General features: G+C 38.2%; 2 protein-coding genes across 3 annotated transcripts; one reads left to right on the top strand and one right to left on the bottom strand.

The window, feature by feature from the left end:
• Positions 1-1,491: 1,491 nt before the first annotated feature.
• On the top strand, positions 1,492-2,646 carry LOC113412655 (uncharacterized). The gene has a single exon (XM_087962562.1). It carries the CDS (start codon positions 1,492-1,494, stop codon positions 2,623-2,625), a length of 1,134 nt encoding a protein of 377 aa, XP_087818688.1. The 3' UTR covers positions 2,626-2,646.
• A 10,921-nt stretch (positions 2,647-13,567) lies between these two features.
• Positions 13,568-50,732, bottom strand: PIK3CA (phosphatidylinositol-4,5-bisphosphate 3-kinase catalytic subunit alpha). Of its 2 annotated transcripts, XM_087965375.1 has the most exons (23): positions 50,330-50,732; positions 40,822-40,976; positions 38,766-39,030; positions 35,216-35,631; positions 33,266-33,472; positions 32,116-32,366; positions 31,399-31,644; positions 30,686-30,771; positions 29,776-29,881; positions 29,428-29,580; positions 28,095-28,229; positions 27,218-27,342; positions 26,469-26,550; positions 25,936-26,100; positions 25,199-25,302; positions 24,637-24,808; positions 24,100-24,206; positions 22,438-22,559; positions 21,303-21,381; positions 20,518-20,688; positions 19,490-19,607; positions 18,443-18,594; positions 13,568-16,982 (listed from the first exon to the last, which is right to left on the bottom strand). In XM_087965375.1, exons 4-23 carry the CDS (start codon positions 35,565-35,567, stop codon positions 16,712-16,714), a joined length of 3,204 nt encoding a protein of 1,067 aa, XP_087821501.1. In that variant the 5' UTR covers positions 35,568-35,631; positions 38,766-39,030; positions 40,822-40,976; positions 50,330-50,732; the 3' UTR covers positions 13,568-16,711. The 2 variants fall into 2 exon arrangements, with proteins under 2 accessions (XP_087821501.1, XP_026522448.1); XM_026666663.2 differs by lacking the exon at positions 40,822-40,976.
• Between the last annotated feature and the right edge of the window lie 645 nt (positions 50,733-51,377).

Genomic DNA, 51,377 nt, shown 5'->3' with positions numbered 1-51,377 from the left:
ACATTTTGTTAGAGGCCTTTGAGTATTTGTTTGGTAGAAAAGTGGAGTTTTAATTCAATATGTTAAATTGTTCAGTGAAGATTGTTAGTCAGACCAAGACGTAGCACAGTGTGTAAACCTCATTCATAGAAGTAGTGAAAATTCTTTGTATTCTCTCCTACCCATAAACTCTATATTAAAAACAAGTATTTGAAAATTACAAAAAAGCTACATCATTTTCACTTAAATTTCAGAGGGGGTGGGATTGCAGGCCCGTAACTCTCCCCACTTTTTTTTTTTTTGCATTTAGCATATTTTTCTGTATCCTATTTCACCTATAGGCTGAAATGGAAACCAGCCCTACCAGTTCAATATGATATCAGTTCTGTTGCTCTCCTCATTTTACTCAGCCTTTTTTGTATATCCAAAACCATTTTTTTTTTTTTTGTTAAATGAATGGCAGAGGATCACAGAGGATGATGCCACTACGTTCCCAAGAGAGATCCATGCGCCCATGGACATGTCATCTGGCACTTTCTGGGATTTCTACTTTACTTGGCTTCTTTATTTCTAAGAATATTTCTGAAGCTCTCATAGCATAACATAGGCAGAATCATTTGAAAGTTAAACTTGGCATAGGGCTACAGTCCATTTTTTTTTCATGTGGTGACGGTGGGGAAATGTCCATACATGCCAGGATTCTACATGGGAGAAGACAGAATCTTTCAGAATGTTGAGAATTGTAGAAAACGGCCTAATCCATATTATTTGACGGCTGCATTCCAATGGTGTTATTCATTTTTTTTTACTACCAGTTCTTTGGGTGTGGCTTGGTGGGCGTAGTGTGGCTTTGTGGGCGTGGCTTGGTAGACGTGGCGGGGGAAGGATACTGTAAAATCCCCATTCCCTCCCCACCCCACTAACCTGCTTTCCAGCTCCGTTCTCCTGTGCAAGGCAACAAAAGAAGACCCAGCCGATCCGCTGGGATTCCGATCAGCTGGGACTCGGGAGGCAGAGAATAGATGAGGGTGGGGCGAACCAGAAGTGGTATTTACCGGTTCTTCGAACTACTCACAATTTCTGCTACCGGTTCTCTGAACTGCTCACAATTTCTGCTACCGGTTCTCCAGAACCTGTCAGAACTGGCCGAATACCACCTCTGCTGCTTTCCCATGACAGATCAAGCCAGAAACAATCCACTCCATTAGCCTCATATCTGTACTTTGCTCCAGTTGGCCTTTGCTTTAAAATAACGCATGTTGATAAATGCAGCATGAAAAGCTCTGGTGGACTTATTCCCCCCTTTATTATATTAAAAAATAATTAGTTTGCTGTTTGAAAAGGGCAACATAAGTTTCACAAGATGAAGCCGGTCAAAGTCAGTTATCCAATGAATGAGTGGGTCAGCACTTATTGTGACACAAGGCAGCCAGTGGGTCTAGGCAACAAGGAGTCAGTCAGACCTGGGAGGGTCTGGAGAAATGATCAGGGGGAGGAAGGAAGCTAAGGGTTATGGAGCAGGGAGAAGGAATCCAAGTGGATTTAGACCAAGAGACAAACGCTGCAGTGAAGAGTTGGGGGCTGAATGAAAGAGTTCAGGAGCAGATTACAAAACTGGAGATAAGCAACCAGGAGAATACTCCAGAGCAAGAAGAAGGAATTCCTGAAGATAGCACAGAGCTGAATGGAGACATCCTAGAGGAGAATGGAAGGGACTGTGAGTTTGTGGCTGGAGCTCGCCCAAAGATCAAAGAGCAAGTTCAAGGAGGACAGGAAGAATATTCAGAACCATCGGATGAAATCCTAATGAGGAACGAAGAATCAATTGGGGCAGGCCAAGATTTGTTCAAAGAGTTTTCAGTAGTAACTCACAAGAAGATCTTGAGGCAGGCTGGGAGGTCCTGGGGAGAAGTCACAGAGAGAGTGGGAACAGGACAGAGCCGGACGGCAGAAGAAGACCACCAAGGCCAAGAGGCCGGCCTAAAGCTAGTCAGAGACCTGTTGGCAGTTGTCACCAGGTCTGACCTTCCACTTGAGGAAAAGTTGGAGTTGGAATTTGTGACCCTTCAGTTTATGATGGGAGGCAATGTGCATTTGCTTGGGGAATTGCAAAGCCAGGCCGTGGTGGAAAACTTCCGACAGGAAGTGTTTGCAAAATTTCCTATACCAGCTTTCCATGTGACCAGCTCCGTAATCTGTTGCGATCAAACTGTCAGCCAGTGGCCTGAAAGGTCTCAGCTCCTGAATGAAAATGGCTGTTCCAGACAACAAGAAAGAATCTACTCCCAGCTCATCTTCTTCCTGTGCAGAGCCCCTTTCCTTAAATCTTGGGACCAACTGGATCGACTGGCTGAAATGCTACACAAGCTGAAGAACTGCATCTATTACAACCCCGTGGCCTTAGTGGGAGTCATTGTGCAGGTGGACCCAGACCCAGGATTGGATGCAGAGCAGGAGGCCCGGGCACGGCGCTGGCTGAGATGCTTGCTTGATGGGTTCTTTTGCTGTGATTTGTTGTTAGACCATGATGGGACAGAACCAGAAGTTCAAGTCCAGGTAGCAGTCTATCAGTCAGGCCAACCCGAAAGAGCTTTAGAAGTCAAGAGAGCAGCTTGTCAAGCAATTCGAGCAGCCCTGAAGTTCTGAATGGGCACTACTGATGACCACTCTGATCACATGAGGTAAGCTCAAAGGCCTGGAATAGCAGAGGGCCTTTGGGTCTCACATTATACTGAGCTGAAGTTTGCTTGAACAATGGTTGGTTGAGGGCTCCATTTTTACTGGCAGAGGGCTAGCAAAACAAAGAACAAAACAAAATGAATAAATGTTTCCCCTTTTGCATTTGAGCATGCAAGAAGGGACAGGAAAGGAGAAAGGGAAAGAGGAAAGACAAAGAAAAAGAAAGGAAGATGGGAAGAGAGCAAGGAAGGAAAAATAAGGAAAGAGGGGAAGGAAGAAGAAAGGAGAATAAAGAGGGAAGGAAAAAGAAGAAAAGGAAGGAAGGAAGATTATAATGAGAGCGAGGGAGGGTCTCAGGGAAGTCCTGCCTTAACACTTGGCCACCACAGGTGCCCCCAACATGAATGATGTCGAGCTGGCCATGCCAACCATGGCCCTCCTAGGTCAAACACAGCCCTGATGAGGCCCTCAATGAAATCAAATTAGACACCCCTGATATACAACATGCCAAGGCAATGTCAAGCAACCATTTGCTTCTAGAACTGATGGTGTTACCTTGCTGGGTATAATAGAACATATGCACGCGTGCACGCACACACACACACCCACACCCACACCCACACACAAACCAAGCTCAGAGAAGCATCAAGGCCCCACAATATCAAGCAAATTTGGTACTTATTAAAAAAAGGAATTCATATTCCTATTGGGTCTATTGGTTTAAGCATCAGGCTAGGAACCAGGAAAAGTCTCGACTTAGCCATGAATACCAGTTGGGTGACCTTGGACCAGACAGTCTCTCTCAACCCAACCTATTTCACAGAGTTGTAGTGAAGAAAATAAGGAGGAGAATACGGTGGATATTTTCAACACTTTGATTTATCTGTAGAAATAATGAAGGCAAGATATAAATAAAATCATGTTTATATTAACACAAGTGAAGGAGATAGAACATGTAGAGAGCAAGTGCTCAATTTTAGGTATTTGGATGAGAAAGAAGCTGAGAAATAATTCTGTGCAGTAGAAGAAATAAAATAAACCATCCACACACTTGGGCCATGCCTATTTTGAAAGATTCAAGGCAGTAGATGAAGTGGCTAGTTCAGACATCATACTCTGTCAGAGCCAATTAAAAAATAAAATAGAATAGAATAACAAGAGTTGGAAGGGACCTTGGAGGTCTTCTGGTCCGACCCCCTGCTTAAGCAGGAAACCCTACACCATTTATGGATAACAAACGGTTATCCAACATCTTTTTAAAAACTTCCAGTGTTGGAGCATTCACAACTTCTGGAGGCAAGTTGTCTACTGATTAATTGTTCTAATTGTCAGGAAATGTCTCCTTAGTTCTAGATTACTTCCCTCCTTGATTAGTTTCCACCCATTGCTTCTTGTCCTTGCCCTCAGGTGCTTTGGAGAATAGCTTGACTCCCTCTTCTTTGGGGGAGCTGAGATATAGGAGTATTCATTAGATTTATATCCAGAAGTTCAAGATAGTATATGTAAGTTTTGTTTCCCTATTCCCTCCTCCCCCCCACCCCCCCAAAAAACCCCCCATTGTTGTGAGACGGTTGAATTTCAAGAGAGAGTGGCCTAAAATCCAGTGAGTGTTCATGGCTGAAGGTGGATCAGAATCTGGGCTTTTGAAGTCCTTACCTTAGCTTTCCTTGCAAATCATAGTGTGTGTGAGCGTTTGTGGTGGAGAGAGAATGGTAGCATGCAAATGCTGCGACCTGGGCAATTGGGTTCAAAAGTAATGATATTTGTGGGTACCTATAGTATCTTCAAGGCAGTGGTATTCAAATCAAGTTGCCACTGGTTTGGTGGGTGTGGCTTGGTGGCCGCGCTTTGCGCACATGCATACACTTTGCATGCACGCACGTGCCAAACACACACTTTGCGCAGGTGCAGAGGCATTCTAACTTGCTTCCTGCAAGCCTGCACGATAGTGGTCGCTGCAGCAGCTGCCGCGCTGTGCTATTCTGTGCCGCGCAAAGCAGCTGCACTTTGAATTCTGGCCATAAAAATGAGTATGGGAGCCCGGGCAGGTGGGTGGGCCAACCACAGAGCAGTGAAGAGAACCGGTTCGGTCTCCACTGCTCATCGCCGCTACCGGCTCTCCAGAACTGGGCAGAACCAGTCAAATACCACCACTGCTTCAAGGGATCTATCACTGGAAGTTTTCAAAAATAGACTAGACAACCATTTGATTGGGAGGATAAGGTCTCCTACCTTGAATAGAGGGTTGGACCCTTCCAGCCCTATGTTCTTGTATGACAATGAGTACGTTCATCATCATTCTAGCATTTTCCCCACAGGTGCAGGGTCTGCTTTTTGGATCAACAAGCACCATCTTGTGTGATGAAATGCTATAATATAATACTATAATGGTCATAAGTGTCATAAATCACCCTTTTCCAGTGCCATTGTATCTTCGAACAGTCAATAAATGAACTGTCGTAAGTCAAGGACTACCTATACCTTTCCTGTGTGTTCAGAGGGAATATATTTGGGAAACTTGGATAACTCACCTGATCCTGTAGTACAGAAAAGAAAGTTTCCTTAGTGCTATAGTGCTGACTGTTGTCATTGTAGCTTTGGAGACTTTATGTCCCAGATACTGAAGAACAGCTGACATGAGCCATGGTGGCACATGGTGGGTAGAATGCAGTACTGCAAGCTAATTCTGCTGACTGCCAGTAGTTCAGCAGTTCAATTCTTAACAGCTCAAGGTTGACTCAGCCTTCTATCCTTCTGTGGTCAGTCAAATGAAGACTCAGATTTTTGGGGGGTAATATATTGACTCTGTAAACTTATGTATAGAGAGGTCTATAAATAACAATAGTACTTAGACTTATATACCACTTCACAAGGCTTTACAACACTCTCTAAGAGGTTTAGAGTCAGCATATGGCCCCTCCAATCTAGATCCTCATTTTACCAACCTCGGAAGGATGGAAGATTGAGTCAACCTTGAGCCGGTGAGGCATGGTGAAGTGGCATATAAGTCTTAAGTGCTGTTGATATTGATAATATGTTTAGACTTTTCTCATCTGAGGAATTGGCTCTGGTAAGAATACCCAAATCAGCTTTATCAGGAAGGATATCCTACCCTGAAGGAAAAGTTGACCCCCTCTCCTTCCTAATTCCCCTGTCTAGAAAAAAAAGTCAGCCTTTTCTCCTTGGCTTTTCTCAAAGAACAAATCTGGTGTTGAGTGGTCTTGGATACTGTCTTTTATTCCCTTTAATGGCTATAATTATTAAAATTAATCTCTTACAGGTCATCCTCACTTAATGGCCCTAACTGGGTCCAGAATGCCCATTGCTAAGCAAAGCAGTCATTAGGCAAAACATCTTGCGGACACACTGCTTAGTTCTAGCAGTTCTGATAGTCATTAAAGCGGGACCACACTGTCATTCAGCAAGGACTTCATGATTCTACTCTGCCACATTCACCTCCACTGCAGCATCTCTTTGCTTTGGAAACTGCTGTCTTGTCCTTCTTCACTCCTGATTTATTACCCAACTACAGACCAAAATCTATGTGGATCAGGCCCTTGATTCGGTTACCATGTTTCCCCAAAAATAAGACCCTGTCTTATATATTTTTTTGCCACCAAAAAAGGCACCAGGTCTTATTTTGGGGGGATGTCATTCACTGACTAACCTCACTTGTGCGCGTCGCCCCTGGCCTCCTTTTTGCTGTTAGAGGCCTTCAGGAATTTCTTCTGCCACCAGCAAGGCTTTCCTGAAGACTTCTGCAGCCGATAACAGAACTCCAGATCGATCTGGAGCTTTGTTTTCAGCTACAGAGGCCTTCAGGAAAGCTATGCCAGCCTTGCCAGCTGCAGAAGAAATAGGCCGGCAAAGCAGCTGTGGGGTGTGTGAGGCCTGGCTACAACTGTCCAAAAGTAAGTAGTAGGGCAGCTCCACCCCCCGCATCCCCACCCTAGCTTAATTTTTGCACTCAAGTGGGCGGGATCTTAATTAGGGCTTATTTTGGGGGGTAGGGCTGATATTGAGTGCATGTGTAAAAATCAAGCTAGGACTTATTTTCAGGGTAGATCATATTTTGGGGGAAACGATATTTTTAAACAAGCACTTAGTTACATACACTTCCCTGTGGTTTTTTTCTTCCTTTCAATCATGTCTGATTATTGGAGACTACCCAGACAAGTCCCCGCAGGTTTCTAGGCAAGAGTTTTCAGAAGTGGTTTGGCATTGTCTCCTTTCTAGGGCTGAGGGAAAGTGACCAGCCCAGGGTCACCCCATGGCTTTGTGCCTAAGGTAAGACTAGAACCTCCTGGTTTCTAGCCTGAGGCCTTAACCACTACACTAAATTGGTTCTCTAGCGTGCTTCTTAGCAGTCTATATTACAAGGTAATTTATTATTAATATTTCATAGTATTTCTGGATATCAAAGGGCTGTCAGGATTGACGTTACTACGTAGAAGTCTGGAAGCTTCAGTTTGCACAGTTGCCTTAACAGAATAATTTTTCTTTCCTAAACTTTCAATTTTATCAGTAACCAACTTAAAGATTCATGTTTTTCTGTCACTTTTCTTTACAGATCTCCAGTAATGTGCAAGATCTCACCATCCCTGGAACATCATTTAAAATTCAGATTATTCCCTCCAAATTTTCTCTGTGTGTTCTTTAATTTTGAAATTGTTTACACCAATACAAAAAAGTCTCAACAGGTGGCAGCACCAGGATGTTCTTGTCTGGGCTTGCTAAGCAGGGCCAGGCCTGTTTAAAGCTTAATGGAAAGACTCAGGGATTCCAAGACTGGAGACCATCCATCCATCATCCATCCATCCATCCATGAAGAAAACAGTAGCAAACAATTTCTGTATTGTTGCCAAGAAAACTTCATGGAACCTCACTTGGCGTCAACTTTGATTTGAAAAAAGCCTTTTAGTATGAAAAAGCCTAGCTCTTCATACCCCGGGAAGAAGGGGGTGAAGAAATTTAAGGTCAGAGCAACTAAGTCACTTAAGATATACAAAATTCAAAACTGAGATAAGGAGGAAATATAGGTAGTCCTCGACTTACACAATTCGTTTAGTGACCATTCAAAGTTACAAGAGCACTGAAAAATGTGACTTATGACAGTTACGACTTTTGCAGCATCCCCATGGTCATCAGACGCTTGGCAACTGGTTCATATTCATGACCATTGCTGTGTCCCAAGGCCATGGGGTCACCTTTTGCAAAGGGCAATGGGGGGAAGCCAGATTCACTAAACAACTGGGTTACTAACTTATCATCTGCAGTGATTCACTTAACAACTGCGGCAACAAAGGTTGCAAAATGGGGCAACGCTCACTTAAGAAATGTCTCACTTAACAACAGAAATCTTGGGGCTCAATTGTGGTCGTTAAGTCAAGGATAACCTGTACAGGTAGATCTGAAGATTGATTGGTCACTTAACAGCCATTCAATCTTACAACAGGCTTCCCCTCCTCAAAGCTACTTAGGACCCTATTTTGAAGTTACAGCTGCTGCAGCACCCCTACCTCTCCCCCCTCATTCCACCCCACCAGGACCCCACAAGCCTTGTGCCTACTCATACCTGTCACCCATCACACACTTAACTTTTGAAGATGTCTGGACCTCATGTTGGGGAAGGAAGTCAGGCTATATGTCCCCTGGGATACATGACTGCCTCCTGGAAGCGGCCATTATTCTCAGCGGGCTCGCAATTCCTTGCGGGTGCATTAAAATAGTAGCTGCTTTTGTGGGACTGCCACACAGCCTAGAGACATAACTGCTTCATTTATATATTTTTTTGCCTTTGCACAGTCTACACAGCACTGCACAAAATAGGCGTTAACTAAAAATCTGTAAAAACTTTTAAAAGCCAGTGGATATTTTGTTCAACACAAAACTATTTCACATACAGGTATTTTTGTTTTTCCCGAAAAGGATCCAGTTTTAGTCTGAAACCTGGCAGGCAGTTAAAAAGGGGTAAGCTTATACAGAAAATGGGGAATTAACATACATATTGTAAAATAAAGTGAAAAAAAAAGAATGTTAAAAAACTTGCAATGACCAGTCATTAAAAAAAAAAAAAAAAGCCAAAGAGACGAGCAAACCATCTCATTTCCTTTGTATTTGAGTTCTAATTTTCTCATGTGATTTCAAATCAATACAATTTAATGTTGCTAAGATGTTTTTCAAATTCTTTTATGAATATAAGCATTCATGCAATAAACTATACCAAAGACAGACAAATCATGCAGAACTGTGAACTAGTGAAGGATTCCAGATCAAAAGCAAAGTGTTTTGCTGCTTGTGTATCTACAGTAGTTGCCAGTGCAGGTATATGATCTGGCTAGTCATATTCACAGCAACAATATTGGGTTCTAAACATCTTAGAGCAGGAGTATCAAACTCATGTCGTCATGTGACACATCGGGACTTTTTCCTTCACTAAACCAGGTGTGGGCATGGCCAGCACGTGATGCATCTGGCCCAAGGGCTGGGAGTTTGACAGCCCTGTCTTAGAGGATGGAGGCTGAGAATCTAGCTGCTAGCAAGAACAATTCCAGAAATCTTTGACAGAGCAACAGAAAAGCAAAGATCATAAACAGGAGCAAAGTTCCTTACTTTTCCATGTATCCAAGAAAAAAAAAAGTTGCTGACAAGTCATTTAAAGCTTAAAACTTGTTTGACTTTGTGCTTCTTAAAATCTGAACCTGAATTTTTGATCATTATAATTGCCAAACCTGAGAATTGTAATATGACACTATATCACAATAATGTCAAATTTTAAATTGCGCTTTAAAATAAGAGTTCCCATAAAGTACTTCTGTTCACTGGAACAACAAATAGGAAATTGGAGGTCTGACCAGGTTTAGAATGATTTTCAGTAGATATTATATATTTTATCCAAAATAATCCTTCACCAGAAAGCAAGTTATAGGTTATAACTGATCATTTAATATTGGAGAGCTATATTTTCAAGTACTTATGTATTATTTCCTAAGTAAAAAATGCTGGCAATCAGTGTACAAAAGTAGAATACAACTGTTATGTTAGATACAAATACATTATGATCAGAAGGAGCTCTAGTTCAGCACAGCTGCAATGACCTGTAGAAAATTCACAGGTTCAATTCCTGGTGTTTCTAGATAAAGGATGGAAAGAATCCTGGATAGATCTGGTTTACCAATAAAAAAAATACTGAATTAAGCACATCAAATATCTTGTTTGGTATAAGGTATTTTCCCTTTTTCCTATAAAACAAATACATGCCACATTAGATTTATGGGTCAAGTCTTCTCTTAGCAACCACATGGGAGTTTCTTCGTGATAATCTGGCCTTAACCTGGCCTTTCAGCTCTTCCAACAGAGTACTCATTCCTACTCAGTCTATTCACCTTGTCCTGGTCAGTGAGTTAGATCTCAACATGTGTTGGAAGGATAATGTGAACCTGGTCTTTTGTGCCTCTATACATAACTCTGGGTTGGTTTGTTGATCCATTTCTTTCTTTTTTTGGCTGTCCATGGTATTTCCAGCAGTCTTCAACACCAATTTTTAAGGCTGCCCATCTTCCTATCCAACTTTTGCTTCCACAGAATATCACAGGGAATATGATTAGCATGATTCTTGTCTTTGTAGGCACCAGCACATCATGGCATTTAAATAAATAATTCCTAAAGACAGTTTGTATTAGTATTTAAGAAATGAAAAACACAACTGAACAGCAATGCAAAATGAGGATCTTTTCTTTTGGAGACACTGAGAAACAAAAGTTGTAATTTTAGATACCTAAAAATAGATTAACCACCTTCCTAGTCTAGAACACCATATTAAAATTTGCTTTTGAAAGTCAATTCATTTTGAGGGGTTCTTGATCCTCTCCGAGCTTGGTTGTTTCTTGCAGATGTTTCATTACCCAAACTACCGTATATGCCGGCGTATAAGACGACCCGGCGTATAAGACAACCCCCAACATTTCCACTCAAAATATAGTTTGTTATATACTCGCCCCCTCTTCCGCACGCCTTCCACTTTTTCACTTTTTTTTTTTTTTGAGGCACTTTTGTCTACCGTGGAAGCGAATCCCGTGAAGCTGAAAGGAGCAGCCAGCCTTCTCCCAGCTTCCAAGGAAATGAGGCTCGCACCGCCCGGGCTCCGCTGAGGTATCCGGCTGGGGCTGTCAGGAGTTGTTACCGCTGGCGCGGCGCGGCGCGGCTCCAGTCCCGCGTTGCCTCGGGAAGGGAAAGGCAAAAAGGAAGAGCCGCGGCGGCGCTTTGCAATGGCAGCAGCGGCTCCTGGTTTTGCCTTTCCCTTCCCGAGGCAACGCGACTGGAGCCGCGCCAGCGTAACAACTCCTGACAGCCCCAGCCGATACCTCAGCGGAGCTCGGCGGTGCGAGCCTCGCTTCCTTGGGAGCTGGGAGAAGGCTGGCTGCTCCTTTGGCTTCACGGATTCATTTCCACGGTGCGCAAAGTGCCTCAGCCGCGGCAGCCGCAGTGCTTCCCAATTACTATTTGCCGGCGTATAAGACGACCCGGCATATAAGACGACCCCCAATTGGAGGCATCTTTTTCAGGGCAAAAAAGTCGTCTTATACGCCGGCAAATACGGTAGGTAATATCATCACTGCTACTAGGGAATGAGGTTTGTTCTCATTTTACAGTAACTTGCTCTGTTGTTGGGAGAAATCTTGGTGGTTCTTTGGTCAGGCTGTTAGCTTGTTTGGCAGTTCCTTGATTGGGGTAATGTTTGTTTCTTGATTGTTGGTCTCTAATGATAATCATGGTGTTAATCTCTGCTCATCTGGGTGTTGATTGCTGATGGGGAGGTATTCTGGTCTGTTTTTTTTGGCTTGTTGATTGTCTCTTTTGAATGATATAGAGATGTGCCTATTGATGGCTGATTTGTCTTCTAGGCTTCCAAGAATTCTCTTGCGGTTTTGGACTTGGCTTGATCTATGATGGTCAGTGTCCCAATTGAAACTACAGTCAAGTCTATCCATATGTTGCAAAATTAAGGAATTTTCATCATGTCTTCTGACTGATGGTTGGTGTTCATGGATGCACTTTACTAGCCTTCTGCCTGTTTGTCCTATATAATGGCTGTGGCAGTCCTTACATTGTACACTGTGGATGACTCCTGCTTTTTCTCCCGGGGGCTGTTGGATCTTTTGGTTTACTTAGGATGTTTTGTGATTGCAATCGTTAGTTGGTAATTTCTGAGATGTTTTTGACGTATTTGTTTTCACATTCAATTTACCATATAGCATGAAGGGATTTTGGGGGGGAGGGAAGAATACAAATAAAATTCACAGAATTAGTGGTACTTTTTTGTAGGGGGTGGTTGAGTAACTCAAGAAATATTTTTACTCCACTTCCAGGTTTCCACAATCATATAGGCAGGTTGAGGGATCTAATGACTGTGCAGGTATTTATTGTAAAATTATGGTTCCTAAGCAACCCAACCTCAAATGATCAATGATAAGGGATATTTTAAGCAAACATGTAAATTGTTTAAATACATAAAGAGTAAAATAAATAATGAATAAATGTTGGTATTATAGTTAATCAAAATTAGGAAGATTGCCGATTCCCCTTTCCTGCCCTATGGTATCATCTGTACCAACATTAGCTTTCATGATGCGTGGATTTATGATTTTTGCAAAGAACTGTGCATAATTGTCATGGCTATTTTTATACATTATCTGGATCTATAAAACATAAATTTAGGATGCAATTACCAACAAACAAATAGCGAATGTTTACATTGTTCAAGAAATATAGTCTCTTAACCGTTTACATTCTATACAAATTTATTTGTTATATTCTACTAGCTACTGTCAGCACACCATATTCAAATTCTATTGCACTCTGAATAATATCTATCTGAGGGGGAAAAAGGCAAATGCGATCAAATATCCAGATTTCAGGAACATTTTCAAATCCTATGAACTTGGTGAGACAACATTAGTGTAAAAGAAATGGCACCTTAGGTTTTTCGGCTCAGAATACACAATATTATAAAAAATATTTATGGAACAATTTGTGCCAGCCACTATGCTGGTTGATGCCAATTTTCATATTGCAATCAGTTTCATATTGCAATAAAGACATACGGCATACACAGGCACAAACATATGTATAAAATATTGGCTAGTTAGTTCTACATGCTACGAATTATGTAGCAGTCTGAAGACTGTTTAGTGAGATTTATATTATTATTTCTGGTTTGTTGGTTATTCTAATTAAGCAATTCCTTTTCAGCAATCTAGGAAGGAAGGCCAAGGAAGAGGTGGAAGGCAAGTTAAAAATGATCAAGATACCCCAAATATCTTTTAAAGAGCATTGCTTGAGATTATTTTTAGGAAGACCTGAAAGATCTCATGTCATTCTAATGCACCAAAACTAGCATAAAGAATCAGTTTCTACTTCCATAGATGGATCTTCTTATAGAACATTCAAATAGTTACCAATGGAAACAAACTTTGTAGTATTACTTTGGTCAGGAAGCTGAAGACACAAGTTCTCCCCTTTTCGTCCAATTGTTTCTCACCGTATTCAAGATTATTTTCTGTCTATTTTAACCACAAGTATAAGGATTTATTCAAAGAGCTCCAAACTTTTATAAGAATGTTATAAATATATGAAGTTCCCTTTTGGGTAAGCTTAAAAGAAGTCAAAAGATTCCTAGATTCCACTTAGCTTAACTTTATCATCTGAACTTCAGCAAATGTGCTTGAGTTCCGATTCAACTTCAGCATTTAAACATGTTTATTACTGACCATTTCGGCACTCTCCAGATATGTCAGGGTATAACTCCCACCACAAAGCGATTAGTTCTACTGGATAGAGATGACAGCAGCTGTAGCCCAATCGATTTGGCAGGTGGAAAGATAGAAAAGGCAGTTGTAGACAACAGAAATTGAACATTCTGATCACAAGTCATATTTATTTGGAAGCAAGTGTTACCAGTTTCCAAAGATTCCCCCCTTCCCCTTTGTGATGGCACAGATAAGGACTTACAGGCCCTGACCTCATCCTGGAGTCTTAATGCAAGTACAAACTCTGGGTAGCTGCCGAACCTAAGCAGCCTTCTGAATATATGAACTGTAGGCATACATATTCAGCTTTGTTCAATTTGTCACATAGAGTTCTCAAAATCTACTCAGCAAGCGCTGAACAAATCTCTGGATCTAAGTTAAAAGTATGCCCTGCAGTGCCCATGCAGTGCATTTGAGCTGGTTCTAAAGTCAGATCTTGGTACATACAGAGAAGCCATGCCTCGAACAGCACAGGATTCTTTAAATCTGATCCTACAAGTCACTGCATCAGTCTAGTGGTTTATATACAGGTGAAACTCGAAAAATTAGAATATTGTGCAAAAGTTCATTTATTTCAGTAATGCAACTTAAAAGGTAAAACTAATATATGAGATAGACTCATTACATGCAAAGCAAGATAGTTCAAGCCGTGATGTGTCATAATTGAGATGATTATGGCTTATAGCTCATGCAAACCCCAAATCCACAATCTCAGGAAATTAGAATATTGTGAAAAGGTTCAATATTCTAGGCTCAAAGTGTCCCACTCTAATCAGCTAATTAAGCCATAACACCTGCAAAGGGTTCCCGAGCCTTTAAATGGTCTCTCAGTCTGGTTCAGTAGGAAGCACAATCATGGGAAAGACTGCTGACCTGACAGTTGTGCAGAAAGCCATCACTGACACCCTCCATAAGGAGGGAAAGCCTCGAAAGGTAATTGCAAAAGAAGTTGGATGTCCCCAAAGTGCTGTATCAAAGCACATTAATAGAAAGTTATGTGGAAGGGAAAAGTGTGGAAGAAAAAAGTGCACAAGCAGCAGGGATGACCGCAGCCTGGAGAGGATTGTCAGGAAAAGGCCATTCAAGTGTTGGGGACTTTCACAAGGAATGGACTGAGACTGGAGTCAGTGCATCAAGAGCCACCATACACAGACGGATCCTGGACATGGGCTTCAAATGTCGTATTCCTCTTGTCAAGCTGCTCTTGAACAACAAACAACGTCAGAAGCGTCTTACCTGGGCTAAAGAAAAATAGAACTGGGTCTGTTGTTCAGTGGTCCAAAAGTCCTCTTTTCTGATGAGAGCAACTTTTGCATCTAATTTGGAAACTAAGGACCCAGAGTCTGGAGGAAGAATGGAGAGGCACACACTACAAGATGCTTGAAGTCCAGTGTGACATTTCCACAGTCTGTGTTGATTTGGGGAGCCATGTCATCTGCTGGTGTTGGTCCAATGTACTTCATTAAGTCCAGGGTCAACGCAACCGTCTACCAGGAGATTTTGGAGCACTTCATACTTCCTTCTGCAGATGAGCTTTTATGGGGATGCTGACTTCATTTTCCAGCATGACTTGGCACCTGCCCATACTGCCAAAAGCACCAAAACCTGGTTCAATGACCATGGGATTACTGTGCTTGATTGGCCAGCAAACTTGCCTGACCTGAACCCCATAGAGAATCTATGGGGCATTGCCAAGAGAAAAATGAGAGACATGAGACCGAACAATGCAGAAGAGCTGAAGGCCGCTATTGAAGCATCCTGGTCTTCCATAACACCTCAGCAGTGCCACAGGCTGATAGCTTCCATGCCATGCCACATTGAGGCAGTTATTGCTGCAAAAGGGGCCCAAACCAAGTACTGAGTACATATGCATGCTTATACTTTTCAGAGGTCTGATATTGTTCTATGTACAGTCCTTGTTTTATTGATTGCATGTAATATTCTAATTTTCTGAGATTGTGGATTTGGGGTTTTCATGAGCTGTAAGCCATAATCATCACAATTATGACAAATCATGGCTTGAGCTATCTTGCTTTGCATGTAATAAGTCTATCTCATATATTAGTTTCACCTTTTAAGTTGCATTACTGAAATAAATGAACTTTTGCACGATATTCTAATTTTCCGAGTTTCACCTGTAAATCTGTTAGACAAGGAAGTGGTATGTAAAATTAAAATGACAGAAAATCAACATAAAGAAATATATACCCTGTTTCTCCAACAATATGGCCTCCCCCAATAGGAAGTCCCAGCATGTTTTATAGGCATGAAATGAAATTAAGCCCCTCCCCCCAAATTAAGGCCTATATTAAAACATGCAAAATGGGGGGAATGGTGGGGGGGGGGGGCTTGCCATTAGGAAGTACTTTTGTTGCACACCCGGATATGGTGCTGCCTGCGTTGACCCCGATACGAATTGGCCCACCAATGCCGAGATCAACATCCAAGCTGTCGCCGCCTGCCCGAAGATGCAAGGGGGGGGGAATTAAGTCACCCCCGAAAAGACGGCCTAGCCATTTTTTCGGGGCTCAAAAAAAAAATAAGACCCGGCCTTATTATATGAGAAACACGGTATTAATAAGTTTCTGTTATATAAATAACCTTTATAAAAATAATCTTTAATTCTAATAACTCACCTCTTTTTTTAGGCTCTGGAAAGCATGCATGAAAAATGTTTTGAGGTTTAGAAAAAAAATAAAATCCAAACTCCAAAACCTAAGAAAAATCACCAGTCTTAAATCCACAAATTTATCTGACATTATAAAGGCACCATCCCCTCTATTTTTTTTTAACTGAGTACAGTTCATGGGAGAAGAAAGCTCTTTTAGAAACAATGAATAAAATTGCTACAATTTCCTTCTTTTCATTATTCTGTAACTTATCTGAATCCTTTTTTTCATTACGTGAAAGACTGGACATGTGAAAGATTGGGTTGTTATGCTGGCATAAATTCCCAATTAAATAAACCAAGATGAACAAACTTCCAAGTTTACCTTCTTACACTTAAGCCGTAACACAACTACACATACAGGAAAGTTACATGTTGAAATGCATGATTTATAGTGTTCAAAACACTACAAGTGTTTTATTTAAATAACTTTGCATTTTAACCTTGTTGTAAATTCAAACACTGTCCTTGGTTTGTGCAACTGTGATGCAACAAGGTTTTTTTTTAAGTTGTTGAGACAACAGTGCAGTGGAACAGCCAAAAAACTAGGCTTATCAAGTTTTTCATTATCTTTACTTTAGTTCAAGGCATGCTGCTTGATTGTGTGGAAGATCCAGTCCATTTTTGTTGTCCAACCACCATGATGAGCATCATTCATCTGTTTCATGAAATACTCAAGTGCTTCTTGTTCAGTTTTGTCTAATGCAAGAGTCTTGCGTATATATGCAATGTCATCAAAAGATTGTAATTCTGGCATCCCTGAACCAAGCATCATGGAAAAGAGGTTTATGAAGAGGTTGGCATGTTGTCGAATTGCTAGGTAGGCTTTGTAACACATTTCTTGGAACCTTGAAAAAAGAAAAACACCCCATTGAAGTCCAATCAGATTAACAACATACTTGTGATCAGGCCAACAAAAACATAGGCATCCTTCTGTTTAGAAAGATTATCTGGCTGAAAACAAAATGTTTTGAGTGTTAAGGAAAACAATTCTACAATACAGACTCACTCAATCTAGGACCCTTCAGATGTTTTGGATTACAACTTGTTGTAATCCAAATGTTTTGGATCACGCAATCAGATCATGTGAGCTTAAAACTGTAGGTGTATTCCAACACATCTGGAGACATATTAATTGCCAAAAAATATATAATTTCCAAGGGATACCTCTCGAGAAATAGTTTCTTTAAATGTAAGAGTAACAAACATTACTCCTAAAAGAGCTTTACATTATTCAATTCTGAATACTTTTGACAATAGTCACAATCAACAACCTCCATATTCAGCAATTAATCATAGTTATCATGTAAATCCACACAGGAAGACAAAAGAAAATACAGCTTTTTAAATATGAGGCTTAAGGGTGGTGCCAAATTCATTTGCAATTTTCAGTGTAGAGATAATAAGGCCAAGATATGTCTTTGCAAGTTTTCTACTTGCATCGTCTAAGTTATTTATGGAGGAAGGCTTATAAAGCTGATGCCAGACTGGTTCATCACTATCATAATTACCACCACCATTATTTTGATAATTTCTATGTTGACTAGGTGGGCTACAATATTAAAATGACATGTAACAGATATGAAAATATCTCAGTTGCTGTGCCAAATTAAAAATCGTTGCTTTCAAAAACAATGCACCACAGAACTATTTTTACTATTTTCTAAAGGATAAGAAGATAGTGGCTGATCTGTTTTCAGGGAGGAAGCTGTTCTACATTGAAGGGGCGGAGAGGAAGTCACCTTCTGGGCCCCCTTGAGGAGTGGGTACCTGCACTATAAATACTCCTCTCCTAGCTAGACTATCTAGAATCAGCAGGTTCTACTTGGAGATGACCCTAAAAATACAAAGGACCTAAGCCATAAATCACCAAGAGCTTCAATTATGTGCATCTCCCACAAAGTAAGTGCAACTGTATTATGCCAAATATTCTTGTGGTAGGTAAACTTTTGAATTCTCTTCAAGGACAGCCACATGCAATAGTTTAACTGAAAGATAAGAATGTGAGTCAGCACCTTCAGTATTTGGTAACATATTTTTGTGGAAATCACTCTGAGATCATGTTGCCCTTTGGCTTCTAACCTGATTTTTTCTATTACAGTAACAACAGTACCTCACGGGCATATGTAATTATTTTCTAGAAAGTGTAACTGAGAATTGGGCCTGAGTTGTTGCTGCTACCTAATGCACAAGGTTTTATTCAGGATAACACTCAAGGTAACCCAAATACCATTTTCTCTATAAGACGTAATGTAATGCAACAGAAATTTGGTCAGACCAAATAGCATTTCTATTCCAGCTTACCCACCTTTCAAATTCTCTTGTTTTGGTACATTCTTGTGCTCCTTTACTAATCACTATCAAGAAATCTTGTGTTAAGACAAATGGCACGCGCTCCCGTTTGTAACCAAACTTCTTCTTTTTATGATCCAAAAAGTGTCCAAAATCAATGTGAAACAGCTATGGAGAATATATTTCAGATTGTTATTAATATGAAGAAAGAGCAAATGTTAATTTGCAGAGAAGAGCAAGAAAGATGGGACTGGAGACTAAAACATAGAAACAATGGTTTCTGGAATTGGGTATGTCTCCTTCAATGAAAAGAAGGACTAGGGGAGACATGATGGCAGTGTTTCAATATCTGAGGGGCTACCACAAAGAAGGGAGGGGGCAATCTATTCTCCAAAGCATCTTAAGGCTGAATAAGAAGCAATGGATGGAAACTAATCAAGGAGAGAAGCAACCTAGAACTAAGGAGAAATTTCTTGACAGAACAATTAATCAGTGGAACAACTTGCTTCCAGAAGTTGTGAATGCTCCAACACTGGAATTTTAAAGAAGAAATTGGATAATCATTTATCTGAAATGGTATAGGACGTCCTGCCTGAACAGGACTAGAAGACCTCCAAGGTCCCTTCCAACTCTGTTATTCTGTTATACCTGCTCTGGTATTTCAATCCATATGCCAGAGTACAATTCTATAACATTAGCGCTCTTCAAAATATACTAGAGAACTCTGACATTTATTAGAAGTTTGTCTGAAAAACCTTAATTATGCAATGGCGGTGGGGAGGTATCCACAAAACAACCAAGTTTCCAATGAAATGGAAAACACTGGGTGAATTCTAAAGAATATTCTCAGGTCACATTTGTAGTGCTAAGGTCTACGTTTCTTTGCTTGTGTCCCATGTGAATGTTGCTAGAGCTAAAGGTTCCTACAATGCACAGAGAACATGGGACACATATCTATAGTATCCTCAACAGATGCACAACATATTATCTCCAAGATAGAAAATATGACAATTTCCCCCTTAAATAAAGATACTGAAAGAGAAGATATTTCAAATATTTTTACCTGCCCATCATCTTTTACCATAATGTTGCTATTGTGACGATCACCAATTCCCAATATAAAAGTAGCTACACAATAGCCAGCACATGAACGAGTAAACAAATCGATAGCTGGATCATACCTAGGAAAGATTAAAAAATGTTAGTTTGGGTAAAGACTACTTTGTTATTTTGGACATGTCAAATAATGTAGAATAATTATTAATTCTTGTAGCCATCTTGTAATAATCTTACAAACATTTTTGCAGAAGAGAAAGTTTTTATTTTTATTTTTAAAGATTTTCAATTCATTCTTAATTGTAGTATTAATAGCATAATGTCTAAGTTAACAAAATATAGACAGTGAAAAATTGTACGTAGACCTATGCCCATTATCAAAGGAAAAAAGAGAAAATTTGCTTTACTTACGAAAACCCAGCCAAGATATCACACAAATTTCTTATAGACTAACAGAAAAAAAAAATCCCTTCTGCACTTATACTGGTCCAGCATCTCCCAACACTGACAAACTTCCGAGGAACCCTGCTGTCCAATAATTTTGTGATGAAATAATGAACTTTATTATATTTAGATCATTACATCAGATTTCCAGTGCCAGCTGTTTTGAGCTGTCCTCCAAAACTACAACTTTTACAGTATTTTGGCATTTTCCAGCTGCCAACATCCACCATTAATATACTGTCTATCACATAAATGCAACTAAGCTTCTGTAACATTTACAGAGAACTCTGGCATTTATTAGACGTTTGTTTGGAAAACCTTAACTATGTGGTGTGGAAGGAAGGCTTTTTCAGAAGATACAAGTTGTGCATGCTGTTACATCACCCTAATGCCACATCACAGCCACAATCAAAGAAGCTGGATGACCAGAGCCAATCACCTACTGGGTTCTATACTCATTGGTGTGCTTAATGTCCTTGGGTTGTGAGCACAATACTCTTTAGTAGAGGAAAAGCCAAGATGATTAGCCTTCATCAAAAACAGATGATTAAAATAAATAAATAAATAAAAAAGCTTAGTTATACAACTCACATTTCCCCTTTGTTCTTGTCTTTGAGCCACTGGTGTAATGTGTGGCTGTTGAATTGCAGTGCACCTTTAAGGCCACCTTTGCACTGGATCTGCATGATTGTATGTGAATTTCTTACAACTTCAATAAGCCCCACACAGTCACCAATGGATAAGCATCCATAAGGTAGCATCCTAAAAAAGGAACACGATACTTTTGTTTTCCAATACAGTTGTCAAAATATGAATATGTCAATCGAACAAAATGCACAGCTATGCAACCCTAGACTGCAATAACTAGGTTTGGATTTTCTAATAGAATCTAATTAACCTCACACCTATCATTGAGCTATACTGTCATTAAGAAGAGATTTTAAACAATTGTGCAAATAGTTCCAAGGGCCCCATACATATATACATATGTATTTCAAACATGAGCGATCCGAGTCATGTCTGAAATGAAGAAAGTTTCGTGGTATAGGGCAAGATTTGTTCTTTCTTATGAAATATTCCACCGTAAATGCCTGAAAGGGCTTTTTTGAATCTTGGCAAATGTGTACCGTGGAGATACACAAAACATTAGGACAAAGTGGTACTTTCCTGAGCAAAATGAAACAAAATGCAAAGTTACTCTGCACAAAGAAAAGAGGCTGCAAACAAATCTGAAACATTTGTAAAATTGATAAAGCCATGATAAGTGATGATGTAAAGTTTGCTGCAAACTCTTGATCAAGATCATATTCTTTATTAGACAGAAGCGGAAAGGAAAAACACAAATATAACTATTGGCAGAATTTAGGAATACTTGCCTAAGATCAAGGCCTTGATTTTGCCAGATATTCTCCATAATTCGAATTATTTGAAGCGTGAGCATATCCTGGCGTAGGTCTGGTAAAAAAATGCATTATGTAAGGAATGAATTTTGGCAAACTGAATATAGTTTTTAAAACGTTATGTTTTTTTTAATAATATAATCAAATTTATGGTATTTTTTAAAATTAAGGTTACTTTAAAGACTGTTAAAACATCTGATGTTAAAATCCAGTTTTAATCCAGAGATGTTGAGTTTAGGAATAACTTTTATAAACTTTGTGATTGTTGTTATGGGGGACAGAGGCAGAGATGACCAAATGTTATGGTCAGTTCTCCATTTCAACAAAATAACTTCATTTCTTGGTCAAAAGAGAATATACCTATAGCAGTTGCTGCATGTCCCTGTATACTCTGTGGCCAGGTAAAGGTAATTATTTTGTGATACTATTAAATCAGAGTAAAAGAGAACAGGAAAAAGCAGCACTGTCCCTGCAATGGCTTCTCTGTTGAACAAAGTGTCTATCTATTCCACGCAGTGCTTCATCAAGAACACTGTAGGATCCCCAAATATTTAGGAGGAAGTTCAACTATGATAGCAGCGTTGTTCACTAGGCTGTAAGTCCTCCCCTCCACCTATTTCTCATCCTGTCTCCAATGCTCTGTAAACCAATTGCCAAACAATGTGAGTTTTTGCCAGAAGTTTTCATACAAATATGAAGTACCAAATGTCTTCTTTAAAAAAAGAGAAAGAAAGAAAAAAAATTGGCCTGGAAAAAAAATCAGTTGAGCATTGCCACAATATTATTTTCAAAATGAAAAGAGATCTCTCACATAGGATGAAATACATATAAACTGTTTGATAGAAAAGAATACCCTCCTAATCTGTGTGAAACCTTCACCTGATACCATTATGTTCAACAAGTATGAATAAATTTGGATTTAGAAGAGCAAGAAATACTTTCAGAAAATAATTTCAGATATATATCCTGGGGTGTATAGGGATACAACTGTGTCAGCGTTCAAAGGACCTGAATGTGAAATGAATATTTATGCTGGGATAGAAACCCTGGAGTTTCAGGCAGGATAATGAAAACCACAATGCAGAAATTATAATAAAATAGTTTTCTTTACCATCCCCATTTTTAAAGATGATCTCATTGTTCTGAAATAGCAGCTCAGACATAATATCTGGATTTTCCCAATTAAGCCATAACGGCCTTTTGGCAGAAGACATAATCCTGCATTCCTCAAGCCTACAAAAAAATAGATAATTCTTTAATGAAGTTTTATTCCAATAGACATAAATTATTAGATTTCTGTAGGTCCTTTAGAAGTAGATTAACTTTTCACTTCTAATGATCTAATTATGATTTCTAATGAAAATGTTTCACAATGAATTAGTTTTAACCACAAAACATATCCAGTATAAAGCAGCAGTGTCACTGTTCATGGCATGAACCAAAAACTGCATTAAAAAGCCAATCTTAATTGAAGTCTATGGAAACATTTGTTGGACAATAATTTAAGAGATGTTTTTTTGAAGGAATAGGTTCTCCTTAATTAAAATAAACAAATAAAACCATGAGATTGACTTCCAATTTGATTTTGGAGCGATTTGGAATTTATTGGAACTTTACAGAACTTATAAAACAGTTATAAAGGGAATATCATACATTGCTAATGCTTTGATAAATTTAATTTTATATAACTGTATTTACTGCAATATTACAATGCTATACTCTGCTACAGTGAAATAGTTTTACAGAATACAGAACATAAAGGCACAAGTTTAACTTGATCTGGCTTCAACTTTGATCAATTTTGTATGTATCAATGACAATATATATCAATTGAAATTAGTGTCTGTGAAGATTCTCAGTCATCCAAGTCATGGTTGTCCCAAAGGTGCTTTTTGCACCTTTTTTAAAAATTGAATGTAGATAATTCAAATAAGGCATGTTATTTAGGTACAATATATGTGTGCAAAATGTTTTGAGCTTGCAACAGATTATTTTGACTTTATTTTTTCCAAATTTGAAACACTCCAATTTTGAAATACTTTTAATCAAAACCAAACAACTGTGTTGGACAAATTTATAAGTTAGTAAGAAAAGATGCAAGAAAGCTAATTAAGAATTATAGGTTCAAAGAAATCAACAATGATTGGTTGAATGACCTCAGTTTAGTTTCAGTTTCAAATGGTAGATCCTAGGATTTAACTACAACCAACGAACTCTAGTGATGGAATGAAAAGTGAAATCTGAGTGTGATACCAGAAACAGGGTGGCCAACAGATCATTAAATATCTTTTCTCGGTCACTAAGACATCTATGCTGACTGAAAAATGGGAAACTACTTCTTCCTAGGTGCTAAGCAGCACACGGATTACTTTTTTTAAACTGGAAGTCTTATTTATACCATCTCTCTCATGGTATTATTTCATTGTTTGAAATAAATAATAAAGATATTTCAATTGTTTTATTTATTTTATCACATAATTTTTATTCATTTATTATGCTCTGATTCTACAAAATAACAGTTACTTGTTATTACATCATGTTATCATTTTTCTAAGGTTTCTCACTGGTTTCTTGATGCCAACAAATTTAAATTTTTCTTGGGCCATCTTAATTCAACAGACTTTATCCCACAAGTTACAGGATCAAATCAGAACGAAGGAGACAAAGTGAACTCATTCTTTAAGAAGTCAAAGTTTCATATCATTCTCAGCATCCATTATTCATATTTCATATATACTCCCACCTCTAATAATTTCTGGAAAGGAAATGATACCTCAGAGTTCCAAGCTGATGAGCAGGATTGAGAGGAGATATGAAGCCTTGAAGAGCATCCATGAAGTCTGGCCGCCTCATCTGCTCCACAAGGAATTTCATCTGTACCTGTTTAATGACAGCACTGAATACTTAATGATAGTCTCATATATTTCAAAAGTTTTGCTTTTAGCATGAATACCAGCATGGTATTTGAAGCATTTCAACGAGAAAAAAATATAGCAAATTCTACAAATGCTGCTTTCTAAATACATATAGTTAGAGCCAGTTTGATATAATGGCTAAGGTGCTGAAGCCAGGCATTGGTGAGTTCTAGTCCCACCTTAGGCATAAAAGCAGGCTGGGTGACCTTGGCCCAGTCACTCTCTTTTAGTCACCTTACAGGTTGTGGGGAAAATAGGAGGAAGGAGAATTACGTATGTTGGCCACTTTGAGCTACTTATTAATGTAATAAATGTGGTGTTAAAATCTAATAATAAAATAAAAATATAAAACATACCACAATATTAAACCTTGTTTTGCTTATGCATAATTTTACCTTTTGTGTTTCATCCTTTTTCTCCTGTTTAAGGATATCTGTGAGGTTAATCAATTTTTCCATAGCTTCCACTTGCCGACTCAGATGTTTTAGGTACATTCCACAAGCTCGGCAGTAGGAATCCAAGAGCAGACCAAACCTCTGGCTTACATTTTTATTGTGCATTTCAGACCTATATATAGGAATATCTTAGCTTAAGTAATGGTACAGATGTTCATAAACTAAAGATGTTCATAAACATAGTCAATTTTATGCTAAAGTTGTTCATAAACATATTCATTTTATGTCATAATAATGGTTTAATATCATCAACTTTTTGGCATTTATTTTTGAGCCAAAAGAGTTACTGGAATATCTTGTTTATGAAGTATATTTCAGCCATATGAAACATTAATTTTTTTAAACATTATTTTTTTTAAATATTTTTTTTAAAAGCTTCTTAGTCACAAGATAGTTAAGCTTAGATTCCTTGCTTTATAATACAAGATATTATAATGTAATACTCTTTAAGGGAGATGGATGGTTCAGAAAGTTGAAAATAATAATAATAATCTAAACTTACTTTAAATGCCAAAAGAAGAAGTGTCCTATTCTCTGATTAGTCAGTGCCTTCTTGAGTAAAAATCTTACCAAGAGGTTATCTAAGTACTGTTCATACTTCAGAACCTAGAGATAACAATGAAACTTAATTGTGATTGGCATTATCAGTATTTTCAAGGATGGACCACTCCTGATGACATCAGCATAGCTATTTGTGTACAGGTAGTAGATATTTGTTTAATGATACTAATTGGGACCAGCTGCAACAACGTAACTCTGAGCCTGTTGTAAAGTGTCTGAATGACAAACACATGGAAGTGGGAACACTGCGATGGCAACAACTACGAAGACCCGACATAAGTCCCACTCATTTAGCACCACGAACAAGCGGTCATTCAAAGAAGATATCCTGTACTATGTTTTCTGACTACCTCTCAAGCACATGTTGGGGTTTGGTTATTGGGCAGGCTAATGATTTAGGATCTAACAATTTATCTCATTTCTTTATGATGCTTAATTATGAACTATAGATGCTTGCATCTTGTGCAACGGTAACTTTTCATATACATAGCTGCCAATAAAACAGTTATTTTCAATTATATTCTTTCCTTGTTCTCATCTCAGTAATTCTGAATCACTTTTAAAATTTCACAAGGAAAATTCTGTCATACTGTCCTTGGGAAATTCCATCGAAGTATGTAATTTTTGAATGCCTTTACATATGATAGGAGCACGGTTAATTCAAACAGAACGCAGTACCTGCACCAGCTGAATCAAGTACTGAGAGAGTTTGTCATCTGTCAAGTATTTTTCCAAACACCGGATTGCAAAGGCTCGCACCATTGGATCTGGATAATTGCAGTCCAAAAGTTCCATTGCTTGCTCAGGCCTGATTTGAGGCCAATCTTTTATCAAGCAGTACATCTGTGTGAAATACAGTAAGAGAGCAAAATCTTGACTACAGTCATGAAAACAACCTTCTGAGTCAGACCAAATTCTTCTCAGGCTAATACGCTGCTTCCAACAGTGGACAAACATATTTTTAGAAAGGCAGAAAGAGGACATAAAATAATGGCTGCTTTTTAGTCCATGGTACTTGGTAGCTAATGGTGCTCCATCTCTGAATATGGATATACTATCTATTCAATAGGTCCAGTAGCCCCAGAGAAGCTTATCATATTATCTCATGTTGCATTAGATATAATATTATAGCATTCTACTATAATGAAACATTAAAAGTCCTGCTTAATAAATAAGTTTTTAAGGCATTTGTTCAGCAATAGAGTTGTTACCTGGGCCACTTCATCCCTGGAATTCCATTTAACAGACAAAAGAAGTTTGGGTAGGATTTCTGGCATAGATACACAGTAGTGCCTGAAAAAGGAGACAAAGAGAAGTATATTGCACAAATAATTCTATGTATTACTACTGTATGAAATCCATATGAAACAAGAAATAATATATTAACATAAGGATAGTATTCTTTAAAAAAATAATAAAGTTTGTTTGAAAAGAACATTCATAAATTTTAGCAGAATGGCTATGAAAAGAATATCCTGTGAGTCTTAAGGCAAGACATGGGCCCATACTCCTGAAAAGATATAAAAAAATCAGTGTCACCAATATAATTTCAAAAGACCGTGGTGGCTTTAAGTAAAACAGATTTAGATCACCTAACACATTTAATACTTTAGGAATAATCTCCCGTGCTGAATTGAACCTGGAACTGAACCTTATATATTTAGAGGACTAATATGTTGCTTAAACAAATGCAGATGGCACAAGCTACTTCCTGGTAGACTTTTTTTTAAAGTTCCTACCTTCAGTATAGACTAGGAGGTTTCTTTATTTATTAAGACAATTTTTATGGCTGCCTAATTCACTCATAGTGACTCTGGGCAGCTTACAGAAATAAAACTCCATATTAAAAAAACTCAATAAATCTCTACCCAAGTTTGGGGCAGCTGGATCATATCTAAGGACCATAGACACAGCTATGCTCTGTAATATCATTTACACACTGAAAAGCTGGCTTTTATACCTGTGGCTCCAAAGGAAGTCTTTTTCTTGTTCAGTTATTTCAGATAAGGGGTCTCTAGTACAGATTGCCCGAAGCTGCTCTTTGTCGTTGTCTCTTAACTCATTATCTCTAGCTATTCTGTTACTCTGTGGAAGAAAGGAATACATAGCATCATTCATATAACGAGCACCTTGTTCAAATATTGTTATCACCAAAAGTGCTCAAAAAGACTTATTTTATCTTCTGAACCAGCTGACGGAAAACTGTGCTTGGGAATATTTCTGTTACATATCTTAAAGGTTTGTAATGGAAAAAGTGTTTCTTTGTTCAGCACTAAAGAATGCACATGAAGTTCTAGAGATCTTCAAATAGGTTTTGATGCTTCTTGAAATGGTTTAAAAATACAGCATTATAGACATAAACATGGATGATTTATCATTTCCCCCCCACTATGATATAATTTGATGAACTAAAATCTGTGGTCCCCCCCCCATAAATCAATCATCTTTCACATATTAATTTTTTAACAAAATGTTTATTTAAAATAAAAGCTATTCAATGACTTAATATGGAATATATCCAAAGGATGCAATAATATTAATCAGCCTGTTTGGAGTTTTCAGTCAGGTGAGGACTCAGGTAAACAGTAGTTTACTTGTTTTCTCCAACAAGTAAATAGAGATAGTTTTATTGTTAGGTCAAGTCACAACACTGAACTCATACTATTAGTACTATATAATTTTGAATTTTACATTTTGAAGATGTAAAGCAATTGCTATTTTAGTTTAGTACCTAAAGAGGAGGTTGATAGCTATATTTCTATACACAAAGGACCTAAGAGTTTGCTGTGGGTCATTGTTCTTAGCCCCAAGAAACCTAGGGGGAAAAATGTCCTCACCAGCCCTGCATGGTTGTAGTTAAATCCTTGTTCTCGAGAAATAATCCAGTTGGCATGTTCTTCTATTACTGACATGTCAGGAAACTTGACAGGACTGCTAAACCAATCAAATTCCAGTTCCAAACATGGAGTTTCCTAAAGAGAAAACATGTTCTTTCATTTATAGACAGAAATAGCATGAAAATACAAAATTTAAAATAACTAAAATGTTTAATTGCCTTACATCGTAAGTACTGTTTCTTGCATGTAATCCTATACAGAAAAAATGACTGCATCTGTTGAAAGCTGAAACGGATTTCTACCCAATACTTTTCTACAAGTTAGTTGTTGTTTATTTGAGCGTTACATGGAAGAGTCATGTAAATCATAACTAGGCCCAAAATAATATCTTACATCATTATTATTGTAAAAAGCAGAATGATATGCTAATGAAAGTAAATGAAGCATGGACAAAAATAAAATGTAATTTAAGCAGATTTTAAAATTAATTAAAACTAAATACAATTAATATTATTCTGCAGGTGTTTAATAATTTCTCTCTTCTGTAACTTTAAAAATGATTGCCTAACTTGAATGTTTGCCTAACTTGAAAAGAAATGAGGCCAACCAAATCTTTCAAAGGGTTTGAATTTTTGATGGGATATTTTACAGACAATTATTAGGAATTACGTTCAAAGCCTGATTTAAGACAATGAAGTATGCTAGGAATTGGCTTGAAATATATTATTATAAAACACAAGAATGTGAAATCACAGCTGCCAATTCATTAGCAGGTATTAGCCTTCCGATGCATTGAATTATTTCCAAGAATTTTGAATGCTATTATGTATTGGAATAGTTTAAGTGCAGAGCCAAGTAGTTTGACCTTTTATAATTGACAGATGCAATTTTCTTTCAATGCACACATTTTCTAAGTGCCATCCAATATGTTTTGGTATAACCTAGTATTGGGACCACAATGGCCACCTGTTTATTTGTATCCTGCCCTTATTATTTTTATAAGTAACTCAAGGTGGTGAACATTCCTTCCTCCCCCTGTTTTCTCCACAACAACTCTCTAAGATGGGTTGGTCTGAGAAAGAGAAAGTCATCCAGCTGGTTTTCATGCCTAAGGTGGGACTTGAACTCATGACTTTCTAGCCTGCTGCCTTAACCACTAGACTAAACTTCTCTCCAGTTATACCATAGTCTTTCAGCTTTGATTTTCAGATCTTGGTACTTTTTTCTTTGTCTTCGACTCTACTCTCCCCTGGTTTTATTATTATGGTTGGCTGCATAGTCAAACGCTCGGACTGAGTTTGGTGTTTTTATCTATCTATCTATTATTATTTACCTTATTTGGGTTGGATCCAGTGACTCCAATGGGATTAAGAAGGTCTTCTAACCCATGGGGGACAGGCCACAGATTCAGAGCCATTTTGCCAGAAACAAGAGTGTCTGTGTAATCAAACATGTTAATATTTCCCCACGCCAATGGGCAGTGCTCCTTCAAAAGAGCAAACAATCAGTGTTTAGTCTCCTCTATTAGTAAGATATTGCAAGCTCAGTTTTAAAAAAAATAAATGAGGAAACATAAGTTACAATACTACTTTTATCATTCAAACAGTATAAATGTTGAGAATATTTTTAAAACAACAGTTCGCCCTATTTCATTTCTAACAGTCGATGAGAAGGATCTTACCTCCTTTGCCCCCTTTCTGCCTTTAACAGAGCAGATAGATAGGCAAAGCCGAGCAGCGCGTGGAAGATCATGAACAAGCATCTCATACTGCAGCCATTCATTCCATCTGAAAGAGATATAAGTTTATTGCCAAATATTTTTCAATGACATGGTAAATCAAAAATTGATAACGAAGACTTTTAGCTGTTACTGATTACGTTCTGTGTAGAACTGAAGCAGCTTATTTAGAATTTTAATGGGGCAAATACAGCACAATCAGTGGTAAGCTGGCAGAGGTGTCAAACTCACGTCATTGCGTCATGACGTCATCACGTGACATATTGCGACTTTCCCCCCCTTCGCTAAACCGGGTGTGGGCGTGGCCAGCACATGATGCATCCGGCCCATGGGTCACGAATTTGACACCTCTGGCTTAGGGGCTGACTTCAACAAGAGCTAATCCTGCTATTAAAAACCTAGGCAAATTTTAACTTAATTTCTGAAAATTTGCAGGAATGGCTATTCTGAACATTCCATTTTGAATGCAGCTGTTAGTGCTAGCCAGAGATATTCTTTAACTTTTGCCCTCAGTTGGGACGGGAATTTCTATTGCTAAGTGATGCGATTGTAAAGTGCAATGTCATGAGACAAATTCATTCTTTTTTATGAACAAGGGAATAAATTACTTAAGCATACTCTGACAGAGAAAATTTGAATCTAATCATCTGAATTTGCTCATATAAACAATATCAAACTAAGCACAAATTTTAGTTGACACAACTCTTAAGTGAAAAAGTAGTATACCACAATATGCCATCCATCCTTCTACACTTGGATGTAAGTAAACACATCCATGAATTTCATCTTCATGATATCCTCCGTTAATACAAAGGGTTAGTTTGTTTTTCTTTATTTCATTTGTATCATTTACCTGGGATTAGAGCAAGGTACTCTTTGAGTATTTACATTATCACATAAAGGCTCTCCTCCATGATAGATACCAGTTCGGACATAAATCTGAAAGAAGTATAAACATAATCATAAAGGCACTAAAAATTGACTCTGATTCGAGAAAAGCAAAATGTACACAGAAAATCAATCAATTGGTTGATTATTTTTTATGGTTATTTTATTTATTTGTATTTCCTGCTTGTAATATTTTTTATAAATAACTCAGGGCGATTAAGGGCAACTCCCAAATTAAATAGAATTAGCAAGTACAGGCCAATAAAAAGTTATTTTTAACACAAGAACTTACCAATATTAGTTTTATTTTATATTGGAAACCCACCACATTTAAGAGTAAATGCAAGCATTAAAACTCTGCAGAATAAAATCAAGACCATGTGTAAAAGTTTACCAAATTTCTGATATAGTTCAAACTTGGATGAGTATCCAAAGGAAAAACAAGTTTGTAACAAAATGTGTTTTAAGATGATGCGTTTTAAGAAGTGGTGAACTAAAACACATAAATTTCAATAAGAAGTACACATGCCACCCTCATCAAAACATTTACTAATCAACTTCCATTTCTGATTGGATTGTTTTTGTTAGATAATTCACAGATAATTCAGAATCAGACATATTTTAATGTCGCTAATTGAGAACACAACGATCATACTCACACATCCAGAATTCTCCTACCTTGTCAATGTCCCGAATATTTACATTTACGTAAGTAGCACAGAGAATCTTAATTCTCAGATGACTGTTAATAGCCCAGAGAGATTTGGCAGAAGCTTCCCCATTCATGTAAGGAGTAGCTGTAGAAATACGCCTAGAATAAGATGGCATTGCAAACGTATCCAATGGCAGCTGGGCATAGAGACTCTCTTTAGTCATCAGCATCAAATTGGGCATTCGGCCAAGCATGATACAGCTCCGAATATACTGAAATAGGTAAGCAGAGCAAAACAAAAGCACAATGACTGTCCTGGACATACTTCTTCTGAATCATCTTTACTTAGCTAGAAAGTTCACAATATCAGCACTGCTAAGATTTTGCTATTTAGGGCCAAGAAGGCAACACATCAGCATCTAATGAAGCTAACATGCATGACTCAGGCTAAAATTAAACAAAGTGTTACCGTTCTATTTTGAACAGTTGACCTGTCAGGTGCTGGAGTCAATAAGACTGATTTCTACTATATAACAATACATTATATGAAGTAATATTTGAAACTGAAATTTCCCAGGAAACCTGTTAAATAACACACACATAACAATAGTTTCAGAGCATATTTTTACACCTGATGCAAATATCAGTTGCATTTTTTTTATGTACACAGGTCTGTTTTCCCATAATTCCTTGACTCCAGCTTAGATGAATGACATTCTGAAAATATACTTGATATTACTTACCTTATACTGACTCAGTGGGTGCTTTTCCAACAAATACTCATCACAGCCACATACTTTTAAAATATATTTGCCCTGGTACTCCAACACACAAAGTTTCAGCTGTTCTGACGATAGCAACATACTACGTGTTTTTTTCCTGATTGCTTCAGCAATTACTTGTTCCGGCACATAATCATGATTGATTTTTAAGGTGTACTTCTGTTTGTCATTGTTGGGGGAGACTATAACCCAAATCACTACTATTATTTGACCTGAAAAAAAAAAAAAAAGCAATTTGGTTCAGATTGCATTAGGCATCATACCATGCAACAGCAGACAGAAGGGAACAGCTCTGCCCCTTTTATGTTACTGTTTCAACATATCCTAAAATTAAAACAAAAAAAAAAATGAACAGACCCAAAGCACTAAATATTATGCATCTTTTTCTGCCATAATGGTAACAATTTTAGAAACACGAGTAAAAAGGCAACAGGATTATAAATTGGCACACTGGTATACTGTAGCAGGGTAAGAAGATAGATTCGGCAGGAGGCAGATGAGATGGAGGATCCTAGGACCCAGAGGTGCTGCACCTTTTCTGGTTCTAGAACAAACTGAAGGTAGCACAAGGAAGGAGGGGAGAGGGAAAGTGAAATTGCTGTTGCAGAACAGAAAGAGTCAGTTTGTACAGGAAGGGGAACTGATTGTATCAAGTCAAGTTTCTCCTTTTGTTTAAAATTGTACCAAATGAATCTAAAAGGCAAAACTGGAAGGTGGGAGGTATGGGGAGAGGGGAGAAAGGCAAAGGGGAAGGATATCTACCATCTTGCTACAACATTTAAATTCCACTTAGGAAACAACAGCTGAATTCATTGGTGATTTACTATACAATCAATAACAAAAACTTCTGGAAACTTCGTGATTGTTATTTATGTTGAAAAGAAATGGTTACACCAAACAATTAAAGATAAATTATATCTTTAAAATAAACTATTTGTACTGAATAGATTACTCTGATGTGTGGACAGTGTACATCAAATAAAATCTATGACGGACACAGACCAGCATGGTGTGCACTCCAAAGTTTGCATTACAATCTATGGTACAAATTCATAAAGTATCACCCCAATTTTCTGAATGCTGAAACAATTAATTAATGCACCTTCTTTACCTTTATCAAGTTTATTGTATATATGCTTTGGTAGGTCAGATGATTCTATGTTTGGGGGACAGACGTACAAGGCTCTGCTGTGGGGGGCATTAGCAGCTCGTAGTTCTACTGCTTCTTTGCACACATTAAGAATGTTTCGTCTGAAATCCTGAACTTCTGGATCCTTCACCAAGTCAAATTCACAAACGGGCATTCCAATAGCAAAACCTAAAAAGAAAAACACCTCCTTTGATACTGCACCAGAGTGCAAGGCTCCGCCACTGGTCTCAAGCTCTGGGCTTGAATATCAAGCATGCTGCAACTATCCCCAGGGGGTGAAACTGGGGTGTGGTGGGGGTGTTTCTTCAGTCCAAGCTAGATGTGAAATGTGTCCCCCCGTCGTGCTAATCCAGGTATTTTAAGCAAGATGTGTTAAACAAACAACAGAAGCCTGGGTGAAACAAAATGCTACACCATAAACATAGCTTAGAATACAGTGAGAGCCAGAATCACACATCTTGTTAAAAGCCAAAAGCCAACCACATTGCCCTTCAATATGGGATGGCTCCAGGACTGCAGTGACAGCAGGTTGTCAAAAGGAGTAATTTGTTCTATTTTGAGCATAAAGAAATAGTTTTAAAGTCTTGATGCCACTACTCCGATATGATACATTTGGTGTTCTTTTACTGTTTATGGAAATTCTCAGTCATCTAAGTCATGGTTTCCCAAAGGTGCTTTTTCAAAAGACAACTGGACTTTCTTGTTTTTTTTTTTCTTTGAAGACATTTTGCTTCTCATCCAAGAAGCTTCTTCAGTTCTGTTCTTCTGGTGGTTTTATCTTTTCTCTTATCAGCAAATCTTTCCCTAACATAGGAACTTAGAATTGTCAGAGAGAACTTAGAATTACTCAGAGAATCTAATAGTATTTGGATCCTGCTATTATGTAGAAAACAAAGGTAAATTGTTTCTGTTTGGAAACACAGGACATCATGCTTATTTACAGATTTATGCAGGTAGTCCTTGACTTACAACTGTCATTAATGACTGTTGAAAGTTATAACAGTCATGAAAAAGGTGCTCATAAAGCATCACATCTCTACCACATGACCACATTTTGGAGGCTTGACAAGCAGCTTGCTTTTATGACTGGTTGCCATATCTAGAAATCACATGATCACAATTTGCATTCCCCCCCCCTCCCAGTGTGCAGCAAAAATGCCTATTTGGGACAATGGATCTACTTAGTGACCACATGATTTACTTAATGTGTAATTCAGACCTATAACCATGCAATTCATTTAATCACCACTGTAAATATGGTGAGAATATTGGGTCTAGACATGTGGGCATCCCGACTTATAACTGCAATGACTTACAAACAAAAATCCAGTCCCAAATATGGTCCTAAGTTAAGGACTACCTATAGTCTTCTTTGTCCTGAGAGGCATCAACTTTCCCTGCCCTGTCTTTTTCCTTTCCAGTTAATCCTTTATTTATCTTAATAGAATGGAAGAAATCACCATTTCATTTGAGTTATTCTAAAAGTGCCCGCCACTTAAGACTGCAAATACCCAGAGTAAATGCACAGACAGTTCCATATGAAAGGAAATCTTCCTTGAAATATTCTTGCCCCAAGTAATTTAAAGATTAGCACCCCCATCTAGATTGTGCTATAAGACTGGCAGTCAACACAGTTGATGAAGCATTCAGACAAGAACTAAATTATTATTTTGTATACACAGAGAATGTATCTCCTCACCCAATTAAAATCAGGTGAAAGGTCATTCAATTACATTTCCTGAAAACTAACAGTGCCTATCATATGAATCTTCTCTCCCTGAGGCTGGAGGGAAGTGAAACACCTTTCTTTATACAGTAAATATTTTAAATTGCATGCAATAAATCATATATAGGTGCAGTAAACAGTAAATCATATGTATAGTTGCAATAAATTAAGAGAGCAAGCCTCACCAATTTCTCGATTCAGAATTTTCTCTTCTCTGTTGCCCACTGGCTCTATCACTTTTAAAAAAGGCTGGAAGAGTCGCAGATCACACAATCGCCGGGTTTCATCAAAGAATTCTTCTCTTTCTGCTTCTTGGGTAACACTTACAAAAATGTAAGATGACTCGTCTTGGAGGAGCTGATAGAGAGGGTATTTTCTAGCTTCTTTAAAGAGTTCATGTTTAATATTTAACAAGGTGGCCTCACGGAGGCATTCTAAAGTCACTATCATACCATTAGGTAGAAGACATTCTACTAGGATTTTTGGTGGCATTAAGTGCATGCCCCATAATTCACCGGATGATGGTCGTGGAGGCATTTTGTTAGGCCTCTTCTTTGAATATTATCCAAAAAAATATGATTGTAGATTCCTGTAGGAAAGACTAGGTAAAGAAAAATAGGTTTATGTATGTTTTACAATCACAATTTATCTCATATCACACCTTCAGAACTATGCACTGCAACAATGAATGCAAGATTTATCAACAGTTTTCCTTCCAGTCTTCATAATTGGGTTAATTGTACCACCTATGGCTCATTGGAAAATTAATAATATTGCAAACCATGTTTGACTAGGAGCATGTTTGCAATGACAAAGTATTTCACCCTGCCTAACAGGGACCTAAAAACCCACCCAACTAGAAAGTAGGAAACAGAAATGGCAACAAACACATTTTCCAAACAGAGTTTAACAGAACAAAAAAGTAGAGCAAGTAGGCATTAACTAATTAATTAATTAATTAGTTATATAATTAATTAAAATTAACCCTCCCCCAATGGTTCAGGCAACTTTTGTGGCTTACATTGAGATAAAGCAAAATCCAACAATTATAAAAATGGATTAAAATTACAAAATTGAAACAATCTCAAACAACAAGGAGTTGGAAGGGAGAGGTGGACCCCATGCCAGTCAGCATAGGCAGATTTTAAGGCTTTTCCTGTAGGCTGAAAGAGGTATACAGCTATTCTATCAGAAGTTAAAAGCAATACAGTTCTGGCCATAAACAGATTTTGGAGCAAAAGTTAGAGTCCAGCCAGTTTACCATGACATACTTTTGTTGCAGTGGATAAGATTCTCCCCTCCCTATCCAATACCTCCTCCAATGATAGCTTAATCAGCAACCTGACTCACTGGATAGAAATGTAGTATGTTTTCAGTTTCTAATTATTTTGCTATAATTATAAGAATATCCATATTTGAATAAAGTAAATCCCTTATTTTACTAAAAAGAAACCCATTCAAAATGCAAGGGTAAATGCAGTTCTTAGTAGTTCCTCTGGATTATATTTTTAATAAAGTAATAAGGAAACTAATAGATTTGCATGTGGTAAGCACATATGTTCTTAAACTCATATAGTTTTTTGTTCTGTGAGAGAATTTGTTTGTGCTATATGCACATGGGATAGTTCTCACACATATAGTTCACATGCATACCCACTTTAACAGACCTCCTTCATGGAATTTTTAAATTGAAGTCTCTCAAGTTAGACCTTGATCACTCTAGCACATTTTGCAGAGCAGATCTCAAGGTAATTCAGGTTTGAGAATTTCTGCACTAACCAATAAAAGTTCGTAAGATTAATATAAACTGAAAGTGGATCTTCTTTAAAAATGCAAAGGATTGAAATACACTGCTCAAAAAAATAAAGGGAACACTAAAACAACACAAAGTAACTCCAAGTCAATCACACTTCTGTGAAATCAAACTGTCCACTTAGGTAGCAACACTGATTGACAATCAATTTCACATGCTGTTGTGCAAATGGAATGGACAAGAGGTGGAAAGCATAGACAGTTAGCAAGACATCCCCAATAAAGGAGTGGTTCTGCAGGTGGTGACCACAGACCACTTCTCAGTTCCTATGCTTTCTGGCTGATGGTTTGGTCACTTTTGAATGCTGGCGGTGCTTTCACTCTAGTGGTAGCATGAGACAGAGTCTACAACCCACACAAGTGGCTCAGGTAGTGCAGCTCATCCAGGATGGCACATCAATGCGAGCTGTGGCAAGAAGGTTTGCTGTGTCTGTCAGTGTAGTGTCCAGAGCATGGAGGCGCTACCAGGAGACAGGCCAGTACATCAGGAGATGTGGAGGAGGCCGTAGGAGGGCAACAACCAAGTATCAGGACCACTACCTCCACCTTTGTGCAAGGAGGGACAGGAGGAGCACTGCCAGAGCTCTGCAAAATGACCTCCAGTGGGCCACAAATGTGCAGGTGGCTGCTCAAATGGTCAGAAACTTCCACAGCTTATAGCCCAACACCGTGCAGGATGTTTGGCATTTGCCAGAGAACAGCAAGATTGGCAAATTCACCACTGGCACCCTGTGCTCTTCACAGATGAAAGCAGGTTCACAGAGCACATGTGACAGACGTGACAGAGTCTGGAGACGCCATGGAGAACGTTCTGCTGCCTGCAACATCCTCCAGCATGACCGGTTTGGCAGGGGGTCAGTAATGGTGTGGGGTGGCATTTCTTTAGGGGGTCACACAGCCCTCCATGTGCTCGCCAGAGGTAGCCTGACTGCCATTAGGTACCGAGATGAGATCCTCAGACCCCTTGTGAGACCATATGCTGGTGCGGTTGGCCCTGGGTTCCTCCTAATGCAAGACAATGCTAGACCTCATGTGGCTGGAGTTTTGTCAGCAGTTCCTGCAAGAGGAAGGCATTGATGCTATGGACTGGCCTGCCCGTTCCCCAGACCTGAATTCAATTGAGCACATCTGGGACATCATGTCTCACTCCATCCACCAACACCATGTTGCACCACAGACTGTCCAGGAGTTGGGGGATGCTTTAATCTAGGTGTGGGAGGAGATCCCTCAGGAGACCATCCGCCACCTCATCAGGAGCATGCCCAGCCATTGTAGGGAGGTCATACAGGCACGTGGAGGCCACACACACTAGTGAGCCTCATTTTGACTTGTTTTAAGGACATTACATCAAAGTTGGATCAGCCTGTAGTGTTTTTTTCCACTTTAATTTTGAGTGTAACTCCAAATCCAGACCTCCATAGGTTGCTAAATTTGATTTCCATTGATAATTTTTGTGTGATTTTGTCAGCACATTCAACTATGTAATAAACAAAGTATTTAATAAGAATATTTCATTCATTCAGATCTAGGATGTCTTATTTTTGTGTTCCCTTTATTTTTTTGAGCAGTGTATTTTGAATTCAACAAAGGCAAAGTCTAATTTATTTTCGGACTGTCCCCAATTAATATCTCCAGTTGAAAAAATTGTGTTTACTCCAATAAAGTCACATACAAACTTCAGCCACAATCTTTTTGTTCGTCAGGATATCAACTCTTCAAAAGATTCCCTAGAAACAGTTTTTTTTTAAATCCTAAAGCTTTTTTTTTATTATGCTTGGAATTAAGGTACAGCAGCATTTGAATGTTTGTCACATATCTTATTTGTTTCTGCTGACTTTCTCATTGTCCCTAAACAAAATCACAGTACTTGCAGACTGGTGGGTTTGGAAGAGAAATAAACAAGCAAATAAAAAAAAAACGTACCTGCAAGTATTATTTTTGAACAGGGAGATCCCACACAGCTCCCTACTTCACATGATGGTCACATTATTGGAAAGTTCTCTGTTATCCAATTGTTACAATATAGGAATGGATTTTTTCTATCATCCAGAAACATTCTACAATCTTTATATGAACTTCTTCTCAACTCTTGGACATCATACTGTTTGAATTTTTACTGAAAACACTAAACTTATAATTAAATTCAGCATAGCTATTGAAGGGTAAAAGTCCAAGTCATATAACTACCCTAGAAAAGAGAGACAGACAGAGAAAAAAGAATTATTTCAACAAGTAATATCATGGAATGCTACACAGACAGAAGGACTCAGATAGTAATAGCAATAGCACTTAGACTTATATACTGTTTCATAGTGCTTTACGGCTCTTTCTAAGTGGTTTTCAGAGTTGGCATATCATCCCCAACAATCTGGGTAATTTTACTGACCTCAGAAGGATGGAAGGCTGAGTCAACTTTGAGTCGGTGAGGATTGAACTCCTGGCAGTAAGCTGAATTACCCTGCAGTACTGCATTCAAATATTATATACTATAAAATAGGGAAGGGATTTTAAGGCAGAGATTTTTTTTTTCTTTGTAACCTTAGATTCCGTTTTATGCCTCATAGCATAGCATTAATTTTTGTTCCAATTTATTAGTTATTGATTAAAGCTGATATCCTAAATATAGAAAGTGTCTTCTGGGAGTTGGCCAGCCTTAAGAATCCAATCAATCAATACATGTCAATATACATTTACAAGGTACTTAGTAACCTGTCACTTCTGTTTTCTGAAGTTCCTTAAAAAAAAAAAACTTCAGAGACTGAGCTGACTTTCATCTTTCTTTCACATTTCCCTAAAATTTGTAATCCCTTCCTTATTGCCTCTTCTGTAGTGACATATAAGACTAATTTGATATGTATGAATTTATATTTTTACATTAAATTACTTAATGAAATATGTTACAAAATACAAACTATGCACATGTAAAATATATTATTTTTTGATTAAGCAACATTATGTGAAGCTCAGAAAAGGATTCAGAAATTAGACTATAACGAAAAATATAATAACCCACATCAGTAGATACAGAAACACAGAACATGCAATGTACAGGACAGCTATCATAGGTGGGATTGTAATTAGACTGTTTCAGGATTTACTGAAAATACCAGGTCTTTTTCTATGTAAAAACATCCCTTCCACTGTCTGGACTTATTGTGGAGGTGGGGAGAAATTCCTGAGAGGGATAAGTGAAAAATGTTGGGAATTTTATATAATCCCAACAGGATTACCCAAGATGCTAAAGTCACCCCAGCTGTTTAGATAAAGCAAGCATATAGAAAGTTGGAGTTGGAAAATCATTTTAGTGAAAATGGCTGTGATGAAAAAAATAACTTTATAACAAATCACATTTACAATCTTCGCAGGTTTGTAAAACAAAGGAAAACTGAGAAAGATCATAAAGCATAATCATAGTTTCACTCAGCAACCGCTTCACTCAGTGAGCAAATTCCTGATCCTAATTGTGATAGCTAAATCAGGATTATCAGTAATCCAATCTGGGATTTTATCAAGAAAATTATATGGATCAACAATATAAAGTGATTGCAGATATAGTGGACAATGAACTCCACAGGTTGGACATACTATTGAGGAACAGCAGACAATCTTTCAGAATTGTTAGTTTAAAGCCTTCAGGGCCTCTGGCTGCTGCTGTTGCAATGCAGGAAAAAAAGTTTCAAAGGTACAAAAACAGATTTTTAGTGGAAACATGGAAAATAAGAAGTATGAACATGGGAAAGCTTAACATAATGAAAAATGAAATGAACTGGCCACATTTTGACAGGCATCAGTAAATTGAAAAGGACTGGAACTGGACACGTTTGATAAGTAAATTACTGAAAGAACTATTTATTACTTAGAACACACACACACACACATACACATAAAAGGAAGAAGAGGACTGCTTTTATAGCAGGAAAGATAAAGCAAGACAGTACTTGGACACAATGCAGTCAACGAATGAATATTATCAGTTGACCTGTTGGAAAACCCATTAATATGTTGATTATCCAAGTTCAATTCAATTGCTGGTGCAGAAGAAAAAAACAGGTTGATGATTTTCAAGTTCAATCATGTTCAACAGAACTTTCAAGCAGGTTGTGCTGCTTGTGGTTGAAGATCGGGATGCCAAAGCTGAAAATATGAACAGGAAAACATAGTTGGATTGCATGATATTGGAAATGAAACGGGAATAACTTAAATTCTGCCAATCCAGTTATTTCTTCGTTCCTAATATAGTCTTCAACAACATTTCCAGTCTTCTACATGTACCATCACCAGAAAAATATTGAGAAATCAATTTGGCTGTATTATACTGTACAATGGAATAGAAAAGCAGAGTTTTACAGCAAAGAGGTTACCAGGATTTGGCAGTGGAACAGTTCATGTGCAAGTTCCAGGTCAACTAAAGTGGAAGAAGAAAACCAACCAGTTTTCATGATATGAATTTCACTGCATACCTAGCATGTTCAAGGAGAACATTAGGAATTGTTTTAAAGTCCATTGACAGGCAACCAGAGAACTGTGGAATGAAATGAAATAAGTTGTTAGGGATGAATATGAAAAAAAAAGATACAGAGACACAAGAATGCAAAATAAATCACAGATCAAATGGCAGAAATTGTTAAGAAGAGAAGCAATAGCCAATAAATATTATGACCTCTAAAACGAACTTAAAAATGTATGGAAAGTAAGATTGTATACCACTTAGAGCTCCACTCTGAGGGAGATGGGTGCTTAAGAAGTATGAAATATAAACAAACAAATAAAACGCCAAATGTTCAAACTGGCTTGAGGAACAAGCAGTGTTACTGATGATGCCAACTGACAAACTGAGAAAGTCAAAGAGTACGAAGTAAAAGTCAGGATATGCTTCTGACTTTTGATTACAGAAAAGCCCTTGATTATGTCAGCAATGTCAAGTTGTAGGATATGTTTAGGAAAATTGCAATTCCAGGTCATACTGTCATCAGTTGCTAATGAAACAAACCAGATGCTCTCTGGAAACCAAGCAGATGTATCAGATCCCTAGAATAGGCAGATCAGTTGGGTCTGTACTTCTGGAAGAGAGGCTCTGCAGCAATGGGACTGACCATAACAAAAGACAGATCTTAACGTCCCCTGTTCTCAGATTATATTGCATCTGTTCCATTTGGCAAATTCCAATACTAAAGAAAAGGGATGGAGTTTACTCCTTCACTTGGGAGAGAAATTGTCCACTTCCCCCACCACTCCAACTCTACCAATAAAGACAAATTGTACTTAGTCTTATGGTTGTGCAGTCCAAACTGATTTTTTCAGGTAGCATCAAATCAGATCTCATTCCATTGTTGATGTTCCAAATGGCCAATGTCCATTTGTCCTCTTCTCTAACAGACTACAAGTGAGAAATTATGGTGGCAATATAAACTGACATCCACCATCAGGACAGCTACAAGTCTTGGGCTGATATTATCCCAGACCTGCTCCTATTGTTCAAACTGCTCCAAGCCAACACATCTACACAAACTTCTACTGCTAGCACTCCCAGTACACCAACTCACCCAAAATGCTTGGTAAATAAATCTGCAAAACCCTCACTGCTTCACCCACCATGTTCTCCACCTCTGAGGGAGAAAGGTTTGTTACCAACATTGCTGCAGGAGCTACAGACACTTCAGTTTCAATGAGAATCCAAAATCCTGGCTCCTACCCAGTAGCAAGCTGCCAGTCCAGCTCTGATCTGATAGATTCTGATACCTCTTTGACACTGCTGCTGGTACTCAAGAACTTTGTTCATACAACCTCAACATTCCCAATCTCTTTTTCTTTGTATAATGCAATGTAATTCCTTACAAAAATTCATAAAAGGAAGCTTCTGCACTGTATTTCTATCTAGAGCCACCTCTGCCACTGCAAGAAATTGTCTCAAGCAGTGGTCCTCAACTTTTTTGAGCTAGGGTCATGTCTGATGTTTTGAAAAACTGGCAGCCTTGACGATATGATTAGGAACCAAACAATATTGACAAAAACTGGTACAGTTGCTCCTTGCCACTAATTTTAGTCTCTACCTCCCCCCTAAAAAACCCCTTCAACATCATTTTTCAAAATGATTTAAGCATGGAATTTCAAGCAGTACAAAGCTACAATTTTGAGTGTAAAATAATTCTTCTCAAGATATTTCAAAGCCCATTATGGTTGCTTTGCAAGTACAAAAGACTTCCAAAGTGTAGAAACAGCAGTTCAACACAGGACATTTCACAAAATTTCAGATTAGAGAAGTTTGAAAATAAATAAATTTTCTATAACACTATCATTATTAATCCCAAATTAGCTTTATCTTCCCCTAAGAATGCCAATGTAGCTTATTCAAATCTAGATTTTTAAAGATGTATTTTTCCTTCTGGAAAAGCTTATTTTAATTTGTTGGGGGGGGACGACTTAATAAGTCAACAATTAAAAAAATACAAAAACTAAAAGACAATTCAATTGGTCATTGTTCAGATGTATTATCATCACTGTTATCTGCCCTTTAGGCTTCCAGGTGACTAGACATCTGTATTTGGTATGTAATGTAATGTAAATCTACCACATGCTGAGTAAACATGGAGTTCTCAACTCCATTTTACTATTTTACATCTTGTCTCATATTTACTGAAACACGTTTACAGGCATTTCTTGTACATTTTTAGAAATAATGATTGTGATTTAGTTGTAGAATTATTGGTATTTTAACATGCAGTTCTTTTTATGGTTTGGAACATCCAGATTCTAATAGTGCCACTGTTACAATGCAACAGATTAGCAAAGCCACAAAGTGAGCAGATTAGCAACCCTGCCAGTTCTTCCACTGTGTTTTGGACTACGATGCTCAAGAAAAAGATGAAAACATTTTGTTCTTTTGGCTTTGGAATCTTTGGCATATGAAGCAGATGTTTTACATAGGCAAGCATTTTTTACCCCTGTGAAAGTAACTTGATATTACTTCTGAATAATTAAGTCATCCAATGTTAAACAACTGATTTTTTTTTCTATTTGGCGATCTTTATGCCTAGATCAAATGTAGATTTGTAATTATACTCAAATTGTCAATGAACAATATTAATACATTACAGATAACCCCCAACTTATGACCAGTCACTTAGCAACTGTTTGAAGTTATGATGGAGTTCCTTAGCTACTTATGACCTGGATTCAAAGTTCCCGTGGTCATGTGATTGCATTTTGGGTGATTGGCAAATGGCCCGTATCTATGGCCATTTGCAACGTCCCACCGTCAGTTCAATTTACAATATTTTCTGCCGGAAACTGGCATTTACTTCCATTATCCAGGAAAAAATACCCACTGCAGGTATTCGCTTGACTGCTGCATTTGCTTGATATCCATTGTGTTTACTTAACAACTGTGATGAATTACTTAACTGCCACAAAAAACTCACAAAATCAGTCATGGAATTGAAATAAAACATATTGGCAACAAATTCTGCTCTATTTTTTATTAAGTCTCAAATGCAATTTCACTTTAAAAATAAGAGCTATTGATTTCATTTAGAATATATTCCTGAGTCTGCATCTTGTCTATTTTTTTAATAAAAAGGTTTCTGGACAGGATGACCTCTACATTTATACCTGTGTTGAATAAAAACCTTTATCTGACCCTTCAGTTTTAAGAAGAGTTTGTCTTTTTCCCCTATACTTCCCTTTTGAATTGGACCTATAATATTCAGTTTGCAGGTAGGGATAGAGCTGTTTTGTAGTCTGTTTTTCATCTTTATAGAATTCCTCTGAAAAGTGCTTTAAAAAGATTAATTTCTACTTTGGAACCAGTTTTACCTTTTGGTAATGACATTAAACATTGAAACAGAAAGTTTCTGTTAGTATGCCTAGATGAAACAAACGTAAGAATAATTTGTTACTACGTTACTCTGTTATTTAATCTCTTACTGAACTATAGTTCCTTTTATGAAAGGACAGCTGTTCTTAAAATAAGCAATTTAACATTTGCTAAAAGGAAGAAAGATAATCCCCAGGCTCACAATTTTTCCAGCTTTAAAAATGTAAGGAACAATTCTTTGGTTTGTTTATTTATTATACTAATTTATGTAGCAGCATCTTGTAACTGTGATTCAGGGTGGTGATTTTAGGATATGATGTAGAATAATATTAACAGAATCACATGGAGGGGTTTGCCCAATCTTCAGACCACGGGTTTTGAAAAGATTTTTAAGAACTTTCTGAAATACTGATGAAATTGGAACTGAATAAATCTTAGACGGTTTGGTATTTGGAGGGCAGATACCTAGCTTTGCACAAATGTCTATAGAATTACCAAATCACTGCAATATTGTTTTGGTCTCTGCACCAACAGTCCCAAATTTCTGTATTGTCAGGGCCAACTTTATTGTTACAATTCAAAGACTTCTATCTGGTATCCAGTATTAATCTAAATATTGTGTACAAGTAAGGCAATGCAATAAAATGTATTATCCCTTAACACAATGAGAAAAGTGTATGGAATATACATATTATTAAGATGGAAATATACTTAGAGCTTATGTATTAAACATTTCAGAGTATTATCACACCAGAGTGAACATGAGTATGAGAGTGTAACACTGAAATTTGTCTTGTTTCAGGAAATATATAATAAAGAAAACATTTTCTGTTAAGAAATAAATTTATGAGTATCAAGTAACTAGCACTGATGCTCAAAATATACATTACTACCATACAGTTCTCTCACTTACACTGCTAGAGAAAGATATTTGTAGAATATCATAACTGTGCTCAGACTTTCTTTACTGATAATCAGATATATTTTACTACAGTATTAATTCTTTTTTTCAGTGTACCAAATTATTCCATCTATGTTTTAGATCTCGGGGCAATCAACCATAACAATCAATCATAGAGTCCTGAATTTTTAAAAGAATTCAAATGTGAACTCACTAGCATCACAGAAAAAATGTGCAATTTGTACTCAAACAGGGCTCAGTACCAGAGGGTAATCAATGTTCCATCCCTGTTTAAAAAGGGACCTGGGAAGATCTGAGAAATTATGATCTGGTCACAATGATTCCAAGCAAATTGGTAAAACATTATTTTTAAAAAAACCTAAAACCTATAGAACAAGTCTAGTTGAAAACAAATAAATCTGCAATATATTTTCTTTTCTGTGTTAAATGCTGATAATGAGATTATTATTAAGGGAAGGGCTGAGGTAACTTAAAAGATAGGGCACTGACCAAATGACAACTTTGTGCCATTATATTGGTCAGCTGAAGTAAACATGGATTCAAAGAGACATCTATATGTTCTCAGTATTCCAAGGGTGGTACCAGTAAAAATGATTGCAAGGCTGCTTTCCAAATTAATGGAAATTGCAATGTGGAAGGGTTGGAATTAGTCATATGAATTTACATTTTTTGAAGTCCCACAGTGTATTCTTTGCTATTCTCTATTCAGCTTGGGGTTAGATAGCTCATTTATCCTATGTTTTTATACTAGATACTTTAATAGTATTGTCATCAAATAGTCGTTGACTTACATTATGGTTGTAAGTTGTGATGGTCCTAAAGCTGGTTACCTAAGTGACTGATCCAATTTTACAACTTTGTTGCAGCAGTTGTTAAGTGAATCAGCAAGATTGTTAAGCAAAACTGTAGCCATTAAATAAACCCACTGCTCGCCATGGTGCGTTTTTGCTGAAAAGCAGAAATAAATATCAGTTATTGGCAAAAACATTGTAAATCAGTCACATGACTGTGGCACACTGCTAACAGCTGTAAACACAGGCTGGCTTCCAAATGCCTGAATTGCATTCATATGATCATGGGATAGTAGCAGTCAGAAATCCAAAACCAGGTCATAAGTATCTTTGGGGGAGGAGGGGGTGAGACATCATAACTTTGAACTGTCACAAAACAACTGATTGTAAGTCAAGGACAACCTGAAGTTAATTAAATATTTACATCTATGAATTAGCTCTATTAAGTAAAATATTATCTACAATTAATATGCATTAAAAAGACAGTTAAGCCAAACAATACCAGTTTATATATTATGGGAACGCAGCATTTTGTACTTGTATTATATGGATAACAGCAGCAGTATTAAATGAGTGAGATTTTGATTATAAGTCTTCCACTTGAAGATGAAAATAAATGTGCACACAATATACTGATAAAGTATATAATCTACATACAAATCATGCTTTGTTAAAATATAAAGTAGGTCTATAAAACAACTGTAAAGAGATTTTCCTCCAGTGCCAGGTTCTGAGTTAGGCAACAATAGGAAATATTCATTATACAATAGCAATAGCACTTAGATTTATATACCACTTTATAGTGCTTTACAGACCCTCTCTAAGTGGTTTACACAATCAGCACACTGCCCCCAATAATCTGGGTCCTCATTTTACCGACCTCAGAAGGATAGATGGCTGAGTCAACTTTGAGCAGTTAGGATCAAACTCCAGGCAGTGGGCAGAGTTAGCTTGCAATACTGCATTCTAACCACTGCACCACCATGGCTCTTACAATAATTTGTTTTTTTTCAGGTAGCTTGAATATATTTAATGATATAATTTAAGAATGGGAATGAATGTGGTTCTGAGATATTTATAAATACATTCATTGATAAGGTTTGCCTTTGATACCATATCTTCTTTTTAAAGCCTTTCTAAATGTGTTTTTTCAAGTCAATGTTTCAATAAGAAGCAGCTCTCAGTGTTTATGGAAACCATATTCCTCTCATCTTATGTTAATCACAAGAGTGAATTCCAGACTGCTGCAATAATAAATGGAGCAAGGTGTAATCAACTACATTTTTGTCTTACTAGTCTGACTGAGATTATTCAGGTTTGTTTACGCAAATGGAAACACTCTAAATGGCAAGGGACAGATTGTTGTTATTGAAAACTGTACTTATAAATAAACAATATTTGCAATGTTCCAGTTTTTACTGTTTTCCCCAACCATATTAGCTAGGCAGCCAGGTATTCTACATAGCTAAAAAAATGGGGGGGAATTCTATTCATCTACAACTGCTTTTGTAAAAAGGAAAGAGAGATTGTAAAGGATATAAACATGACAATCCCGAGAGAAGGGGAAAAGGTACAAAAACAGGATTGGGGAGGAACAGCCCATAGAAATAGAAGATCCAGGAAACAGGAAAACAAGGAGGCCATCACATGGCAGAGTGTAGGTAAAGAAATAGGGACTGACAACCTCGCTGCCCCCAATCACATTTGGAGAGGAGGAAAATGCGTTCATATTGGTAAATAGGAGGAGGAAAGTGTGTTGGATATGTTTGCTGCCTTGAGTTGTTTGTAAAAACAATAAAGGCAGAATACAAATAAACATCAAAAATCTGATATGAAAGAGCATGGAGGAATAACCAAAAGGAAGGCATGTCCACAGTATGTATTAGCCCTATACAAAACTAAGCTGTGCTCTTGAGTTAACGTGTCTACAATTTGACTACTACATGTTTACTGGATCATAATCTTCCACTGACATTTTGTAATCCCAAATAGAACAGTCTTTTTTAATGTGATACTCTGGATGTGACTGGATCAACTCTCATAATTCTCAGTTTGCAGGCATATTACCCAGGTATTATCAGAGTTGAAAGGTTAACTTATCTTGAAGGGATCAGTTTAGGGAAGGCTGAAAACACTGCATTATAAACTTATTTACCTTAGAAGTTTCCACCACCCTTTTGGCTTTCTTATAGAAATGGTCTCTAATATTGTTCAAAGAGGGAAATAGTGATATGGAAAGAAAGCAAAAGAAAAAAGAAAGCAAAAGAAGAAGAAAAAATAACAGCATGAAATTCTACTATAGATATTATTACTAGAAATGCAGAATTATTGGTGGCGAGTTTCAAAAACCAGACAAAAGAAACATAGATAACCCAAGAATTCTCAAATTAAGGGTTATGACAGTTTTAAAGTATTTCACAGAGAGAGATTATTAATGTAAATGAAATGGCCAAAAGCATATGTTTACACATTTTCAGTTTTTGATGATCTATTGTCATCAGCCAGCAAAATTGGAACCAACTATTCTAACAAATATTATTTGCAGTGGTTGTAGGAATGTGATAATGAAGTTCAGTATTTTTATTCTTTTTTTTTTTTTAGAAAGTTGCACTGCTGTATCTACTTTTATTGAAGTATAGAGGTCTGTGAGATCGATGCTATTATGGTGACTGTTGTTGCCCTCAGCTACCACTCTTTGTATATTTATTGTTATTGCTCTTTCTCTATTGAATTTTAATTTTATATTAGCCAGCTAGAGTTGCTCTCGTGAGATGGACAGCCATATAAATTGACTGAAACACAATAAATAAAACCACTCCTAAAAATAAATGGCATGTTTGCTTCTTGCTGAACATCAAGTCAATAAAATCATTAATATTCATAGGAGCGTCACACAAACTTGTTTGCTGTTTTCGGGAGACACCGTAGTGTATTACAAAGTTTGGAAAGCCTCAGCCTAGCTCCTTTTTACCGACCTTTTCAAACAAGTCCGTGGGAAAGGTCTATTTCAGAGAAATGTTGCAAGAAGGCCAGGAAGAAGACCCTGAGCATCTTGAAATCAGGATGGAATGAAAACGTATTAAAATATACAAAGGATGAGCTGGGGACAACAGTTCCAGTGCGGGGGTGCAGATGAGATTTCCCAGCCACAGCTATGTACAGGTAGTCCTCAACTTACGACCACAAACCACATTTATGTGGTTAAGTGAGAAATGTGTTGAGTTCTTCCCCATTTTATGAACTTTTCTCACCACATTTGCTAAGCGAATCACCATAGTACTTAAATCAGCAACATGGCTGTTAAGTGAATCCAGCTTCCCCGTTGACTTTGCTCATCCGAAGGTCGCAAAAGGGGATCGACATGACCCCGGGACACCGCCACCGTCATAAATGTGAGTCCGCTGTCAAGCATCTGAACATAAATCGCGTGACCCTGGGGATGCGGCAACGGTCATAAAGTGTGAAACATGGTCATAAGTCACTTCCCCCTTCCAGGTGCCGCCATAACTTCGAACCACCAAAGGTGGTGTTGTAAGTCGAGGAGTACCTGTAACTCTTTTGGGCGCTGTATGCAGATTTGTTTTAAAGGCTGAAAATAGCTTTCGTTTTTTCAGCAGGTGCGAAAGGAGGGCAATAAGATGAAGGGAGGTGAGGTGGACGAAGCCCCGAGGTTTTATGTGGTGAATTAAGCGAGGGAGGTTGGAGCCCGCCGTAGTTTAACCGAGGGGAGGAGGCGACCCACCGGGGCTCCCTGCCTGGGCTTCCCCTCGGACCCTCCCCGCCATTCGTCGCCCAAAGCTCCGGGTTTAGAGCGCCGCCGGTTCTCCCACCAAGCCGAAGAAGGGGAACCCGGCAGCCCACGTAAAACCCCTTTCCGCCACTGCGGACGTCTCCTCCCGCCAACCTACCCCTCACCTCGATTCCCGGCTGCGGACCCTCATCACTTCGCCGGTTTACTCACCTTGGCCGGCCTCGCGTGGACCGGAGCCGAGGCGTCCGGGGGCGAGTCCCTCACCCCACTTCCCTCAGACGCGGCCCGTGGTCGCCCGCTCCTCCGAAGGTTCCAGCGGGTCCGTGGGGGGCGGGCCGGCGGTGCGCGCTCTCGCTCTCTCTGTCTCTATCGCCGCCCTGGTTGTTTGACAGAGCCGCTCGCGCGCTCCCGCTCTCCTTTCAGCGGACGGGGCCCTGCGGCCGCGCACGCGCACCAGCGCCGGGGCCTCGCTTTTCCATTGGAGCTTTTCTCTTCCTTTTCTTTCTTGTCTTCCCGCCTCCCCTCCCCTTTTCCCTGCTTTTCTTCCTTCCGCCTTCGGTCCACCTTACAAACAAACAAAAACATCCACCTACGCCCCTCCCTTCCTCCGAACAGGAAGCGAAAGGAAGCGACCCCGGATGCAGACCCAGGAGCGGCCGTTGGGAAAAAGAGAGCCGCGCGCAGGGAGGTTTTTTTTTGGGGGAGGAAATCCAATCACAGGCACCGATCGGGTTCCAAAGCGCATGCGTCTCTCAGTGACGCAAGCGCGCTGTTTTGAGAGGTGTCCCACATTGTAATAAGTCCTGCTCTGCAGGACTTGGTAGTCCTTGACTTACGACCTCAATTGAGCCCCCAAAATTTCTGTTGTTCAGTGAGACATTTGTTAAGTGAGTCTTGCCCCATTTTACGACCGTTCTAGCCACAGTTGTTAAGTGAATCACCACAGTTGACAACTTAGAAACCCGGTCGTTAAGTGAACCGGGCTTCCCCGTTGATTTTGCTTGTCAAAAGGGGATCTTGGGACAGCAATGGTCGTAAATATGAACCCGTTGCCAAGCATCTGATCATTGGGGATGCTAGAAAGATGGTAACTCTGAAAAAGGGTCATCATTCACTTTTTTCAGTGCTGTAACTTTGAACGGTCAGTAAACAAACTGTAGTTAAGTTGAGGACTACCTGTATTCAACAAGACACAATCTATAGGGAATAGCACAGAGCGCTAAGCCATATGCCAGGGATTAACAGATCCCTGAAGCTA

Source organism: Notechis scutatus, chromosome 4 (assembly GCF_049901735.1).
Source record: "Notechis scutatus isolate UNSWTSFEM ecotype Mainland chromosome 4, rNotScu1.2, whole genome shotgun sequence".
NCBI classification, from domain to species: Eukaryota; Metazoa; Chordata; class Lepidosauria; order Squamata; family Elapidae; genus Notechis; species Notechis scutatus.
The sequence above is the reverse complement of the archived record's forward strand: the minus strand, read 5'-3'. Positions and strand labels throughout refer to the sequence as shown.

Coding starts and splice junctions, on each gene's coding strand:
- PIK3CA (XM_087965375.1), bottom strand. CDS start 35,567: ATGCCTCCACGACCATCATCCGGTGAATTATGGGGCATGCACTTAATG. Junction 33,473..35,215: donor AATTCTGAATCGAGAAATTG/GTGAGGCTTGCT, acceptor TTTTCTTTTTAG/GTTTTGCTATTGGAATGCCC. Junction 29,882..30,685: donor GTACCTTGCTCTAATCCCAG/GTAAATGATACA, acceptor TATCTCTTTCAG/ATGGAATGAATGGCTGCAGT.
- LOC113412655 (XM_087962562.1), top strand. CDS start 1,492: ATGGAGCAGGGAGAAGGAATCCAAGTGGATTTAGACCAAGAGACAAAC.